This window comes from Clytia hemisphaerica, unplaced genomic scaffold (genome assembly GCF_902728285.1).
Source record: "Clytia hemisphaerica strain Z4C2 unplaced genomic scaffold, Clytia hemisphaerica genome assembly, whole genome shotgun sequence".
Lineage (NCBI taxonomy): Eukaryota > Metazoa > Cnidaria > Hydrozoa > Leptothecata > Clytiidae > Clytia > Clytia hemisphaerica.
The window spans coordinates 107,791-176,204 of NW_027103283.1; the positions used below are offsets into that span (position 1 = coordinate 107,791).

A 68,414-nucleotide genomic window follows, 5' to 3' on the forward strand; every position below is an offset into this window, starting at 1 on the left:
GCCAATGTCCACCGCACCTCAACGAACCTACGGAGAATCAACTCAAGAATCAATAATCATAGACGACTCCCTAATATTCCTAACAGATCTAACTTCCGACGACGTATTTCAAGTAGGCTGCCGAATACCAATACACGAGGACGATTGAACCATCCAAACTATCGTGACGTTGAAAAGAAACGATCAAATATTTCTGCAGGAGCTATCGCTGGAATCGTGCTAGGATCCTTAGCCGGTGTTCTTCTCATTATTTTAGGAGTTTTTTGCTGCTATCGTAAACGGCTGTTGTGTTTTTCAGCTTAAAATCCCTATTCTAAAAATGTAGACACTTTAACCGTTAAAAAAATTGACTTTTTTTATTTTTTCTAAGACTTTTGAAATGTATCGTGTAATACCTATGTTTGAAAAATAAATCTGTTATTGTTGAATAGATCCCATTGTCCGTTCTTCCGTTCGTTATGAGCTCCCCCGGACAAGAATCAGTTGACCCCACGGACAACCCAAATTATCCCCGGATAGAGCAAATTTACACCCCAGTCATAGCAAATTTTGATGCACCCTCCCAACTCATGTACGAGTGAGCATTTTCTGGAAGAGCCCAATGTGACGGAACCCGATCTTAGAAGGAAAAGATTGGATGGGGGCAAATTCCAGTCAAAAAACAGCCACAAAAAGGGTTTTCTGGATTTTGTTTAAAACTGGATAATTAATTTTTCCTGATTTTTTTTGCATGAAAGTAGGGTACCACCGTCAGTAAAAGATGGTTGAAGCAGATTTTCACGAAAACATTTTCTCGCCTCAATAATTGAATCATAAAATTAATGTAGCAAAGGAAAGGCTACTATTTCGGGGTGTATCGCCAACATGGCTCAATTAGCAGATATTTTCATCCTTAACACAAATTACCGTGTGCTATGAAAGCGAATGCAAACCAAAACCTGTTCAAAGTTCATCAAAAAATAAAACTTTTTTAACGCTGCTCTTGACAACTTTCACACCATTATATTCATTGATGGGCCTTCCAGTCGCTAGGCTTTTTGTTTCTTTGTATTTGTGTGCGAGTTATTTTGTATATTTTCTATGTTTTTTAGTTTGTTTGGACTGCGGGTCGGTTCAGGGTTATGGAATCTGGGGGAGGCTGAGTATTGGACATCCTTAAAACATGTTTAAAGCCGGTTTGATTTTTCTTTCTTTTAAGAATGTTTATATATATTTACCATATTTACAGGGATGTCTAGTTTTTTGGCTGTTTTTGCTTGCTGGTTTTGCCCATTTAATTTCATTTGTTTACCTTCTCTTCCTTTGTCGTTGGTTTTTTCTCTGTACTTTAAAAATTTTTATCATAAAACAAAACACATTACATTAATACTTCTAAAAATATATAAAAATTCCTCGATGGTTTTCCCATACTTTCTAAAATAGTCCAGAAAAAAACACTTGACAACTTGCTTCTTCAAGAAAACATTTAAAGCCCCTTGGTTTCGCATTCGAATGAAAAGTTCATTGATTCTGGGAGTCAGATTTTCAAACAAGAGTGTGCAACGTGCCATCCATGAAATTTAGAAAAACATTTTTTTCTAAAATTCACGAATTCACGCAGGAAAATATTTTTTTTCACGTTCATGCTGGTTTCACTATTCACGTGTCCACGGCAGAAAGAATTGATCAAAATAGAATATAGGGTAAAGTAGTACATCTCAATTATTACCCCCTAAATTGGAGTATACAATATTTAGATTTTAACATTATTCAAAAACATTATAAGCCTGCAATTCTAAATGACAACCAAGAAGAAGTGTAACCAAAGCATTCTTTTTCGTTCTCCGTAAAAGTCATTTTATCACCATTGGCTCCCACAAAGAAATCTTGAAAAGGACGATTCTCAATATCAACATCTGGTGAAGAGTATTTTTCATCCAGCAATGTGAAATCGTAGCCAGGAGTTCCTCCAGAATTTCTATTCATATCTGAAGATTTAGGACGGCTATTAGTATCATTTGTCCAATAATTGACCAATGCAAGGCCTGAATTTCTGGCTAATTTATTAGAAAAATCGAACCAAGCAGAATCATCTCTAGTGCATCCAATGTAGAATTTATCAAAATGCATTAGACTGTTCAACGTTTTGATGAATGACGTGTGGGCTAGGTAGTTCGGTTGACTGATATCAAGCCCATCTTTAAGGTCTTCAGACTTCAGAAAGCGAATGGGGGAGGTACTCCAACTTTTCAGGTCAGAAATCATCATTTCGTCTTCTATAATAAAGATTTGACTACTGATAATTCTCTACAAAAGAAGAATCTTGGGAAGTGGGAGTTTTTTTTTAATAGAATATGTTATGAATTTGAAAAAGGTCCTCCCAGAACAAAACGACCTCAGGATTAAGATATAAAAGTTTTTCAAGTTTATCGATGTTCACAGGGAATTTGCGATGTCAAGGGACGAATTTCAGTGTCCAGGGGCTCGATTTGTTGCTTGTTCTAAAGGTTGATATCGATGATATTGGAACGTCCAGGAGGATCTTTTAAAATAACATATCCTCCACCATTGAAAAACGCCATGCCTCCACCCCATGAAGGATTTTTCTTCTGGAAAAGCGAGACCCAGGGTGAATTAAAAAGCAGAAATCTTTTTAGACGTTGGATTTCTTATCGGAAACACTCAAAAAAGGCCAAAGAAGCTTTCTTTTTTTATGCTTCCTATCAGAAAAACGGCGTAGACTATATATCAAGCATGTCATACTTTTGCACAAAACTTTGATTTTTCTTGCATCTCTCCACGGATGGATGAAATATGGCAGATGCGATGAAGATGGTAAACCAAAGAAATGATCCAGCATTCTACACGAACTGTTTCGCCCATAAATGATATCTAAAATCAAAGGAAAAGGCGACAACTAAAGAAGAGATTATGATTTCAACAAACCCCACTGGATTTCATAGAGCTAAAAGATACCCCATCTATCCCGGTGGAGCTCGAGTTGCGAGAATGAAAAATGTCATCAAAATCCCATAATTTGGTAATGGTGATCAATGAAGGTTATTTTCTAAGTGGTTTTCAGTCGGGGACGATCTTTTTGGCCATTTTTTTTCTTTATTTCAAAACACTTTAAGACCGGATTAACCATTTTCCCAATGTCAAAGCTTGAGAGTTAAGAAAAGTTCGTTTTGTCGGCTGGTTTCCATTCAAGTTCGTTTTGTGGGCTGGTTTCCATTCAAGTTCGTTTTGTGGGCTGGTTTCCATTCTTACCTTCAGTGACAGCTGGTAAGGGAGCACCTATAAAAAAACAAGATTAGCATTATGAAATTTTTCAAGTACAACAAAAAACTATTTATTGGATTAACTCTAGACGAATTAACTTGAAAATGGAACATAACAACAACTTTTATCCTCTAAACCTCTAAGAGTTTCATTAATGAATAACGATGCCTCTAACTCCCTTACATATAGTCAATATCGTTCTCTACACCCCCCCCCCCCTCCAGCGGTTTGCTTGAATGCATGAATGGGCTTTTTTAGTTGCGTGAATGTGTGAAGATTGAAAAAAAATATGCGTGGATGTGTGAATTAAAAAAACTTGCGTGAACGTGAAAATCCACTTTTAGAATTTGATTGCACGAATGCGTGAATCTGCGCAAGTTTTTTGCGTGACTACGTGCAAATTTCCCAATTTTTAAATGGTTTCCTGATTTTTCTCGAAAATTTTTCCAATTTTCTGAAAAATCAGGATTGCGTGAAACTCGTAAAAAATTTGCGTGATTTTGTGAATTGAGGGTCCGCTGGAAGGGAGAGGGGAGGACAAAAATTTCGAATATGACTTAAGCATAAAATGTTTGAAGATGGAATGTTAACAAGAATCAGCTAAATTAAACTCTATAAGTACAGTTTACCATGAACATGAGTTTACGCGCTATCTAATTCGACACTCTACTATTCGATACGACCTTTTGTTCGATGATTTTGAAAGTAACCGTAAACAATAAACCTCATAATCGAAGCTCTTCTATTAGATAAGCTCCCTTATTCGATGAAAATCCAACCCAAGTTGAAAATCGAATTACAGAGTGTTAACTGTATATTAAAGGGGAATTAATATGTGTGATTTTCAATGAAACTTATGATTATATTCTGAAAGAGCTCATTAACACGATTCCAAAAATATATAATTCATAGTTATTTACTTTTTCTATACCGAATAATAGACAATTTAAAATCACCTTATATCACCATGGCAACAAAATTTGTGACGTATAATGCGCATGAGTAGGTTTTTAGATTTTAGTAAAAAGAGAGAGAAATGAAAGAGAGCAAAGAGAGAGTATTTTTAGTTTTTGATGTGAAAAGAGTTTTCTGAGATTGTGAAAAGTACGAAAAAAAAACATGTCTAGATCCAGTGATTCTTCGTCTACAAACAGTAGCTCTGACGAGTATTCTAATAATATAACATTCATGTAAAACTCCTTTCAAGCTTCTTCCCTTTTTTACTACTGCAGACTTTTAAAACATTATGGTTATTCATCCGCGCAACCTACGTCACAAAATAGAGGGAGGGTGTAATTTTCTCCTTCTTAGAACCGAAAAAGAGCAATCTTTAAAGCTAAATAATTAAGTAAATAAACAAGATTTTTAAATAGTTCTTTTTTTATTAAACTCCATTTTTAATCTTCTTCCTGTCCAGGCAAAAAAATGGAATGCCAAATCTCAAATATTAATTCTCCTTTAAGAACCCCTAAAATGTTGAAAGATATTAGAAAAGACTGGCTATAAGATCTCATTCTTTCATATACCGAAAGTGTGCACTTACCAAGTGTTTCATTACAATGTTTTCCAAAGTAGGGTGGAAGACAATTGACACATTCATATGACTTTGTAGGACGGATCGGTGAGCAAAAACTACCATGTTCACATAAGTTTGGATTTCCTGTACAAGGATTCTAAACACGAAAAAAAGTTCATAAAGGAATGGAATGGTAAAAAGCACAACATATTGCCTGACAGTATTTTGAGAATATTTTACTGACTGTCTACAAAAGAAAAAACAAAAGTTTTTGATATTTTTTAAAATGTTTATACAATTGTCAAAGTCAATTCGAACGAGTCAATCGGGCTATGCGTGAATTTCTCAAATTTATATTCTGGTCTGTAAAATACCAACCAGACGGGTGGACTAATAAATCTCCAATTACCCATATCTACCACTGGACAAGGTTTAAAGGCACTTGAAAATCTTTAGATCTAAAGGAGCCCCTTAAAAAGGTAGGCCCCCTACCAAGATGCTTCCCCCTGGAAAAAAATAGGAAGATTCGAAGATGTTCGAAGGTTTAATGGGCGTAGTATTAGTGTTGTGCAAAATAAATCTTAGTAGAGAAAAGTGTAACACACGATCAACTGACCTTCATTTCATAAGCTACATATTCCACATTTATTCTGGAGGTTTTTGGTGAAGCTCGGAATACTGTCGCGTGAATTTTGCATCTGTTTTTCACCACAGAATAGCTTATTGCAACACACTCGGCAAGGTCCATACATCTCAAAAAACATTGCATTTTTGTCTTCCCATCGTTGAAGCTGATATACATACTTGAAGTGTAAGCAAACTTCAACTTGATAAATCGCACGGTTTCAATTGCGACATTTGGTGATGCTATATTATGCTGAATGATTTTTGTTTTAGGGCCCCATAATTCTTGTTGAGTGGACAAAGTAACCGCCAAATACAGTAAAGTTAATATTTTCAAAGTCATCTTCGGTATATGAAAATATGATATTTGTCTTATCTTTTCAGTTCGGTCAACTTATAAAATAGTTGCATGGTTATGAATTTTTTTAGACGATTTATTTCACTTCAGATTTTCAATGTTGGAAATTACAAATAAATCATAAATCAACTATTGAATTTTCTCAGTACTTGACCGAAAATGTTTTTTGGTAACCAAGAAACCTAAACAATGACATCAATGAATTTTAAAAATTTAAAATCAACCTGCACTATTGGTTATTTTTCTTTTTCTCAATTCGGTGGATTCTCAATTTTTAAATATTTCATCAAGGATACTTATTCATAGAGATTATTTATAGCAATGTTTCGCATTGGGGGGGGGGATTCTAGAGGGATTTCTCTCAAAAAGGATAACTTGTAACTTGTCAGAAAATTACTCTTTATACTTTGGACTTTAAAAACCAAATCTCATTCATCTAGTTTAGGCCACTCGTCTCAGATATAAACAAAAGCCAGTGCCGTAGCCAAAAAAAATCTCGATTTTTCTGAATTTGCATTAAAAATATATATTTCATGAATAACCAAACTGAATTACAAGATCATAATTTGGAAGTATAACTTTAAAATTAATTCAATCAATTTGGCTTCATCCTTTCCTCAGACATAAGTGTATATTTAAAAATTAAGAATATAAAGTTCATCATTTGGCAGTAGCCACGCATCGTGTCTCCTTGCAGTATGCTTTTCCTTGGTGCTAAGAATCAAAACATAAAAAATATAAGTATTGACAAAAATGAAACATCTACACATGAACTACATAATCCGTTAAAAAAAGAACGCTACAGTTCCAACTTGTCCTGAGGCCGCTCACCTTATTGGTGATTGAAGAGTTTGCACTGTTTAAGTGTACTAGGTTTGATTGGTAAAAGGTTTTATAGAAAAAGTTGCAAATTGATGCTCTCCATTGATGACCTCCATTGATGCCCTCCATAACAGCCCCCCCCCCAGTCGGTACTAAAATCTCAGGCAGAAGGGTTTTCAAGAATTTTCTGCATACCACCACCCCATTTTAGAGAAGCGGTATTTTAGTACCCATCTACTATAAATTTGAGGGATATTTTGATACAGAGGCCACCCCTTTTTGGTCTTCGGAGGACAAATGTTTTCTTCTCGGGAGCAATTTTCGCAAAAATGGTGATTTTTGCAACATAATAAATTCTTTATAAGAACTCTTTATAAGCACTATTCCCGCGTTCTTGTTTTCAAGAAAAGAAAGACCCATATGCTAGTCCACCCTGGTTAAAAAAAACACTTGTTACAACTTACCATTGAATGGGATCCTATCTCGAGTGGTTTTGAACAATTTTCACATTTGAAGCATGTCTTGTGGAAATCTTTTCCCATTGAAAATACCCGTTGTGCTGATGATGAAAGAAGAAATCCTATTGCTTTGAAAGTAACTTCTCATAAAATTTGTTTTTTCCATAGAACAATTAAAAAATTGAATCTTTCACAAAAACTTTTTAAGGACAAAGTTCTTATCCCAATGACTGACGAGATAGGCGGGCAAATAAACAGTTGGAATTGAGGGTTGTAATGTTTCCGAATCCTGATAAATATATAGAATAAGTAATTGTTTGGATAAAAATTCGTAAGATCATAAGTTTTGTCTAAAATTTAAGTAAATAAATGAATATTCTAGAATTTGGTCCAAATCTCAGCTGTACGGACTCAAACTTTGTTTAAACATGGTTTAAAAGCTTATTTAAAAAGTTGAGTACTTACCAAAATATACCGGTTTTTTGCAGGTTGGACAGGATGCAGGCATTCTTTTCTTATTTTTTGATTATATCAATATTATTATACAATCTGTGCGATAAAAGATTTCTTAACTTAATAAAATGGTTAAGGGTTAAGTTAACTGCTTGTCCCACAAGTTCTTTTAATATTATCATTCTCAAATTTTAGTTTAAAAAGAAAATATATTATGTCAGGAGAACTGTTAATTATGTTGTTGTGACCTTTCAAGTTACACAAACTCAATATTTGACCTCGGAAATTTATACGGTTTTTAAAACTCATTTTTTGTTTCTTTATTTTATCTTTAGATAGTCTAGCTTGGTTTAACTTACAGCTCATGAGAAAGCATGATTTGAAAGTTTCATTTTTCCATAAGTGTTCCCGTTTCATATCAGACACATGTCTCGTATCAGGACGGTGTCTCCCTATTGTTATATTTTCCTGAATAAACCACATCCGTACAAACTCAAGCTTTTAAATCAAAATTGATGAGCAAGCAAACGATATCACTCTTCTTTGAAAAAAAGGCTGCGTTTAGACCAACTGGCATTTGTAATTTGGCATTTGCTCACGAGGGATTCGATTTTAATAGTTTTTCCATTGTATTTTCTGTCATGGCATTTAAGGAATCGTCTTTTTAGAGTCATTACTGAAAAGGTGATTCCCTCAAGTTCAACTTTGACAGATCAAACAATGAAAAGCATGGAATTTCTCAAAAACTGCAGTCATTCAAACTGAAACATTTTGCCGTAGGGCTAGCCTATGGCAAATCTTGCAAATTTTACAATCTATAGAAAGAACTGAATAAAAAACGTGGAAATACTTTAAAAAATCAAAAATGTCATTTTTTCTCTTTGTTTTGGTTCCTTTGTTTGATTTGAAATGCCAGAAAAGGGGATTCCTTTGCTCAAAATTGCATTTCAAATGCCAACGAAATGCCAACACGTTGGCATCATTAGGCATTTGACAAACCAAACAATTGCGCGGAACAATAGAATTCAAAAGAATACTACAAGTAATTACAAATGCCAGGCTGGTCTAAACGCAGCCAAAACCTTTAATCAATATAAACTTATACCCAAACGAGACACCGTCATAATTAAGTATTGTTTTGCATAATTTGAGGTACACCACGTACAATTAAAAATGATATTCTTACAATGAAATAAATTGTATCTTAATTACGTTTTTCTTCTTATCCAAAACACCCAATAAACCAATGTTAGCAGCAAAACAGGGGAACCCTTTTGGCTTTTTTGGTTTTCCCGATGAAAAAAAACACACAAAAAAACACAACCTTGACTTTTTACGAATAACTTTAATCTTCTTCTCATTTTCTACTTAGCATATTCTCAAAACTCCGGCTCCTACGCTTGTGATGCCAATAAGTTGTTGAAGGTTAAACCAACATTGTGTGCCAGGTACGTAAAATAAATTGAGAAAGAGCTGAGCTTGCGAATAGAAAAAGTCGCCTACACCCTTCGAGGAACCACCTCTTTAGCTCCAAAGTGAACTACCATCATAAAAAGTCTTATGATAATTTTGACAGGTCAATAAGATTATCAAAAGTTCAACAAAAAAAATGTTTATTCTAAATTTGTCAATTTCTCCTAAGGAAGTAAACACGACCGTTTTCGGTTTCATGGTTATAAGAAGGATATTTCTAATTAGCTAGACTAACCAAACATGCTAATTGGGTCGAAAAAGACAAGTTTGACCGATTAAATAGATGACATATAAATGTTTAAAAGTTTTCGATCAATGGAGAAAACACGACGTGTTAAAAATTTGAACTTAGAAATGGCGATTGACAATATCATCATCAATCTTAGATTAGCCCTTCAACCCTATTATTATCAAGCTTTTTGGGGGTTCCTATAACACCCTTTTTTATGAGAACAAACTATATAAGAACATAATGCTTCGATGGCCAGAATGTTAAGAACAAGTTAAGAACATTTTTAAACTTTGGAGCCTCTAAAACATCCGAGGGGGTATCTAGAGATGGAATGGAGTTGAAACTTGGCAGAAATGTTCTCTAGCATGAAAGGAATTTAAAAAAGAAAAAGATTTGGGTTGTTGGTGTCATCATAAAGACAGTAAGCTTCACATTTACCGCTGACCAGTAGAAAAAGACCTTCTACTATAATTGCAGTAAAGGTTACCTAACAAGACGACTTGAAGTCAAAAATTTCGCCTAAAGTTTAAACTGCATGGGAAAAACAAGAAGTATAGAGATGGGAGCTAATCTGAAATCTACTTTACATCGAGCCTTGATGAAACAATTTTATATGAACAATCAGGCTCAAAATCGCTTAAAAGATAAGACCAATTTAAGAACAATGGTTGTTTAATTCTTAAGAACTAATAACCAAAGGGTATATCACCGTCTATCAAGAGTTGTTAATTTGATTCTTATAAAGTACATGCTTATAAGAAAAATAAATATGCTCATATTACGCGCCATTCCTTATTTACTTTGTAAGAATTAATTCCCGAAGGGCATATCGCCGTCTATCAAGAGTTATTGATTTGATTCTTATAAAGTATATGCTTATAAGAATAAAAGAACAAATCCAAACTGTGAAGCTAAAAACACAGGATATATGACGTAGTCCAAAGAAAACCTGCGAAAATCGTCCGTGGTTATACGAGCGTGTAATTTGTAAATTAAATTTAGTGGGTCCGTCCACCGTATCGAGTACTTTCGTTTTCTAATTTTTTTTCCGACCCGCCGCCGCGACCCACCGCGAAAGCTGATCGTAATACTTTCGCTAGGCGAAATTGATAAAAAATTTTCAACTCAGTTTTAATTTTCTGAAAGATATTTGCCGGTTTTTACCATAGCGCCTTTAAAATAAATGCTGAAGATTAGTAATGTTTTTTCAAAAATTAATGACGTCGATTTTTATGACATCATCATTTTTATAAAATTTCTTTAGAATTTTCTGAAAGATCTTATTGATACCTAAAACTTATCAAAATTTGAAGTTTATTGGATAACCAAATCAAAAGTTTTGCTAATTTTAAGATTTCGAGATTTTACAGGCTTTTAGCTGGATTTTATGACATACCATCATAAAAAAACCCTGATCTAATGAGCGAATGATGGTAAAATTTTGTATACATGTTGCTCATAAGATTATACTAGAAGTTTCAGAGCGTTGAAAAAACTTTTTAGTGAGTTATTAGCAAAAAAGCGCCAGGGTGTTTTAAAAATAGGGTTAAATAAAAAACAAACTTTCTTAGCCCTATTCGGCCAAGGGGGGCTGTTTCTGTTCGGAGGGCAAATTATTGGTAATAGCTCCTGAAATAAGAGACTTTTACCATGAGATTTCTGTAAATGCCTAACTTTTATTCAGCTTCAAAATAAAAAAAATTTGACACTTAAAAATTTTCACACCTTGAGCATGATGACATTTCTGACAGTAAGGTGTCCCAAAAATTGACACTTTTCCAATACGAATTTATTTTTTATGTCAAATATATCGTTTAAACCGTAATTTAATGAATATTTAGGATAAAATAAGTATTTCAAACTCAGGCAACTTTTTTATAAAGCCTTTGTTAGAATACAATAGCTATTTATGAGAACAAAGGAAATTTTCGGCTTTTGCTCATTATGGGCATGATGAGTGACGTCACCAAAAAAAAATTTGTTAAAAGTTACCTTATGTGACAAGGATCTTGTGTGCCAAATTTCATCCAAAAAGACCCACTAGATCAAAAGTTAAGGGGTGGTACAGGATCAGCCCCCCCCCCCCTAGTTCTGAACTGCCCCTAAAAGCCTAGGTTAGAATAGAATAGGGTTAGAGTCTAGCCAATTGCTAAATTTTCTTCTACAATCTGCAGCCCTTTTCTAGCAACAATTTAAACACAATTCTAATTATAACTGGGTGAAACAGTATTTAGTATTCGTCTCTTGAATTTACCGATTTGTTTCTTAAGGCTCTTGTTCATTGTGACATATAAAATAGGATCAATGATCCCATTCAAAAACGCGACAACCAAAGTTGTTCTCGCCAATATACTATCACTGTAGACGATACTGGGCGCTGCGTTTGTGATTTTCAATAGATCATGCAAGGCATGTGGTGTCCAACAACAAGCAAATGTTATGACGATCACCGAACACATTTTAGCAGAACGTATACAACGAGCGTCAAGATATTGACGAGTTTTCTTTTTACTCAATACAGGACGTGAAGAAATATTTTGAGGTCTTGCTTCACATACACTTGATGAATGAGCTTTTTGAATGATCAATTCATTTGGGCGCGTTGTGAATAACTGCTGATTTCGAAGTTCTAGAGCGTTATCTTGATGTTTTGTTGCACTATTACTGGTTTTTGTTGTTAGAGCTTGAATGATGAGTTTCTCAGAAGGCTCTGTGGAGACATCTGAGGGTTTTAGCTTACTGTTACAGTTTTCATTTTGTTTTTTAGTTATCTTGTTATCCGAATATTCGCAGATAGGCGTTATTGTTGCAAGAACTGGTACTGTAAGCTCGTTCGGAGATTCCAGAGCAAGTTTTGAAAATGTGTTTTGACTTGACTGAGCTGTATCATTTGCGGTATTGCTAACAGATAAGAGCTGGTCAACTGTAGATTTCGGATCATGTATAAATTTCCTTTTCGGGGATATAGTTTTGTTACCAGATGTAGATTCCAAAGTCAACTCACCATGTGGAATGTTAAGCCCTTTGTTATCCTTACTCCCAACACCATCTTCAATACAATTCCTCTTTAGATTTTCTGTATGTCTTTTAACTTCACCATAAATTTTCACATTCGTAGTAATAGTTAATAAGTACATAAAAACGGTGAAGCAAACGGTTATAGCATCTCCGATACGGGAACTCAATCCAGTGGTTAAAGCTACGGCACCGAAACAAATTGTGACGCACCATATTGTGAGGTTGATGATGGCAACTTTTTTGAAATTTATTGCTTGATATCGGAAAGGGTACTTGATGGCTATGAACCTAGAATCCAAATAAAGGAAGTAAAAAAAAATACTTAAAATCTAGATGCTACAATGCAAAATCGATTCAAATATGGCGCTATGCCTTTTTTTGATATGCTATGTTTGTTGTTGATATTAAAGGGATGGTTCCTCGAAATAACTCGTGCTCCAGGAATGTGAAGCAGGGATGCAAAAGTCTTTGCTAAAAATTGCCTAAAAAGAAGAGGAAAAAAAGAGCTTCTCAATTTCAAATACTTTTTCGAATGACATGACATACATAACTTACCTATCAAGAGTCACAGGGATATAGGTTAAATACGAAAATATGACGGCTGTTGTGAACAAATTCACTGATAGATTGACTTTCTCTGCATCTTTCTTCTTAGGTGAATATAGGAAGGATGATCTGGCAACTCCAACTAATCCTTCAAGGGTGTGAGCAAAGAAGAGGTTGACCAGGAAAAGACTACAGATTTGACATCTCAATTGACGCTTAAGGAGGATGAAGACGATTAGGATGATGTTCAAGAATATGACCAAACTACATTCGATCAAAAGAACCATTAAATGCCATTGGGATAAATCCATTAAGTGATATTTTATTGAAACTATTGATCTGCTCAGAGCTGATCTAAGAAATAAACATATGTATTTTAGCAAATGGATACTAATAACCTGTTCATTGAAATTCTTGAGAGTTCAGAGTTTAAAACTTTCCTGTGGTCTTAATACTGCCTAAACTTGATCACCGAGGCAGAGATGAGTTATATTCTACTTTTTAGTATCTTGTACGGCAATATGGGGCAATTTTACATTAACGAGTACCTGCCTCGTCTTAGAATTTCGCTTCGATTAACCATGTGATTTTTTTCGTGATTTTTAACTGAAGAAACAAGAAAGTTCGCTCCCGGCTAAATATTTTTACGAATCCCGAAATCGCTGGTCGGATGTAGTAAACAACCACCCATTGATCGAGAAAATCAATGATGGACCCAACCTCGGCCCCAAGCCTCTTATTTTTTATATATTTCAGATCACTCATCAAGTAACAACCAAATAAGAACGTCGGGATCTTTTTTTCTGATTCTACCTTTTTCGTATGGCTTTTCATATATTTAATATTCATTACGCCTCATTTTAACCAACTTGCCTTGCCTTGATTCACCCGTGAGGTGAAACATTAAGAAAGTCTTTTTTCTACTTTTTGCGATCTTTTTATGTCTGTCAACAAAACTTGTTGGCACTAATGATATGCCAACACTTCTTAAAACATCCCAAAATCATTACGGGTGTTCGTTTTCAAATAGAATAACTACTTGAAACGACATTCTCACATTTGTAATGTGTTCCGAAAAGACTACTATCACACGCCCTCCTCACAGACCCACTGGAAAAATTTATCATCCCCATTGGAAGATTCTCTGTCCCCACTGAAAATAATTAGATCTTGTGGAATCTTTTCCACCCTCACCTGAAGCTTTTAGCTCGAAAAGAATTGAATTCAAATAAATCCCAAGTCATAAAAAACATGGGAATATCAATCCCCATCGAGTTTTGGTCCGTCATTTCTACCCCCAGTGTCTGAAAAAATCCTACCTGGTCTATGAGAAGGGGGTGTATTATCAGTTTTGGTGCAAATGCGCAGGTGCTAACAAAATAACAACGTCTTAAAATATTACTTTGTGAAGCACACTTTGTATCTAAGGCTGAACATAATTTGATAAATTTTGAGAAGAATGTTGGTCATGTGAAGATAAAAAGAGAAAATGATCTTGCAAATAATAAATAGAAGAATACAACTCATAGTATGAAAAGTAAAATTTTCGAAAAGATAATGGCTTTTTGAAAATCTTTATCAAGAAGAAAAGCGAAGATTATATGTACTTCTTTCATCAAGGGAAACGGAAAGTTCTCTTCGTGACATTGTTCTCAAAATTGAAATAGAAATTATTTGCTACTTATCGAAAAAAGGAACATGGAACAAAGCAACTTACACTCATTATCTCACCCACATAAATAAAACATTCCTAATGGATTGATAAGAAAAGTATTAGAGACACTCGTCTTTAACAAAAGTCATGAAGTTTATTCTCCTCCTATTGAAGGAACTGGCCAAAATATCGTCCCAAGTGGAAAATTTTACCGAAATTTGATTCCACATTTAAAATAATCAAAGAAACAAATCCTTGTCTAAAATTATTGTGCTACTTCTCTATTTTCACTGTACGTTCTGACTTGAAAGCAAAGGAATTCAAATCCTCAGCCATTATTTTTATCCCCACCGGCTGAAAAAATCCTCCCGAGTCTGTGAACTTTGTTGGAATTTTCAGCATTTAACGACTTGAAAATGACCTATCGCTTACTGCACCTCTTGTAGGTTACCTCAGTATGGTGGAATGCCACTGAAAAACCCAACCCCCGGCACTGACCTTGATGGCCGACGGGGACATGCCGCTGGAGTTTGAAAAGTGGGCCCTGTCAGAGATATGAAAGTTGGGTAAATTTGGGACCCTGTCGGAAGGAAAACCGAAAAAAAATTCAAATTTTCAACCTGAAAAGTGGCAAAAAATGACGAAATGTAGACAAAATATTGAACAAATTTCGAATTTCCACCCTGAAAATTGTCCAAAATAACCAAAAGACGACCATGTCAGGTACAAATGTTGAACATTTGGGATTTGTCAGGTATCTTCAGGTGAGATTCAACCCAAAAACCTGATAGTCTTTTCAAAAAGCCTACTATACTAAAGAATAAAGAACATCTTCTCAGTATGTCAAATTTTACGGCAATCGAAAAAAATCGTACCGAAAAGTAAAAAATTTGCAAGGGTGGTACATGTGGAAAAAGTTGAAATGAGATAGGGTCGAGGTTGCAAATCATAAATAGGAATTAATTCCAAAAACCTTTTCTGATGCAGAAAAATATTTCACCCAAATAAACTCCAACCCAAGCTCCATCTTTGGTTCAAAGGTAATTTTCAAACTGGCATACAGCATGAAGATAGATTCATTCTATAACTTATGAACATTTCCAAACAGAAAGGACCCTCCATTTATTAGAATTTATAGAATTATTTTAATCTCCACTTAAATGCCGTTAATTCCAATCGACCCATTTATGAAGCACCTGCGTGTAATTAGCGAGTTTATGTATTTGCACTTTTGAGGACGGTAGAGTGACTGTAGCCATTTAGAATAACCCGCACTTCTGACCCGAAAAATTGAGGACGGTAAAAGTGTTGACATACCGACGTCCTCAACTGGTCAAGATCTAGTCAAATTAGAACCTTAGCGTTTCCGTCGCAGAAAAAAAGTTTCTGCCAGGTAAAAAATTAAACCTGAAAATCGCGAAAGTTTTCTTTCACGAAAAATAAACTTTCCTACTCAGTTTTGCACTGTTTGCTAAATTTTTACGTGTTTTATGAGTGTTTTTGTTACCAAAAAGGTAAATTTTATATGTATTCGTGAAAGTTTTATCTGGGAAATTTCGGCTAAAATCATAATTCGCGAAACTTTTTGCCCTAAAAATAAGAGCAGTTCAAATATCCGGAAGTCGAAATTTCTCAGATCTACAGATGATCATTTAAAAAATTTGATAAGTGTTTTCCATTCATTTCTTCTCGATATCAAAATCTTTTTAACAGTTTCCATTAAATACAAATTCACCGAATTTTTGCACCTCAGTCCAAGCAAGAACTTTTAATTCTAATTTTTTTTTTAACAAATATAAGGTGCAAAAAGGAAAAAAAAAGATCTTTGCGTCTATTTTTGAAAAACTGGCTTCTTTTATCCAATTTTCCAATCTGGAGCTAGAGCTAAATAATTACATAAAAGCTATAAAGATATATATTTTCCCAAATCACTACATGGGCCCATTGATTTCATTATAAAAGACAAAGGGCTCAGATTTATTTAAAAACGTGTAAAAACCCTGATTTTTTGTATCTGATTCTAGAAAAAGGGAGGGGGTAGAAAAGTTTACATGGACACTTCAATTTTTTACCAATTTCTCCGAACCCATTGAATTGAAAAAAAATTATAAAATGGAAAATGAAAGGAAAATAATGGAAATGAAAAAGTGAAGAATTTTTCTACACTGGTTCAAAAATGATGATACTTTTTAGAAGAATATTTTATCTTAGATTTTCTTTGAACCACGTTGATTGAAAAAAGGTAAAAAAACTTCACTTGGCTGGGTGAATCATATCATCATCGTATTAAGTTTTCTGCATATAAAATCTTTCTTACAAGAAATAAAAATAAATGAAGAACAAAAATATTGACCCTAGAATTGCTGAATTTGAAACAGTTTAAGGGCCATTGAGCCTCAACAACCTCACTGATTCTTATTGAAAAGGGTGTTTATCATCCTAAAGTTATGTGTACCTATGCATGCAATAACATGTTTCGGTGGTGGTGAATCACCCTGGAAAACGTTTAAAAGTAAAAATCTTTGTAATTGATTGAAATTGAATTGGGAAATTATATTTAAATAATTAAAACTTTAGTTTATTCAAAACTTCGAATCTTAGTTTTTTTTTAATTGAAGTCAATCCTAAGGCATAGTAACCAGATTCTTAATAAATGGTGAATAAGTAAAAATCACTTTTCACAAAAACACGAAAATCGGGAAACTCAAAACAATTGACGAGAGGTCAGAAGAAGCAATCAAGTTTAGAAGAAGAAAAGTTTGAAGAGAGACAATTGTCAACGAAAGTGTTTTACAAAAAATGAAAACGATGAAATCATTAAGTTTTATGCATTACTTTATTTTATTTGGTGCGTTAATTGATAATGTAATATTTTGTCGGAAAGAATTCTCGCCAAATGTTCAGTACAATTCGCCACACCCGAACGCCTCCTTCAATTACAGTTACATCAATCTCAAGCATTTGAAAGGGTATAAATTGGACGTCGCACCTCTGGCTACGTATAGTGTCAGCAGTAGATCACTTTGTGTGAAAGAATGTGTCAAAACAAAAGGAGATTGTAAGAGCATCAATACTCGACAAGTGGCCAATAAGTTAGAATGTGAAATTCTGGGAACTGACATTTACAAATCTAGAAATAATATTGTACCTGCAAATGATTCAATTCACTCTTTGATTTCTGTAAGTTCCATTTTTAGTTCCATTTTTAGTTGCATTTTTAGTTGAATTTGAGTTGCTTTGAAACAGGACTATTATAACAACATTTAGCTCCAAAAAGTTTTATTTTTACACAAGTGTTCCCGTTTCATACCAGACACATGTTTTATGTCAGGAAAGTCTGTTATAATGTGTTATATTGTGCTGATATAAGCAACAAAATATTTTTCTTTTCCTCTTTCTGACCAATCTTGCTCCACATCCACCGTGTCAATGCAATGTAAAAGAGCCCCCCCAAAAGATTTTCCAAGTCATGTTTAACTAGTTAAATTTCCTTTCTATCACAATCACATTGATCCCGTCGGTTCCTCCGATCACGCAATCACGCTCTTTAAAATCTTAAGGGCTATGACCATAGTCAGAAAATTGATTTTAGTATTTGAACATAAAAGTTATAAGGGCAATTCTTTGTTAAAAGTGTTAAAGAACCGGCTAAAACATAGATGTCTTCTTAATCAAATCCCTTAAGAGTAATTAAGAATTTAATTGCAAAAATGACGTTATGAACTTTAAAAAGACCTTCTTTTATAAAAAATGCCAAGTTTTAATGGGTTTTAATTAACCTTTTTGTTTCGAAGTTTTTTTAAACTGTCCGCAAAGAATTGAACTGTTTTAGGTTTTCGGAAAATTTTTCTATATTAAGGCATCAAAAGCTATTGCTGTTTTTCTATGAAAGAATTGGATGGAAAATTGGTCAGAAAGCTCTATAAATAAACTTTTAGAAAAATTTCCAGTTTGGTAAAAGATACACCATCTACCGCAAAAAAAAAATTCAAAATTTTTTTTCTTCGTCGAAAATAAGCTCTTCAAAGTTGAAATACTCTTCTTCGCAAAAGTCTTCATTTTCTTCTTCATTAAATTTTTTCATTGTGATTCTTAAATTTTCAGAATCAAGGATAATTGGCCTAACAGAATATGTATAACATGCCACAGTTTTGTGGGCTACCTCAACTAGAAATTTATATTTTGTACGTGGCAAATAATAAAAATTCACGAAATCACAAACTTGAAAATCACGCCATCGTGAAAACCACTTGGGGCCTCATAAAAAAGCTTGTAAATTAAAATTGTCGAGTAAGCAAACGATATCACTCTTACTTAAATATTTAGCTTTTGGAAGTTGAAGTAGGTTAAAGAACATCCTAGAGCTTTTGAACGATTTAAACAATAGGACCTTTAGTTAGTCGTTTTGGTAGTCTGAAAAATTGCTTACTGTATATACAACATCATCTTTCAATTATCATTTTGTAAATGTTTCGTTGTTTTATAGAATGGATGTTTGAAAAACCCTTGCAAGAAATCAGAAGTATGCTTCCCTAATTACGCAGATAACACATATCAATGTCTTTTTTCTACATTTGCATTTGAAAGCGGAGGTTGGTCAAAAGTTTATTTCAAATTCATCAATATTCAAATTTTTTAATGGTTTTTAAAAATACATTCTTAGAAGCATCCATGAAACTGTAAGTCTCAAAGTACCTTTGTCTTGCTAGATATTGCTCTTATTTTGTTAGTCGAGCCTTTTCAAATGAGATGTTTTCTGTGTTGTGCTACATGACTGGCGATCTCAAGTCAATAAAATACACCTCCATTCTTTTTAGACGTATATTTAACAACGCCAGAAGAAGATTACTGTTTGGAACCTGAGACAAAGAGTTGTGATTTTGTGGACAATACTACCCTTGTCTATAGAACAACCAGTAAACATTGCAATCAAAAATATGCAGTCTTCAATTACGACCTCCTATCAAGAAAGCTTATTCATAAATGTAGCAAGAAAGAAGTATGCGGTCAATCTCTTCTAGGTAATGGTGCTCCCTTGGTTTTGAATTCGTCATGCACAGATCAGCAGAAGGATGGAAGATTTTTGAGAACTCTTTGTAAGTTTTTTTCTTATACCATTCTGTCATCACCAGATTTCTTCTTGGCTCAAGGTTTTGTGACTGCTTCTTCAAAGCTAATTCCCTCTAAAACTCTATTCCACGCGAGATACATTTCCCCGATAGTCTACATTGCGTTTTAAATAAAGATGAGATATGTTTTTTATAATTTAAGTTGTGAATTTTAAGTTGGATTATATTCGAGATTGCTGTTTGAAAGATTCGTAGTTTTAACTTGAACTCGCAAATTGTATCCACTTTCAGATAATTCCATCCAATTCCATGCCTTTTGCTTGAGTCCTACTTCTAGCATTCCTCTGAATGATGGCCCGAAAGTTATGGCGCTCCGATCAAATACAGGGGGCTGTGCCATTCAAGAGAGCAAACTATTGATGCATCCGAGTCCAGGTAAGATGAATGAATTCTCGTGAAGAATCAATGGAAATTAGATTCCGTATAAGGTTAGGGTCTCCATTCTCCCGCCAACAGATTGCCTCGAATTCATTCTTCTGTTCTTAACTCTTTTTCTGCATTGGATAAAAATAGTATTTCATTGCATAGAATCTGAGGACGACGGTTACACAATACTTACCATCCTCGATATGCTCCAAATCATTTCAGTCACTGCCAGGTTTTAAAAGATTAGGTACAAACTTATTAATCAGAGCATGCACAAAATCACCATCTAATTTGAATCTTTATGGCCTCTATCAAATAATTACAGCCTTTCTTGTATTCCTTGCAGAGTATGATGTGAAGTTTAATAGCTGATTGTTTGCCGCGATCAAAAGATATCTTTTGAATAATAATATTTTTATTTTCTGTACCAGCCCAAAAAAAGGTCAAAATTTCAATGTTTTATTACTACGCTACATCAATCGCAAGAGCAAATGCCTACCCTAATTATCCACAATCACCAGATTACATCGGATATGCAGATCATTTTGATATGGGTAGAAACTTCAGAGATGGTTATTTCGCGCGTCTTCAAGCATATTTCATTGCTCCACAATCCGGTTTATACAGATTTGTAATAGCCTGTGACGATGCAGGGGATTTGTATATTTCAAACAACAAGACGGACGAGGTCAATAAACAAAAGATTGCTTATCAGACAAATTATGTCGATTACAACGCTTGGGATTGGTAAGTAACTTCAACCAACTAAAACACATTATTTCTGTTTCAAAGCTCACATGACAAAACACCCCTTTCTCAAAAACCTCTTTCCACTGGAAGTACGAGCCCGGCGGAAGCGGGGAGGCTTTTGAGCAAATGAGATATTTTTTCGAATTCCACGCAAATTTAATCTCATTTTGAGCCCTCAGCCTCCCCACTTTTATGGTGGTTCCGCCGGGGCCTGAAGCATCTTCCCCAGTGGTAAATTATACTCCGATTTTTGTCTTCGCTGAAAATGATCAAATAAACAAATCCTCACTGCAAATATTCGGCTATTTTTTTTTTCTATCTCCACTGAATATTTTGACTTCGAAACAATGGAACTCAAATTCCTAGCCATAAACATGGGAATATCAATCCCCCGAGTTTCAGTCCGTTGTTCTTTACTGAAAAAACCCTACCGGGTCTGCGAGAAGGGGATATCATTGGCATTCTGGATGGTGTACTGACATCATTTTGTCGCTTTAAACCAGTTGGGTAACAGGTGGATGTCTTAATCGAGCTTACAAGTGCAAGTCTATAGATTTGTTCCTGGAAAATTTAACTAATGTTTTTCGTGTCCTCTTTCTGAACAATCTTTCTCCGCATCCGTGTCAATTCAATGTGAGAAAGCTTGTGAATTAAAATTGATGAGTAAGTAAACGATGTCAACTTATTTAAAACAACACAATCTTTAAAACTAGACGGTGAAATAGTTTACAGATTGGATAATCAAGGTTGCGGCAAAACTGTTAAGATAAACGGTTAAGTCAAACTGTTCATGTAAGATGCTTTGGAAGTATTCCACCATAACTAAGTCATAAACCGTTTGGTATTACTGACAGCCAGCGCAAGAAACGCATTTCTTTTACGATCACAGTTTGCATTTCAAAGGAAGTCTAAGCTTTAGAACTTACGGTACTGAATCTTTAAGCAGATGAGAGAAAGAAATTAAGACAAAAAAATACGGAGGTCTGCTTTAGAGTAGAGTCGTAAAGATCATTTATATTTTTTACTTTTACAGGCGAATAGGACAAGAATCTGATCCGATTGCTTTGGAATCTGGAGAAGTCTATTATTTGGAAGGTTTATTGTTGGAGTTTGGTGGAGGTGAGCACTTTCAAGTTGGAGTACATTTACCAGACGGAACTTCGCTACTTCCAATCACAAATGAATACCTCCAACGATTTGTCTAAAATCAATTCGCAAGTGTTCGTCTTTTTTATACCCTGTGGAAAGATTGTAGTCATAATCACAGTTGTATCCACGAGAGTGGTTTCCACTGGAAAAAAGTGCACTAATACGAGGGTCTCCAACAAGAAATACCAAAGCAGTAATTACCCGTAAAATGTTACTTAGTCACCACGTGGCGTTTTAAAATTGAAGGCACTGATTTCTTCAAACAGCAAAACACTGACACATTAAGGCATATGGATATTCTTATAACTTTTGAGAAAGAGATTCAGAACAAGATCTATACGCTGCTGAAAGTTTATCGTCAAATGCGTGTCAGTTGTCTTCCCTGTCGTGAAATAAGGGTCTTCTTATTCTCACTCTCAACTGCAAGAATAAATAAATATATTTTTTCAAGGTTGGATATTTTTTATTTTTTCAACAATTTTCTATCGTGTATTTTTTAGGGAAAAGTTGTAATGTTTTAAAAGGTTTTTGTCAATTTTTTTTTTAATTCTTAATTCATTTGTGTAAAACTCAAATTTCGAGTTGAGGGGTGTGCTCTCAAATTGTGTTTACTTTTTGGCGATTTCGAACTTTATTGAAGTTCTCTTGTACAAAGAAAATATTTATGACATAATTCATCGCATTTAGAAACACAGAACCGGATTATCCTCTCTCAACAACTGCGAGCATCACAGTTTATCTTTTTTCAGAAATCGACCCGTGAGGACGGAAATATAAAAATGAAAATTGGCACACAAATGTGTAAATTTTTGTGACACCTTACTGTTAGAAATGTCATCTTGCTCAAGGTGTGAAAATTTTTAGATGTCAAATCTTTTTTATTTTGAAGCTGAATAAAAGTTAAGAATTTTGAGAAAATTTCATGTTAAAAGCTCTTTTATTTCAGGAGCTATTAACATTAGTTTCATCTGGAACAGAAACAGCCCCCCCCCCCTAGTACGAATAGGGTTAATCGATTCCTAGAAAAAATTTTTATTGAACCGTGCCACAAAATTGCGCTGATATTTATCATGATAGTTAACAGGGTAAAAAAAATCAAATTTTATCAAATTTTTTTTGAAAAAAGCAAGATAAAAATAATAACCTTGTTAGAAGTCGTGTTATGATGTATAAATTTTCTTGTTGCACTTAAAAAATGATACGGTAGAATAAAAATATTGACATTTTAGAAAATCACCCAATTAAGCTTGAGCATTTCGGGCAAATAACCTGACATCTTGGACAAAATCACCCAGTTAGGCTTGAGCGTTTCGGGCAAATAACTTGACATTTAGGACAGAAAATGTGTCATCGTGAATGTCACGATAATTGCCAGTTATCATAATAAATAGACTGGAGTCGTTTATAATGCGTGTACAGTAATACTAATAATACCAATACGGGATTTAGTTTGTATAAACGACTGGAAGAATCCGGTGTTCCAGCCTTATAGATACAGGGGCTAGCTACGCAGAAACTTGCGTAGGGAGAAACAATTTATCAAGCAACAACAAACTCTCAAAACGAAGTCAACTCAAATGAAAAACTTTCAATACACAAATCCACACACATTTTTTTTTCTCAAGAATTTTTTTGAGCAGGAAAAAATTATAATTGCAATATTGACACTTTTCTTTTGTTTGGAGTTAGTGCACAAAGGTTTCTAGACGACTAAAATTGTTCCATTCATTACTTTTTGCTTTATTTCTACTATGTATAAATTAGTCGTCTAGCTTGCTAGACTACATAATAAACTAATTTGACCAGATAAAAATACGGACATGTTATCAAGTTAACATGTCCGACATGTAGCTCTGTTAACAAAAGAATTTTGTAGTCTACTTATTTGCATGCATTTGCAAGGCTAACTACAACGAGATTAAAGGCAGAAACCGTAACATTGAATCTTTTAGACTCTCTTTTTATAAGAAGCAGCAAATTTTGTTGAAGCTCGCCTGTTCTTTTTTTTTGACAGTTTTCCCCCCAAATTTGGGTTATTTCTGCTTCGATACCTTTCTTTGACTGTTCTTTTGACCCTTGATTTGCTCAGCCATTCAAAGCTGAGAGTTGTTCTCAAATTGTTCTTATTTTTTGGCATTTTTTAACCTTATTGTCCTCATAAGATTGTTCTAATTTAAATAAATGAGTGTATTGATTGAACGGCCTTCACCAAAAATCCTGGGTAATTGTCATTGAAATCACCGAAACATCACTTGCGTCCGTCGTCACAGTATGATGTCCATACATTGTGATACCAACAGTATCTATCTTACTGGAACCAGCAAAGTCAGCCGAAAAATTATCCTTATTAAGAAGATATCCCAAAATCTCATTCCATTTTCTAACTACACTCAGCTTTTATCCCCTGACATTCAAAAGTAGCTTTTATAATTCCCACTAGATTTTAAAGCCTTGCACAAAAGTTTAGCATTGCTGTTTAGATATAGGCATTAACTTTTGTTTTAGAAGGAAAAATCGTTTATAAAACAAAAAAGGAATTAAAACGAAAAAAGAAACATTTTGTGCTCAAAATGAGGTGATAAACACTGTTCTCAAGATGCAATTAGCCGCAGTTGTGCTCTTTTTGGGCATGTTAAATCAATTAATTCTAATATACTCGTTTTTGAATATTTTCGAGGAAAAGTTAATTTTTAGAAGAATATTCAATAATTGAAATATTTGAAAAATAATTAGGTTTATTATTGGAACACGTGTTGAGTCTATTATTGAGTTTTCGTCTCGTATGTTATTATAGGGATATTATTAAAAAGGTCATATAAAAACAATGAAAATTTTTACAATCTTTTTGATTGTAACATTAAATCTAACGACGTTGTTTGCTTTGCAAGATGAAGATGGTGACAATTCTATGATTGCAAAACGGGATTTTGTACCCGAAGATGACCCACATATTTCCCCGATATCTGAGAATGACGAATCCGAATTAACAATGGAAAATGATGAAAATGGAGCAGTGAAATCTGATTTCGAATCCGAAGTTTTAGATTTCAACGGTAATAACATCCGAGAATCAGGATCAGGATCAGGGACAGAATCGGATGATTCTGATTTGAAACGGGAAATTATAATCCCAATTGATGACGACCAAGCACCAATGGTGGAATCAGAGTCAGGATCGGACGAATCAGGAAGTGGAATAGCTGAAGAACAAGAAGCTGCACCCAAAGAAGTAGAAAGTGGATCGGGATCGGGGGCGACCACTGCTGAGAAAGAATCAGAAAATTTGCAACCATCTACCAAATACGATAGCACAGTATACAAAAGAAATAAAATTCCGGAACCACCATCTTCCGCCTCTAGCAGTAAACACGACAAACGTCAATATATTTCCCGCCCTAAATTCGTTATTCGTGATGGCTATGTGTATATGAAGGCACCACCAATGACTCAAAAAACTATCGTAACGACTCATATACCACGCCCGCCCATGGTGATGCCATACAACGCCTTCATGCACAGATATCGAAATGGACTTCCTATAGGTAACAACAAAATTCATTATATAGAAAGCCTTGAAAGAGGTTAGAGACGCTCTATAATACTGCTATTGGTTTAACTGGTTGTTGAATGAAGGTCGCTTTAGTTTATCGCGCCTCAACTTCTACATAGTCATAAAGTAGATCCCGATCCAATGTCTTAACTAAGATAGCATAGACTTTCCAAGATCTTTTCGCTTTTTTTGGGGGAAATCTGGCTGAAATAGAAGAAAGTTGTTTCATTAGCTACAGAAAATTGCTTATTATGGCTAACATTTTGAAAGTGTTTTATCAACTAGCTTTGAGTCCTGGTCTTTTTCTCCTGGAATATATTAGTATTCTTGGAGGTAAAGAATCCCTCTCTCTAGAACGGTATAAAGTCACAATAAATCCCGTCTAATCAGGTATGGCAGGATATGGTCGTCGACACCGTGGACCAATGGGAGGACGTTTTGGTATGTATGCAGGATCACATTCCATGATGGCGGCACAAGATGAAGATGGTAGCTTTGCTACGGAAGAACGCAATGAAGAATGTATGTTAATAAGTGTACCACAGATTTCATTGTTCTTTAAATTTCTGCCCATCTTTTCGTTTTGTTACCAATCGATATGAATTAGCGGTAATCAATAATTGGGTTGTAAAATTTATACCAAATTTTAAGTTTGCATACTCTTCTTTTTCACAGTGACAGATAAATTTCGTAAAATTTACTATCAGTTGTTATTATCCGGTATTTCTTTGTGTGTTTATGTAAAAAAACAGTTTACACATCCCTAAATCAGTGACCCATCAGATCGAACCCGGTGGACATCCTGGTGAAAAGTTGCTCGTCCTTCTAAGGGTCCTATCTTCCGCGACTTCATGGTGTCCTAATGTCAGATAAGTGGAGAGAAACAGAAAATAATTTTATGTTTTTTTATATTTTAATATATTCTTTGTCCCCTAAAAATATTTGGCTGTATAAAATAAAAAAATTAAAAAACTTTGCATGGTGGAGAATGCAATGACTAAGAACTTTCGTTTATTTACAGCACATTGCGAGGGTGATCCTTGCATGAATGGTGCCACGTGCAATGAAGTTCGTGATGGATATGAATGCGTTTGTCCGAATGGTTTCAAGGGAACAGATTGTGAAGGTACAGAGTTATTGGCTTTACAGAACTCCCTTTTGCGGAGGTCTTACCAATTCTTCTGACAATCCAAATGCAAGAACCATCCAAGAACCCCCCTTTCAAAAATTACCCTTAACATAAAGGGCACAAATTCTTTAGAGGGAAATCAACGCATGGCATGTTTGACACCGAAATACCGTCACTTTTTTCTTCAAACACCGAAACACCGATAGAAAAAAGGGTTAATACCGTCACACCGTCAAACCCGTACGCCCCCCCCCCCCCCATGTACAGTCGACCATTTCTATGTCCGATTGAATAAGATACCTCCCTTAACTTGAACAGTGTTACCAAAGAATTTACATCTTTTTTTATATTTCTCATCCTCAAAAGATCGGAATAAAGAATGGATCAGCTGTAAATTTTTTTTCGTTATTTCTTTCAGAGGAGGATAAATGCCACCCTAATCCTTGTCATAATAATGGGGTATGTACTGAAACTAACGGACAATACGTTTGTACATGCGCAGAAGGATTCAAAGGGATTAATTGTCAAGGTAAGGTCGTCACGTTACATTGTAGCACTTTCTCGTTTATTTTAGATGCATTTCACTGCATATCTTAATCACATTGAGAATTGCACACAAATTTCTTTTATAGATATGAACAGATGTCAGCCAAACCCTTGCCACAATATGGGAACTTGTAATGAAATCAACGGTGATTTCGAATGTGTTTGTTCACCAGAATATATGGGTAGAGATTGCCAAGGTAATACGAAGTTTATTGCAATAGTTCAATCATCCAATGATTAATTTTTCGTTGAAGTGAAATTTCTTTCCAATCAGTTTGAAAAAGTTATTCTTAAAAATAAGCTTTTGTGTGAATTTGCTTAAAGAAACAGGTTCTTTGTCCACGATTTAAATAATGAATTGAATTACCGAGGAACACCAGAAATTCTTTTGTGAAGTACTAGAAATGCTGACCGATGATAGTAGATATACCATCAGTCCATATGCAATGTCGAGTGCAATGTCACTTGAAAGACTCCTCCATCTCAGATACATCAAGTTCTAAACATTGAATCATTTTACTTTTTAAGAAATCAACCATTGCCACTTGACACCATGTTTGAATGGAGGATCATGTGAATCGTCTGTCGGTATCAGTATGTCTGGCCTCGTCTCTTGTAATTGTTTGCCAGGATTCAATGGACAACGGTGTGAAGGTTGGTTTCAAATTGATTCCTTTGAATACTACTAACGTTCTTCCAATTAGCTGACAAAGAACGATTCAATTTTATTGTCAAGCTGATATTTATTTCTTGTTGATTGTTGCTTGGGATTGAAAACATTTCTCTTCAAGCAACCAAGACATGGATATTTTACTCCATTTTGTTCGGTATCCTTGATTTGTGAATACTGTTGTCTTGTAAATCGGTTTATTCACTAGCGATAATCATGGAGGTAATAAAGATATAGATGGAGAGAAAACGTCTCGGTAATGATCTAAATAGTCGTTGAAATCTTTTATAAATCTATTCAAAGCGGCTTTTCTCTGATGTACCATCATTGGAAGCAAAAAACATCAATTTATAACTTTATAAGAACAGAAAGAGACTGTTTGGTTGATTTTGAAAAACTTAATTTTGCCGAAAATCCTTGCTAAAATACGATTCGAAATAGTTTTAACTGATGTAAGACTAAGACAGTATATTAATTTCACAAGGGCACATTTTTGAGCTGGCATTTTGTTAACATTGAGAGTTGCATCACATTATCATTGAAAGTTTCTTATCTTAAAAATCTTCACGTCTAAGTGGGCAGCGGTTTTCATACTCTGACAAAAGGATCGATACAAGGTTCCTAATCGTAACACGTAATTCTTTTTTTAATCTATCGATGACTTTATGGGCAGCTTCCCCTAGAAGTTTGGAGTATTGTGCTTATTATGTGAAGTTTTTCTCAATTTTTCATGACAAGGCTATTATATTTCAATATACTTGTTAAAAATGTAATGTCTTTTCATTCATCTTAAATATTCCCACGAGTATACCCAAAATTAATCATCTTATTCCCAAAGCAACCAAACAGCTGTTTGCTTCCGATGATAAATCAGAATAGAACAAAAGGCATTGGTCGTGTTCACACTGCAGACCTTCCTTAATTAAAATGTAGTTAGGAGAATCCTTTGTTGACTACAATACAGAACGTGCATTTAACAAAGAGTCGAACACGTAGTATTGTAATTTTTAATCGATCTTCCTTAATTAAAAGTCGTAAGCTCTATTGTCTTAAAGGTAGGGTAGAGGCTTCCCTTAAAACAAAAGATTTTATTAAGGAAGATACATTAACATGAACAAAAGGAGCGTTTCGTGCAATAAAGTATATTTCAGCAAAACAGAAAAGATAAAAAAAAGAGAGAAAAAATGTAAAAATAGACCTTTTCATAAATTACGTCACGAACATCACTTGCCTCGTTTTGAAATTATTGCCATGGTGGTTAACTCCCAGCGGATTTTATTGCAACTACTTTCTATTCGTAAAAAAATCATCTAATGTCTCAAGGGATATAATCACCATGGCAATTGTTTGAATACGAGGCAAGTGATGTTCGTGACGTAATTTATGAAAAGGTCTATTGAATCATATCAATCAGTGTTGTTGATGCGTGAGGACGATTAATCTCAAAACTTCAATCTACTTATTTGGCTTTAAGGTGGGGGGCGTACGATCTGGCAGTATTCGGGATAAGGCCTAATTTAGGGCCGGGATGCGGTAAAAACGATAAAAAGTGTTCGGGAAACGGTATTTTGCAAGAGCCACGGTGACGGTAAAACACCTGATTTTTCGTCCGGGATGAGGTAATTCTTATAAAAAACAACGGTATTTCGGTAAAAGCCATACGTAGACGGTGTACATAAAACTTTCGGACTATAAAAAAGCTTGTCACAGGAGTCAGCAAAGGTGAAAAAACGCGAAAAACACCAAAAAAATAAGGATCTTACATTTCATAAAAAACCTTATTTGAAACGTTAATGCAGATGTGCACGGGGCTTTATAAAGCCCGGTTCTTATGAAAATGTTTTGTTCGCGGAGAAACTAGGCTACGTCATATCTCCTTTGTTCCACTTGAGCTTCTCTTCGAAGAGAAGAAGTTTTACGTCCGGAGCGCAGGAGATATGACCGTAGCCTAGGATAAACCAGACAAAGATTCGAATTTTTGAATGTTTTTTTTTCGAATTCGATCAACTTGTCCTATCTGTCACCTCGAAACTTTGGGGTAGGCTGGAGTCTACAAAATTGGTCGAATTGTCCGCTGAAATTTTGCACGCTTGTTCTTGTTCCTTGGGTGAATCCCTGGGGTGTTTCTTTTATTCAATGATTTATCATATCATAGCCCAAAGGGCTAGATTTGCAGCTTTAACCTTTATCCAGCAAAAAAATGAAGCATGATTTTGTGACTTGATTGAATTTCGAGGTGATTGATAGGATCTAGCATTTTCATTGTTCTCGGTGTGCGAGAGCAAGAAAAGTAGGCGGCAAACGCTATTTCGCACCTCTCAAACCAGTGAAATTGCATGATTTTAGTCAGGTGACTTTGGTAGGAAATCCCACCAAAGCCCAAACAAGGATGAGACAAACAAGTATGAGCTTCACTTTTTGATCCAGGCCGCAGATCTAGCCCTTCCGGCTTTACAGATATCTGTGTGTTTTTTCATTTTTCAAACTTTTGATTTCTTTAGGCGGTGGTCACAAGTCTTAGCCTCAAAACAAGGCTAAACTTTGGGGCAGACTAGAAACTTCTAAAATTGTCTGATTAGGCTGAAACTTTGCAATCGAACCAAAATACAAAAATAGTGATCGACCTCATACACATTCTAATCCATTTTGCCGAATTTTTGACTTCTAGTCCTTAGAATCTTATGGGAAAAACAGCGGGACCGGTATTTTCGAAAAATTTGGACGGGATAACGGTGATTTTCAAAAAAATGGCCGGGATGGCGGTAATTCAAAACCTCGTACGCCCCCCACTTTAAGCGCGACATCAAACTTTTCGTAGAAAACAGTCTACAAACTTACATGAGATTATCAATTAAAAACGACCAATCAGAAGGCTTAAGCAAAATCAATTATCTGTTACCAAAAGATTTTGTGAAGCTACAAAGAACTGTGATAAACCAGTGTATTCGTTTATCATAAATCTCTTTGTTTGTTGTTAATAGATTTAATTGAGGAAGGTCTACAGTGTGAACACGACCATCTCCATCTTTATTTTTATTAACTCCATAGGATAATAATGCATGATTTACCGAGTCTGTCTTATTAACGACTCGTTGAGAACCTTCAGCTGGTTGGGATAAAATGCAATGAAGAGGCTAAATTCCAATGGAGATTAAAAGTCACGTTCTAAAAATGGCTAGGATTCTGAATTCTATCTTTAACAGCTCAGAAATCTGGTAGAGATACTTAAAAAATCATTTTATGACTATGCATGAGGTTTCAAGACACTTTCTAACAGGGATAAATTTCATGGTATTTTTTGAGACGATCATTTCGCAATTTTTTCTCGGGAGGGGCCAACTGGGTCTCTAATACGGGGACGTATACTAAATATAAAGAATATGATAGTCGAAGTTATCCTTTCTCTTATAGTGAAAGACAAATGTCACTTCAGTCCATGCAAGAACGGAGGACTTTGCCATGATGGAACGTGTACTTGTATTGGAGGATACACCGGTGAAGTTTGTGAAGGTAAACACAATCTGCATAAGCGTACACAAACGGTTGCAACTTTCAATCAAGGCATTGGCCCTTTCTCAAGAAGAATTGAAACATTTTGACATTACAGTTGTTTTTTCGAACCATAAGATAGTAAACTTATATGAGAACCGGCCATTAGATATGTTATTTCACCATACATTATATAAAATTCCGTAGTATGGAATTGTTTTTTTTCTTTCTATCTTCATATACTAAAAGAATTTCATATTTTGAGTCTGGCACGCTAAAATGGTAGACCAGCTGCGATTTCGAATAGTTTGTCAGGAGGTTGATTTGAGTATAAAAGAGGGATTCTGTGCAGTGTTGACATAAGAAAATCTTAGTCTTTCGAAAAAGCAGTTAATGATACGTCGTGGTTTTAATTTTATGTTTACAATGTATCACTTACTTAAAATGTCCACTCTCTCATTCCATTTGAAGAATAAATAGGTATTTTAAGGTTTTAGGTTATTTAAAGAATTCTTTTCGCTTCTCGATGTACTCCCGCCGTCAACAATACCTTCTTTATCATCCTTAGGGCTTTTGATACGCAAGCTAAACCGGCGTCTGCAACGACGACGGGAACCGTCTAGTTGTTTCTAGCTTGAATTCTTGAATTTACGCGTTGACAAATTTGTTTGTTTTACTCATTTTTAGATCAATTGCAAATTTCTCATGCTCTAGCCTTGTCTGCAATAATAGTATTAACGTGTTCACCCTCCAATATGTAGTAAATCATAGAACAATTCTAGCAGTTAGAATATTCTTCTTCTTCTATTCCAGTACCACCGTCACCATGTGCCATCGCACCCTGCATCAACGGGGGAACGTGTATCACGAAAACACTGTCACAATATAAATGTATTTGTAGACACGGCTACCATGGAGATAATTGCGAAGGTGAGAAAAAGCAATTCGAATCTAGTGATGTCCGAGAGCTTACTATTGAATTAAAGCCTAAAGCGTAAAGGGCGAAAGAAGAATCCTCATCCTCTCCCAAGCAAAAAAGTTGAAGCTTTGAAATTTGTACTGTAATCGTGAATCTCTTTAATCATTTCCCATTAAAGAGATTTCACTGTAGCATTCGGGCTTTAAACTCGATGCTTATCAACGATTATGTATATTTGAAATTTTGTGTCTTTCTTTGAAATATCATAATCATTCATCTGAGACAAATAAAATTGGCCGAAGGCTATTTAAAAAAGTATTTTTTGTTTTCAGATGAATCTCGGTGCGAGCCAAACCCTTGTCTCAATGGAGGTGTATGCACCGACAGTGAGGATGGCCTGTTCAAATGCTCATGTGCTCATGGATTCAAGGGACTTCACTGTGGAGGTAGGATGGGTCTTTCGTCAGAATCATCATTATTAATAATTGTGCTTTATTTTCACTATTATTAATCAAGACTTTGCGATTTAGAGCCCCATGCAAATTGAAAGATTGTCTAAAATAACGGCAAAATACAAACACGTTTAAGTGACGTTGAAAAATTACACTACTCTATTCCCTACTTGTGAAATAAGAAATTTGGAGTTGAAATTATAAATTTGAAGTCCCCGCCAATTAAGAAGTAGAATTTTCTATTCCCACCGAGTTATTGAGACAGAGATCTTTGCATTAATTTACATTTATTATCTTTTGGCAGAAGAGGTATCACCATGCGACGTCAATCCCTGTTTGAACGAAGGAGCTTGCATCAATGAGTATAACAAATATAAATGCGTCTGTAAGAATGGATATCAAGGTATCAACTGCGAAGGTATTGTCATTGCTTCATCTTTTGATGTTGAACGTTTTGGTTTCTTAAAGTTTTCCTTTCTCTTTTTAATACATCTAAATGCTTTAATAGCTACAAACCTACACCATTACAAGGATTAAGAGCCGAAGAAAAACTCGACCAGTCGTAAGCTCATTTCGACCCGTTTGCGAATTGTTTTCGGGTTTGATTATTTCTTAGATAATGGTTTGTCTTAGACTGTAGCATAGTCTGGTATGAACAAAACCAACTTCTTTGAACCAACAATTGATTCTCTTGACACCTTTTTAACGTAAATCTTTCTTTTAAATTATTTAGAATGAAATTTTTCCTTGCCTAAAAAAGCCAGAATATTCAAATTCAAACTTTAATGCTTACACTTTATTGCTTACCCGGTGAAAGTTGAATCTTTATAATATAAATATTCCTCTGAAACAGAGTTGGACCGATGCCATAGAAGACCATGTCATAATGGTGGAAGTTGTTTCTCGGAAGGTGATGATATCAAATGTCATTGCATGTCTGGATATCGTGGTTTGTTCTGTGAAGGTGAGCTTTCTTTTCCATCGAACTCTAGATTAAAGGAATGGAATGGATGCATTAATACAGTTGTTTGTGAGACCCATGAATGTCATCACACAAAGCCCAAGGTTGTCGTCGAAGGCCCCCTTTGAATTTAGCTAGCTATCAAGATGTTGTTCTTTTAGAACACTTTGACAGAACTTCTCTATTGCCAACAGTACTTTTTGAAAATTTGGAGATAAGCTAAGAAATTATATTTCAATTTTTTAGAATTGGACCACTGTTTACCAAACCCTTGCATGAACAATGGCGTTTGTTTTGAAAATGCAGACACCTACACATGTCAATGTTCTGGAGGTTTCCATGGTCAAAACTGTGCAGGTAAATGTCATGTCTTCATTTAGGTCAAATTCAATTCTTGCATTTTACTGTGTTTAAGGAAACACATATCCAGGTCAGGTCAACCCAAACCATTTGAGGACAATTAAGTACCATACTCTAAAACAAGAGTGTTGGCTAGTATACCAATGAGGTGGTGTCCTTGCTCACGTGACTAATCACACTATGGTGAGAAATGTGGTCAATACGCTGTGGCGAGCATCTGTTTTGTTGCTAGCTCAACATAAACGTAGGTCTGGCAAGCACGATGATTTCCCCACCCACTATCAAGAGATAGGGCCCACGGCTATACAGTCAAGCAATCTGAAATAAGTTTTTTTTAAAGGGAAAAGAAACTCTGTTAATACATATTTTACAACTTTTTTAGATCGTGACCCATGCCATAACAGCCCGTGTCATCACGAAGGTGTTTGTATAGCGGATGGTAGCGATTATCGTTGTGAGTGTGGTAATGGTTGGACTGGTATTTCTTGTGAAGGTGAATATGAATTGTTTATCATATCTTTCATTTTAAAATCACAGTTTCAAAGTTAAAAGGTCATTTTCATTCAAGAATATTATACGTTAAACTTTTTTGCATTTTATACGAACAATGCTGAACCCAAAATGCACGACAACCTGTGGATGCAAAATTTCCTGAGTTTCAATTCATAGTCTGTTCATAATTTCTCTCTCGCAAACTGTTCAAAATATTATTTTACGCTCTTTTCGATTCTTTATATTGAACGGCAAAAAATAATGCGGCTATTATTTTTACTTAAATTCTTCCGATTTTCAATTCATTAGATATGGACAGATGTCGCCCAAATCCTTGTCGTCATGGAGGTGTCTGTGTTACGCATGCGCTGTCCGCTTACGAATGTCATTGTCCTGCAGGTTTCACAGGAGCTGACTGTGAAGTGGAATCAATGCTAGGTATGTCTTGCAAAAACTTCAAAAGGCGCCTACATTTAAAAAAGAATCCATCCCATTCCTTTTGAGTTCAGCTAGACACACTTTTCAAAGTATCCTTCTAAAATATTATATACGAAAATAATTGTCAAAATTTCTTATTCGATTTTCAAAACCACGGACCCGGTACCAAAATCGTAACCATCAAGAAAAACTGTCAATATATTTTCACTCCATTCCATATACATCATACCATGCATGAAACACATCACTTACTCCATTCCATCCATCGCTTTTATTTTCAGCGCATGAACGTTTAAACGAAGCAAATTATGTAGACCATATTTCTTCGTCAGGTAACTTGCCAATTAAGAGGTTACAGTAGAGACCCCCCCCTAATCAGTGCCGTAGCCACCGGGGGGCCGGGGGCCTGGGCCCCCCCAAAAAAAGATTTTCAGATAATGGTGTTTTTTTGGAAAAGGTGTAAATTTCCTCAACGTTGTCCCTGTATATTTACTTTTTGAAAATGTAATGCACTAACTATTTAAGATGATAGTCTTATGATTTGAAAATATACTAATATGTACGCGATTTCTACTTCCCTTTTGCTAAAAATTGACTTTCGGAGAGGCAGTTTTAGCCAATCTGGAGGATATGAAGTCCAAAAATTGTTTTGTTTCGAACTTAAACGTGTCTTTTGGTAAGAAACACTAAACCAAAGTAATTGTTTCACTTTTTCAATCGGAGGTTATCACCTACAATCGGCGCCGAAACATTTGGCACAAAAGAGTTTTAACACTAGACTTAAAACTTAGGACTTTAGGATCTCAGGATCTAAAAGCTCGAAAATGTTCCAATAAGGCTGAGATCATAGCCTGGAAGCCACTTAACCCCTCCAAAATTGGAAAATCCAATGAAGCAAAGTGGAAGTACTGAATCTGCAATTCTCGCCCGACTTTTAAATTCAGAAAAACGTTAAAATACCCAAAATTGCCGATATATTTCAGCGCTGATTGTAGCCTTACACTCAGTAGGAATATTCACATGGTTTGCGGAAGTTAGTTTATAGCTATTATATGCTATTATTTTCACTTCATTCCATCTCCCTTAATCTTCTTTAGAACGTAACGAGCATCATTTCGCCAGTATTGAAGGTGTACCTTGTCGTAATTCACATTTTGGATGTTGTCCTGATGGTGAGAGTGCTGCAACTGGTCCAAATGGAAGTGGATGCCCAGGTAAGTTTCAAAACTACATTATCCATTCACGTCAAAAAGAAAACATCGGAAAAACTAGTGCAAGATCCGTCAACCTAACATCTCTCCTCGTGTTTTCTATTTTTGTTTTTACGTTTTTGACTCTTTCCCTTGAATCTCAAATAGGGATGAAATCAAAGTCAGTTCCATTTTTGGGACAATTTTTGGCTAAATTTTCCAGTGCGGCGAGATTCTGAGCGGCCGGTGTGCGACACGGGAATGTTTTTAAACTAACCAACATCTTTCATTCACATACATATTTTATCTCTTGTCTTTCAGTCTTTCACTTCAATAAGTAATTCACAACAACATGCACATTGTACATACTAACCCCTGGGTAAGACATTAAAAAGTTAAAAAGTCCTATCAGAGAAGGATTTTAATTTTATTCCACTTTTTCAACCGGTGCTGTACGAGCCAGACTTGCAAACCGACTTGTTCAGGATGAGAATTTAGCGTATCCCTCCAAACCCTAAAGTTCATGGTGCAATCAAATTTCTCGCCTTCAGTTCATTCTTATACAGGGATGTACAAAGAAATTTCCTTTATTAGATTACTTTGATACATGGGTGTATTATCGGGCCTTTTCAAAGCACGCTAAGGTACAGGGCTATGATCATCTGTTTTTTCCATTTTCAGTTCACTTTCACCACGGTTCATTGTATGGTTACAATCGGCGTCGCAAGCGTAAGAGAAGTCACGTGATCAGACACCATCGCAAAATGGTAGCTGCAAAAACATCGAAAGGTGTAACCAAGAGAGGGAAAAGAAACAAAGTCTTGTCTCCCCAGAATAAAAACATCGACATCAAACATCAACAACATTAATCTCAAAAGACATATGATTTTTGGGTTATATTTGAAGTATTTTACCTCAATGTAACATATACTTTAATTTGAAATGATCTTACTAGTATTTAAAATATTCTAAATCTAGATCATTTTGTTCTAACTTAGACTAGTTTATTGTGTTAGGGATATTTAATCTGGCTTCCTTGGATCGAAAAGACTTACCTGAAAGTTTTCGATAGTTTTTTTTAAATTTCAAGAAAATCTTTGAAGTTATAAGACGTTTTTTCAAATCGTCGCAATTCATGTTACCCGAAATTTAAAATCAAGTACCTTATCGGGGAAAACTTCGTCGGGGAAAAGTGACGAAATTTTGGACAAGTGACGAATATTTTTCCCGACGAAAATTTTCCTCGGCCTTAATGCGTTTACCAACTACCAGCAATGAATTTTCACCGACGAAAGTTTTCCCCGGCGAAGTTTTCCCCGATAAGGTAATATCTATCATCTTTTTCTGTAGTTTGAAAACTTCTGTCGTTGTGATTTTCACATAAAATGAAGAAAGGTCTTTTGAGAAATTTTTATATCATGAGTATTATTTTTGATGTACATAGATAATATATTTATTTTAATGAGTCTAAAGGAATATCTGAAATCCTTACTAGGATTTTTATTTTAACTTAAAAAATTCAAAGGTTAATCATTTTGACAAATCTTCGTTTCGATAAAAATTTAATCAGGTTTTGAAAAGTGGGGTTTGAAAATTGCAAAATTTTACAAAAGAAGTTCCCTTGTAAGGTGCAACGAAATGGAAAAGCGGCTTTAGTCATTTTCCTTTCGGAAGAACTAAAGTACTTCTCTTTGAATATTAGAGTCGTGTCAAACCTGCTGCTTCAAAAAACCGAATTCCTGTTTACAGGAAAATGTAAGCATATGGTGACAAAAAACTTTTTTAAAAGAATCGCCATTTTCAAAATATTCATACATTAAGATGATAATAAAAATAAGACCATATTGAATGATTGTATTAGTGAAAATATAATTGGAAGAGTTTTAATTTGAAGTAAAGCAATTCTGAATGACCTACACCATCGGATTTCAGGTCGGATCCTGCACGCGAAAATAGTGATTGAATTTTTTATAGGAAACGAAGTAGCGAGAAATTGCTTGAAAATCAAAAAAGCTTCTAAACCATGCTCTCGTTAAAGTCTAAAGGCTGAAACTTTCGATACAATAACTTTACGTGAAAAATATTTATATTTACATATCTATTTATAAAGTACCCAAAGTAAAGCTGCTAACATCAAAGCACCCCCCCCCCATAAAAGGATAAAAGGTTCATATTTCATCTTCATTTTCGAAAATCTTAGGGCTTTAAATTTTAAACGATATGATATTTGTTAAGATTTGAAGCATTTGTTGAGAATTGGCAAGCAAAATTTATTGTACACTTGAAGGGGATGGCCTACTTTCCACAAGGCTGATTGCAAAAACTCAACCAGCTCGCCCCTTAAATCTCCAAGGTAAATATTATCAGTCATATGAGATATGCGCTAAATAAAAAGCAAGGGAGTGGAAAATGGTTTACATATTTGGATAGCTTTCGCAGCTGGGCATTACATTTACAGTAAAAGTAAATATTCTAAAGTAAAAGTTTGGATTCATTTCGAGTGGGACGGTGATTCAGCATAGCTTGCGAACAGAAAATTATAGTTCTGTGTAGCTCTGCAATACTGTAAACACCACAGTTTAGCTTTCTTTGAAATTTAACCTGAAGACTATAAGAATTTCATTGCGCATATCTCAATCAAATAGTTGCTTTTGTTTTCGCTGAGTGCGCGTTGAATAGGATCGTGATTTGTCGTCACAGTGTAATATTCACACATTGTTGCCAATTATAATGAAATTAGACGTTTCTGGAACTATCTGTGATCAAAAATCATCGTTTTTCTCTAGATAGAGGGAACCTATGCACAACTGGGGGGGTACTAGGTTTGCGAGGTGACGGGTATATATGAGCCAAAATTCAAAAATCAACCCTTAAAGAGAGGAAAAAAGGTGCCCTTCTCCTTTAAAATACCCTTAAAGAGACTTTTCCCAAAATGAGAGAGAAAAAATTAATGTATCTTCTCAAAATTTTGATCGATTTTCACTCAATTTTTGTCCAAATTTTTGAAAATCACGATCCTTTAAGAGAGGAAATTTCGATTTTCGTGAATTTGTAACCCTTTGAGAGACTTTCGAGGGTGTGAAAGAGTTACTCTTATGGCTTGCACGTACCGGCATCCATTTGAATTATGTACCCCCCCCAGAATCGCACATGAAAAATTCACTGTTCTATTTCATTAAAAAATTAAAGCAACAAAAAATGTTGTAAATCTTTATTCATATATTGTTCCTACAAAAAAAACTTCTGCAATCTCGCTGACGTTTAACAAAATTTTATAGAAGGGTCTCCTCCCTATTTTCTTTTTGTCTATTCTAAAACCAGCTTGACCTTTCTTTCACTTTCACGAACCAGATAGATATTCCGTTTGAATTTCCCTTAAAATAACGAAAAAAGGTATAAAAACTCAAAAAACCTAACATCAGCTATCAGATTGAACAGCACCTTCAAACACTTACTGAAAAATCAAACAAGCACGTTTTTTCTGCAAAACATCGAAGCATCAAACTTCTCCTTTCTTCCAAGAAACATTATGAAGACTTTCATCGTATTCGTTGCACTCTGTATTGCTTTATCGACAGCTTGTAAGTATTCGACTTAAAAGTAAACATTTGATAGTTTGGATTGGGATAGTGTTCTGGCCCATAGCTTACTTCTTTCTATCTCAAAGCTCTCGCAAATGTTGAAAATAACAAATATCAAACTCAATTCGTGCATTTGAATATGTAGGTAAAAGAAAGATAAATGAAAAAAGTACACCGATTATTTCTTTCTTTTCCATAGATAGCGTACAAAGAGGAAATAAACCGCCAAAAGGAGATGCATTTAGAAACCGTGTTAGAGGTAAGTTTCTTTTAAACAGTGCTTATTTTCCTATTCATTGCCGAGTGATGAGAGGATCCAGTTTAATAGAACCTCGACTTATCGCAACCCAAACGGGAGCCTTCCCCTACTAGGAAAAATGAGCGTTGAAAATTTCATTCATATGGCAAAAGTTTTTGAAAACTCCCTATCTTTGTGACATTGGAGAACAATTTTATTGCAGCTTTGAGAATCCCTATTCATTTTCACCGGATTGCTTAGGCAGGGGTGTGAGCGTAGGAGGAGCTAGCAAAATTCGCTAAAAACCTTTAACTAAAGAACATTATTCTGACAAACTTTTTCCTTTCCTAGTGGAGATTTTGGATCAACATATCAAATCATATTTTGATTTCCTTTGTAGATTACATTTTGAAGAGAGCACTAAATTCGGTCAAGTTTGACGGCCAATGTTCTAATGAGCTTAGTGAATGGGAATGTGCAATGGAACTCGAACTCGCAGGTGGAGATTGCAACACAACAGAGTTTCCTTTCGAAGCAAAATGTCGAAAATATTGTGAATTTTGTTGATAATATTTTTAGTCAAAGACTTTATAAAATATATTCCCATTGAGTCAAAATATTTTTACTTTGAATCTTCGTGTTATTTTACCTGAATTATCTTGAAAACAACGCAATGACAACTCCAAGTCATCTTTGGATGAAGCAAACTTCTAGTTCAACATTTTTTTTCAATAATTACTTTCGAAGACCATATCACAATGTGAATTCAAAGATACTAAGAATTCAAACAAGAGCCTCAAAGATGCTGATAAAAATTTCCCCTGCATTGCCGAAAAAGTCCAGATAATGGAAAAAACATTGAATGCTAGAAAATACATGAAAGTACGTAATGAAACATTTATAGGCGCGAAAAGTGCCGGCTTTTTGTAATAGGTTCAAAATTGTATTTTTCGAATTGTGTTTTTCTCCATTCAAATCTTAAAGGTTTCCTACGGGAATAAAAGGAGCCTGGATAAGGGCGATACCTTTTCATTATTTCAAGCTCTACCCAGAGTTTTACCAAATAATGTTACAGTAAGCGTGTAAAATTCTACTGTTACTGGCTTTTAAAATAGAAACACAATATCAGTTGATGAAAAAAATGATACCACTATTTTTTTCACTGAAAACAGGGATTTTTTTTGTCATTTGAGCTGTACAGCGCAGCGCACACAGATATCTAGAATATCCCTGTTTTACTTTGTAGGAAGTAATTACCGAAATGTATATGGCTGTCTATCAAAAGTTATTGATCTGATTCTTATAACGTAAATGCTTATAAGAAAAATAAATGTGCCCATATTGTGCAACATCCCTTATTTACTTTGTAAGAATTAATTACGGAAATGTAAAAACCGGGGTCTCACTTAAAGTGAAAATATTTTCGTATCGAAATCGAAAGTGTTTGTTTAGTAAGTGAGACCGCGGTACCAATTATTAAATTCTCCCAACATGAACAGAGTGAATCACTTTCGTATTCTCGCCTACTTTTTTCCCGCGTTTTGTGCAAAAAATTGTGGAACAAGAAGAAAGAAAAGTATGCATCTAAGGAAAAGACGAAAAGCCGTTTGAATAAAATTTCCCTATAAAAAAGAAAAATTTTAAAAAGTGTTTCCACGGTCGACTGCCTACACGACACCCCTTTCTCACATCCTCAATCACGGATGGATTTTTTCAACCAGTGGGGATAAAACTAACGGACTGAGTTTCGATGGGTATTGATATTCACATATTTTCTATGAATGAGGATTTCAATTCTTTTGTTTAAAGTCAAAAAGTTTAGTGGGGATGGGAAAATAGTGAATATTTTGCAGTGAGGATTGCTTTATTTTATTATTTTCAGTGGGGACAAATATTGGAGGATAATTTCCACCGTGGACGATATTTTGGCCAATTTTTCCAGTAGCAAAGGTTCCTGGTAGGTCTGTGAGAAGAGGTGTCAATGGGAACCATTCCCACTGTAAAAATTGGCCAAAATATCGTCCCCCGGTGGAAAACTATCCTCCCATTTTTGTCCTCACTATCAAATAAACCAATACTCACGCCAAAATATTAGGCTAACTTTCCAATCCCCACTTGAAAACAAAAGAATTTAAATCCCCGGCCATGAAAGATATGGGAATATCAACCCCATCGAGTTTCAGTCCGTTACTTTTACCCCCTCACTGGCTGAAAGAATCCTATCGGGTCTGTGAGAAAGGGGTGTTCTTAGCTAAGATCGACCTCTCCCCTCCCCACGTCAGACCCACTCTTTCGCATCAAAAACATCCAATCGCGCAAATTGATTTTTTGAAAGATTCTACCCCGGCATGGGCTAATTTCAAACCCGCTGCTGAATAATTTTAATGAAAATCGAAATTCCTTCTTTTTCCAATTTTTCTGGGAGAGGCTTATCCCCCAAAGACAGGACATTATCTTATTAATTTCGCCTAACGAAAGTATTACGATAGCCTTTCGCGGTGTTGGTGTCATCGGAAAAAAAATTAGAAAACGAAAATACTTGATACGGTGGACGATCTCGCTAAATTTAATTTACAAATTACACGCTCGTATGACCACGGACAATTTTCGCGGGTTTTCTTTGGATTACGTCATATATCTTTGTGTCTTTAGCTTCACAGTTTTGATTTTTTCTTTATTTTCTTATAAGTATATACTTTATAAGATTCAAACCAATAACTCTTGATAGGCAGTGATATACCTATCGGTAATTAGTTCTTCAAAGTAAACAAGAGATGGCGCACATAATGAGCATATTTATTTTTTATAAGCATATACTTTATAAGAGTTCTTAAAAATTAAACAACAATTCTTCTTAAATCGGTCTTAATTTTTTAGCGATTTTAAGCCTCGTTGTTCTTGTAAAATTGTTTCATCAAGGCTCGATGTAAAGTAGATTTCAGATTAGCTTCAATCTCTACTTCTTGTTTTTCCCATGCAGTTCAAATTCTAGGCGAAATTTTCGACTTCAAGTCGTCTTGTTTAAACTTAAAATTAGCCCCCCCCCCCCAAAAAAAAAAAGTATATATTAGCAAAAAGCCCTGAAGAATGAAATGAAATTCAATGATGTCATCTCAAAACATGAAAATATTTCGATTACGATTTAAAATATTTTATTTCTGCCATACACAGATGGTGATAACGTAAATAACATTGACACGTAAATGTTGCCTTATGTTCCAGCTTTTATTTAGAAACATCATAAAAACAATTATTCTATATAAATTGGTGACCCATTGTCAACGAGATCATATCAGCTTTACCTTCCATCAATTCAAGACATTATCTTCTCCAGGCTTATCTCATTATTCAGCAATGAATCCTACTTTGGTATTTTTCACATTGGCCATCGTGTCACTTTCATCTGCATGTAAGTATTTTCAATGCAATCCTAAGACAGGTCTGAGACAGCTTTATTCAATGCAGCCTTGAGTTCGTCATGCCATCTGAGAGTCCTGAGATTTATTTTTAGCTTTGTTTGGTAGAATTTAATTAGCAAGATGAATTCATACAAATTTATCTAAATAAGAAGAGGGTGTTGGAATTTCAAAAGATGGGAACTGGAAATAAAGTGTCCAATTTTACACGAAGATTAACAAGGGCGTTTTAGCCAAAAGTGACTAGTTATTTTCATATGTTAATCGACTTTTTTCAGATACATTGAAGAACCCTGGACACGACAATCCTGGACACGGGCACGATACAATGATGAGTGGAGGAAGAGCAGCAAGAGGTTAGTTGCAAGCAAATATTTTCCAAACTTAAATTTTGTTGTATTGGTTGAAACCCGATGGGTAAACGGTACATGCCTACTGTACGTGCAGTCCTTAAATGTCCCTTTTCCAAGCTTCCCAAAGTGCACTGTAAGGGTCGAAATAAGCAAAGATGAGAAAAAGTGCACCGATTTTTCCGCCCAAAGTTACTCATATTAATTGCTGAATTTTCTCTGCACTGTCAGGGTCCGATTTCAAAGGCCTAGTTTTGGGCTGCACGTGATATTACTTCCAATCTGACATGGCATGGTTTTATTTCCCATCCAAGAGTCTAAACTCTTAAACTGAATGGTATTAATCATTGCTTGTTATCTTGTATTCTTAGATTACGTCATGAGACGTGACAACACATTTTTCCGCCGTGAAGTTTGCATCAACAAAATCCCGAACGAAGATTGTTCAGAAGCTTTCATGTCACATGGATTCACTTGTAACACCTCCGAGTTTCCATTCGAAGAGAAATGCCGCAAATATTGCGAATTCTGTGTATAACTTTTTCACACCTACACCTAGAAGAACAACTTCAAATTTTGTTTGGAAATGTCGATTATATTTAAATCATATATGGAACTGATCTTAGTAATCTTAGTAATCTTATTTATAGTAGTTTGATTATGTCTTATGACCAATATTGTTTTCTTTTGATTCTTTGAAAGAAGATAAATTATAATTAAAAGTCATTCAATTAATTTTTCACTTTGCGTCAAGTTGTAACCCATTCAGAATTCATACATGAAAAATCAAATTTGATGAAAAATTAGTCAGAACGAGCAAAAATACCCAAAAAGATTGGTGTCGGAATTGCAAGTACTTTTTTATAAAATTTCGGAAATTTTGGCAAAATTATTCGGTATTTCGGAAATCACAAACCCCCCTTTCCATGTCGATAACGAAGCCCCTTTAAACCTAAAAAAAATCTTTTATTTGAAGAAGATGAGTTTAAATAACACTTGGAACCCTCTCCTATGAAATTGATGCACCTACCTTTGAGAAGTGTAGTCCTAAAAACTGTGATAAAACAAGAATCCTTTATTAGAGGGGGTTCAGTAATAAAAAACAGCCAAATTTTCCTTGAATTGTGTCAACCGTGAAAGTCAATTGATCACTGCAGTGACGTATGTAGAAAAATATCATGTAAATAAACACAAATCTTATGAAATAGCCCTGATAATGTACAATGAACAAACAGCAAAAAGTGGGTTTTTTCCGACTCCAACGAGCTGCCTTTCTGATACCTCTAATGTAAGAATTAAGTGGAAAAAATAAATCTATAGGAGGCTATAAAGTATCCCTGCACCAAGCGTAGCTTGACGAAAATTTGGATGAAAGCTCGGAAATCAGGTTCAAATGTCGGAAGTTGAAATTATAAATTTACAAGTCAACAACAATGGGAAAGTTCTTAACTACCCAAGTCAATTGAGTGATGACAAAAAAACAATTTTTCAGTATTTATCTTAAACTAGCCATAACTTTCATTAAAGTACCACCGCAGCAAAACGAACACACAGATTTCAATTTGATTTCAAAAGGAATGGTATTAGATTTTTGCTAAGAGTGACTTCTCATCTGAGACAAAATTATCCAGTCTTTAAATGCTAACAAGGGAGTGATTTACAGTCGTAATTCAAAAGTAAAGCCCATTTTGTTTATATCTGTGCCTTGCCTTACAGGCTTTTTTATTGAAATTTGGCCAAAACCTAAGAGCAAATTAAGAACAATCTGAGCCTCGGATTTCAGAAATTACTGAGAAGTACAGATATCTTTTTTAATCAATATGGCAAGAACGTATAAATATGCTAGTAAAAACAAGTGCGACAAGATTAGAAAAAGGTTTTGAAAAAATGAATAAAAAAACTTTCCTCAAACACTCAAAGGAACTTTTACTTATATAGTGAGAGCCACTATGTTCTGAAAACATCCTTCGTGTGCACAGAGTTGTTAAAAGCAAACTAACTTTTTTAAATTTCATATGGATATCATTAATAGTTCACGAGATATTCAAATTTTTAGTTTTATGACGTAATGTTATGTAATATTTATGACGTCATAATAAAGGTTTTTGGGCTATAACCACTGACCTTTATATATCCCTGGACCAAGCAATATCCGCCATCTTTGATAAACGATAGTCAATTATGATTTATTCTTTAATATATATACTGTAGGATATACTGTTAAATTTCACAATGGTTTTGGAAAAATTTTAAAGATATTTGATGAAAACCACCTAACAAAATTCGTTACATCTAATATTCAATAAATTCAAATAGAACATAAATGTTCACAGTCGCTTGAACTTTTGGAGAGTGAAGGAAGGTTATCTTTGCTCCATGGAGTTCGACTGCCCCGGAGGCACAAGAGAACTGAACTCAAAAGAGCAAAGAACACCTTTCTTCTAACCCAAGTTGTTGTGACTGACAAAGGTTCATCTCGTTTTTCGGATAAAAGTTCACTGAGTCTTTTATAGAAGCACTTAGTCTCTCTTCTTTCTCCGCCATCTTTGATTGGAGTTTTTTTGGAATTGGTTCCCGAAAAGAAGCCATTGCAATGTTAAAAATTAACGTCTAACGCTGCTATATCACCAAAAGAATTTGAGAAAAAGTAGACCTAGCGCTCTCGATGCATTTACACCGCTATCGAGTAGTGCCGCCATTAGGGTACCACTTTTCAAAAAACTACGATCAAAGGTACGATATGGTTCAAATGAAAGATATTATCCAAGGATTCCAAAAAATATCACAACAAGGACTGAGCTAAAATTAAGAAATAATTCGGACATTTGAAGGAAAAAAAATAACTCGAAAATTTTTGAGGGAACGTAAAAATAACTCGAGAATCCACAGGAAGGAAAATAAACCGAAAATTTAAAAGAACTTAAAAAAACGAGTTAAAAAACGAGAAATAACTCGAAAATTTTAAGAAAGGAAAATTACTCGAGTTTAAATACCAGAAATAACTTGAAATTTTGAAGTCACGGGAAAAAACCGAGCTATGAAATTGAAAATGACGTCATAAAAGGTACAAAATGACCTCAAAATTTCCAAAAAAAGAGGTCATAACTCGGTTTTTTCGTAACTTGGGTTTTTAACTCGAGAAAAATAACCCGGGATTTCTGAGCCTCGATACACAAAAGTCCGAGAAGTGCGATTTCCACTATAATCATTTGAAGATATATCCGGAAATTCGAATATCTTATAAGATTTCGGACGAAAGTACCGGTATGCAAATTCTTGAGCATGCGCTATAAAAGGGAGTAACGGAGTAGACTTGACATCTCCTTTGCAACGCAAGGTCGTGTACTTAAACTTTATTAATCGATTATATTTCTTTTCATTCCTATGAACATACGGCGATTGCCGACAATATAGGGACCGAATAACCTATCAAGCGATGGAGGAGAACAAAACGGAACAGAAGAAGACAATAACAGATTTATTATTTTATTAACGAACCAATGTTTTTAGTCCTTTCAAAAGATCAGTCAATTGACGAACCAGACTGTAGCCTCGAAGGAGGTAGGTTTTTAGTCCAGGCCCTTGCTCATTAGATTGCGGAGTCGCTTAGGTTAGGAGGAGATATCGAAAAGTTCAAATACAACAAGACTTGGAATTGTTGAACAGATTGAACAATTCATAAACTTAGCGAAAGATTTATCAATCCATTGTAAAACGTACAGAATATCACCGAAGAATCAGTTAAATACAATCATGTTTTTAATTTATCTTTTTAGTATATCTGTCATCATATGATTGTCTAAATTTGTCATGTATAGTTTATATATGATTTATATTTGTCTATGTTTATGAACTATTGTAATTAGGTATTAATGGGATAAACTTTCGCAGGGATTAAATTTCGCGGTTGGGCATATCCTCGAAATTCAAAAATTTTGTGGAGACTTAATTTCGCGGGTGACACTATTGGGTGGCAATATTTTCACGATTTCGTGACTTTTACTGTCAAATAATGCATGTTGGTTGTTGAAATACGCTTTATTTGCGCTTCTTTCATGCAAGTAGCCATTGAAATAGTATTTATTAGACATTTATTTTGAGTTTTGTTTAGAAATATTTCGCGGAGCCCATTCCAAATTTCCATTGGGACTTAATTTCGCGGATTTTCGCGGATGACACCCAAATCCGCGAAATCCGCGAAATTTAATCCCCACGAAAGTTTATCCCATTAAAGTACTCATTCTACAGTACGGACCTCGCGTTACAAAGATAATCCAATTGTCTCCAAGAGAAAGTAGTCATGCTTAATGTTTGGAATTTTGTGTACTGATAAGGAGAAAAAGTTAAGATCTTTAAAAACCTTCATATATGAAACTTTAAAACGGAACTAAGGGGAAATCAAATCATGACTCGATAAGGTACAGGGAAAATAATCGAACTTCTATTCGTATTTGTGTACGAAGTTCTCTTCAGTTGGACGAATAGACTATGTAAAACAATATACCAAAAATGTGACAAAAAATTATGAGTGGTTAATAATCTCGCCAGTTTTTAAATACTTGAAACAAAGAAATATTGTTCGCCATTCTTTCTTTTGTATCATCCATCAGAAGTCACATCCATACAGTGCGTCCGGAAAAAAGCAGAACAGATTTTAGAATAATCAATATAAATAATCAATAATTAATAATGGAATTTTTTGCTTATTCAATGCAATATTCAATTTCCAAGGTAATAAATGAGCTTTGAAAAAAAGATGAGTAATTAGGCCATAGTATGTGGCTATCGGGAGAAGCAGGAGTAAGAGGGTCTATCGCCTTTATTTGCAACCTGGGGGATCGCATGCTTAGGGGGGGGGGGGGGGGGGGGGGGGGGGAGCGAAACACCTATCCAGCTTCCAGTTACGCTACGTCTTAAAAACTTATTTGAGGATTTTAGCTCATTTCATCTACGTGCCTTTTTTCCGGACAAACTTTATGTGTAGCAAACATCGTTATTATATCGTATTATCTCGACGTATTTCAAATGTTTTTTGCTTTCTACATACGATTGCACAAGAGTTTCATTTTACATGGTGGAACATTTTAATGTGAAGAGTTCACTTTGACACGATATCTTCCACGCAATTAGACAAACAAACAAAAACCATCAATAATCTCTGTGTTGCTCTTCCAAAGTTCCGTATTTCCCATGTTCAACTTTTTGTTCGTCAATTTCTTTCAATAAAATTGCAATGTCAGCACCTATTTTGACGCGCCTCATTTGCCGTTTCATCTGACGTTTCGTTAACGTCACTGGCCGCTCGTCAACGTACGTCCAATCAGGGAGGTCGGTCAACGGACCATACGATGTCGCGTCTTCCGCTTGCCCACGTAAAACTCTTGACTTCCCTCCTGCCAGTAGGGCGCTTGAATTAGACAACAATCGACATTGAGATGCAATGAAATTCTGAAGTGCATTCGTTGGCCGGAATAATTTCAATGACATTTTTTTAGTTATTCTGTTTTTGTTTAGTTATTCTAAAAGATAAATAAAAATCAATCAATCAATCAATCAGTCAATCAATCAATCAATCAATCAGTCAATCAGTCAATCAATCAATCAATCAATCAGTCAATCAGTCAATCAATCAATCAATCAATCAATCAATCAATCAATCAATCAATCAATCAATCAATCAATCAATCAATCAATCAATCAATCAATCAATCAATCAATCAATCAATCAATCAATCAATCAATCAATCAATCAATCAATCAATCAATCAATCAATCAATCAATCAATCAATCAAGAAAACAAAGAAGACGTCCTAACCATTTTAAGAGCAGTAGACAATAACAGCACTGAACTTTTGTAGTTCTATACAAAATAATTTTAAATATGATTGAAAAAAAATAAAATTTCCTATATACAAAAATCCATCAGGTTAAAAATAATGCATTACAGACTAAAACTTATTTAACGAAGACAAAAATTTTTTTTCTTTTAATCTAAAATATTATTTGAACTGAACCATCTAATTAGCTTTCCAAGTTCACCATTAAAGTTTTACCATACTGAAGATCAGCTTAATTGCATTCCAGCTCTTCACCAAAGTTAACCAAAATGTTAAAATAATTTTATCTTATGATCAGAGATCAACTAAACGTATTTAATTCGAAAATTACCAAGTTGATCCATAAAATCCTTCTGGTAAGAATTATCAGATATTGACATTGAAGAAAGACACGTTTTCCCGATTCGCCTCTTTGCTGCACCACTATTCAAAACAACTCATCCTTCTTTCCATCACCTATGCACCCTGTAACTCGATTCTGAAGGTGCACGCTTGCTCCCATTTTCTGAACTGTTGAAGTTTGGAGAAGGTGGCATCCACATTTTCTCTTCATCTCTTAATTGGTTGTTGTGGTAAAACGACTTTTCGCCTCCACCAGTAGGATTGTTGTATCTCTGGTAACGATCGCTCTGATTGGATGACTGCTGAAAACGACTGTTTTGATTGGACGAAGTTGAAAAATGATCATTTTGATTAGAGGGGGGAGAAAATTGAGAGTTTTGATTGGCTGATTGAGAGAATGGATTTGTTGAAGAAGGCGAAGAGTGACGATCATTGTGATTGGGTGAAGCATTTGGAAGTTTGGACATCATGGAGTAAGTAGGGGAGGTTTGTAGGCCATTGTTTTGATTGTTGAAGGCGAGAGGAGAGGGTTGAGGTGTTTGGTAGTTGTTGGAAGGTTGCTGTTGATAGTCCAAATATTTCGATTGTTGTGGGTAGTATTGTAAGGAGGATGGCCCAGAATATTGTTGTGTCAGCGGCGCATGAAATTTCTAAAAAAAAGAAAAAAACAAGTGAAAGAACTTAGTAGTTAGGGGGTCTGATCCCCCATCTCCACCTCCCCATCCTTGGCATTGACCTCCAACTTGAAAAACAATGATCCCACAATAAAAGGGAAGAATAACTGAATAAATAGAATTTCTTTGAAAATGCTTTATCGAAAAGAAAAGATTCAGAAAGCCGTCGAATCACGAAACATAAATCTCCTGATCAGGCCTTTCAACCTACATTAGGACGAGATGTGGAGGACACAGAATTGCTCCTTCCCTGAGGTAGCCCTCCTCCGCCATTTCCTCCTTGATGGAACTCCAGATCTTTAATGCGACTGTTGATGCGTTCTTTTTCTTGCATGAGCTGGCAATATTCTTGATATTCTCGCTGCTGGTATTGCATCTGGACATTGAAAGGTGAAGGAGGATGTTAATGAAATAAACTACAGTATTTTTCTTTTTAGAATGAACAACTGGATTAGATTATTTTGGGTATAAAGAAATTTTAACACAAAAAAAAAGATTGGTTTAGCAATAATTGCACATTGAAAAAAATGGTTACGTCATTTTGGCTTTGCATTTGTTGCATTTTCATGAGCTGGATGCGTTTGTTGCGTTCTGTAGCAAAGTCTTCCTCGTACACTTTCAACTAAAAGAAAGATCGGTGAAAACACATGGGTCAAGAAAATAACTTCCGGTGTTCATTGAACCACAAACAAAAACTTGCCAATCATTTTCTCCAAGATATTTGAAGGTCGAATTTTTTAGAATTGATAAAAAGCTGATAATAAATCGATATACTTGATTTTTAAGATGCTCTCTATCTTCGGTAGTTTTGGAGAGTTCTTTCTTCAAGTTGAGATTTTCATTGTGTAGCTTCTTCCGTTCATCAGTCTCCATGCGAAAGTCTTCAACGTACACCTTCAACTGGTGACGAAGTATCTCCAACTCACTTTGATCTGAAAGGAGAAAGCAAACCAAAGAAATGACTTTGTGGTACTCTCTGTTTTTTTTTCTGTTTTTTTTTTTCATGCAATTACCATTAGCTATTATGCATTTCAAACTTAAAGCTCTCACTGAAAAATTTGAGTTCAATAAAAAAGTTAGGAAAATTCTAAAAAAATTAATAATGAGAAAATAAAAAGAAAAATCTTGCTTATTAAAATTACCTCCAAGAGCATCAATGCTCGATGGTGACAAACTTGTGGTTGAAAGATGCTAAAAGATAAAATATTTACTCGTTGAAGTTATAATAGAAATTATGAAGCCTTTTTATTAAAAAGGGAAAAAATGAAATATCGACCACCAATAGATCTTATCGGCGTTTTTGATTTTTCTAAAAAAGTGATGCATTGTAAGATTGTTTCGGAAGTATTACAATATAATTCCCTCGAGGAATTCCTAAGAGATTTCTATTGTAATACTGCCGAAACAATCCCACAATGCATCGCTTTTTTAGAAAAATCAAAAACTCCGATGGTCTATTTTATCCACTTTTATTACCTTGTCACACTTCTGCAAGGAGTTGTTCATTCCAGCAGCCATTCTTTGGATTTCGAAATCTTTCTGCTTCAATTGTTTCTTAGCTTCTTCTTTTAAATCGTAAATGTACTTCTGTAACGTCTACACAAAAAAATAAAAATATTTAAAGAGTTGCAAAGTTATCAAAGTTATGGAACAAATCTGGACACGAGTCAAATCAAGTATTATTTCCCACCTGGTTGTCGTATTCAAGTTTTTTCATTTCTTGAAGTATGTTATTGTTTTGATTAGATTGTTGTTGTTGTTGTTGTTGCTGTTGTTGTTGGAAAGAGTTGTTTGGTGCCATCATTGATCCTGAAGAGGGATTATGTTGCATTTGTTGTTGATTGTATTGAGAAGTTGTGTTGTTGTTGTTGTTGTTGTTGGTTGAACTCTTCACAATCTTGATTTGGTCTGCACATTTCATTCTCACCATTACTACCTCCTTCATCACCAGCAACTTTCTCCCACAAAGGTTGGTTATCTTCATCAGTATTCTTGATAAACATCAACTCCAACTTCTTGACCAATTTCTTGATGTGTTTGTCTTGACTGGCAATCTCTTTGTTTTTATTGTTATTATCTTCTTCCAGTTTGTCAAGTTTCTGCTTGAGGACATGGTAGTCAGTGTCCCATAAGTTGTTCACCTTCAACAGCTGAAATGATAGAAATAAAGAATCAGCAAATCGTCCATTTTCACTCATTTGAGTCAGGCTCTATAAAAAGATAAAAAATTCATTCCATTAGGAATAAGTGAACAAGTCTACGGGGACGAAATCTTCACACTAAGGGGCGCCTGTGCTGAAAAGCCGGGTGGACACTGTAAGAGGAAGAAAGTCTTTCAGAGCTAATGAAACAGAAAAGAAACAACTAGACGGAAAGCTGCAGACATTCCAAGAGGTTACTGTAAACGAAAGTGAAAGAAAGCGCCATATTGGCCGTAATTATTTTATATTTGATTAGCTACCATTTACATTTTCTAGCTAGTTCCAGACCTTTTTTGTAGATACCGTGTGAGCACGTTTTTAGCTCACCCTCTTCTTTCTTGGGCTAGGGACATGTTCAGACGTGTTTAAAACTTATATAAATTCTTGTGTCTCATTTCTTCGTCCTAATTCCATCTATGTCTGAGAACGATTACACTCCCTCGTGGCTCACAACCATGACGGTGAAGAAAAGAAGAACGAACGAAAGACTAACATACATAAAATTAGGAACACTTGTTTTATTTCACAAAACGTACGTGGAATCAAAACGCAATCTCGACTTGAAGAATTGCTATAATGCTGTCGTCACAGCGAGATGTTATGGGTGCAATGGTGCTCGGATCATTGCCATTAGACTTTGTGTCAAAGATAAACACAAACAAGATGTTGGAAAATTCCTTGCTTATGCCCCTATCAGTAACGCATCCGAAAACGTATGGAACGATTACCTTGAAAATTTACAAACTATATAAATAAAAGGTGTAATGATGATATTTTGATAATCGGTTCAGACTGCAATGCAAGTGTCTGCTGTGGAACAGAAAATGACGATGACCCACTTGGAAAGTTTGGTCTTAACCACAGAAGCTCTGCAGGTATACGTTTCCTTACACACCTCGCTATTCATGAACTGAAAGTAAGTACGACATGCTTTACAAAGAAACTCTATGCAACATGGACTCATCAAAGGAGTAGAAACAAACACCAGATAGACCATTTCCTAGTAAATGTTGAAATGTTTCATCGTATCGCAGATGATGGTACAACCGAACAATTGATCGACACCATTGAGACCATGGTGCCATAATAATCAAACTTCAAATTATGAAATGCTTAAAAAAGAAAACCACCCCTCGAAATCGTCTACTCAATCTTGATTATACCTTACTGAACGAAGAAACAATTAAGCCAAATCTTTTGTGATCAAGTTAGGCTCAATACCCCTGAAAATGCTTCCCACGCCGAATTTATCCAATCTGTGACATCAGCCTGATACTCAGTATTACCTCCAAAACCAAAAGCCCAACCAGGTTGGGTTCAAGAAAACAAAGAATCGCTATAACACCATTGATAAACTCTCGAAATGTAGATATGAAAAAAGTGCTCCAAAGGAGAACAAAACAAACCAGCAGAATGTTAATCAATGCGCGTATTTGGGTATATCATCACGACAGATGGTACTGACAACTTGAATGTTGAAATGCGAATTCGGAAATGCTTTTGGTTGTCTCAGAAAATCGAATTTTAGCTCTTGCAATATCGATTACAGCACAAAAAGCAAAGTGTATTGTCATTTATTATACCCATTCTGTTGTATGCTGCAGACTGTGGTTGTGTCTTACGGAAAAGTTGTTGAGATAATGGTCGAATTTCCACAATCAATGTTTGAGAGAGTTATGTGTGACACAAATTGTTTTTTTGTCTGGCAGAATCGATTGTCCATATCGGCTTCGTGTGAAAAACTATCGTTGAAGTCAGTTAATACGTACAGTATATAACGAAAAACAACTGCAATGGATTGGTCATGTAGTACATATGCCTTGGAATAGATTACCAAGAAAAATAATAACTTGTTGGGTCAGATCGAAAAGGCCTAGTGGGTGCTCAAAATTCACGTATGGTAGATCTGTTAGAAAATTTGCTTAAAGAAGTTAGTATTGATAAATTGGATTGGTATGATTAAGCCTCTGATAGTAGGTTGGGATGGGCGTGGAATAATTAAAATTATCCCGCATCAGTAAGATTCTAACGATTTCATTGGTCGAAAGACATCACGTGGAGGTGGGATATATACCGTATCTGTCTCCCTCACGTTCGATTGAGAAAAAAAAGAAGACATTGCATATTGACGAATGTGCTTTCGAATGTTTTGATCAAAATTCGAATGTTTTGTTTTGAAAAGAATTGAAATCGAAATTGAAATGGTCGGAGTTGAGAAAGTCAACAAACAGAAAATCTTCAAAGTTATTTTGATTTTTACTTTTCTTGAGTTTATATGGATACAGCACGAGTTTTAATTGCGATGTTATAAAATGCAACTTTCACGGATCCCACTTTCACTGTTTGATTTACTTTAGTAGCTCTTTGATGTAAGTATCTACTTGATGGATAGTTCTGAAATTTTTTCGTGGTTTTGGAAAAGATGCAAGGGACTTCAACGGGATAAATCCGTTGCACGGTCAAGCCTCGCCACCAATACGGTTTTACTGACCCTGTATATCCCGTATCCCACCTCGAGAAGACCGTGTAACTAATAATATTTGTTTACCTTTTTATTTTTATTTTACTTTTATTTTTTCTAATTGCTATTTACATTTGTGCAGTGATCTCTAGCTTAGGTTAGGGCCTATTCCCACTATGGGAAGGTGTCTGTCTATAAAAAGGAGATGTGATAGAAGTGAAGAACATGAACAGTTAAAATAATGTATTACATTGTCTTTCTCCTCTTCAAGCTTGGCCACCATTTCTTTGAGATTCTGATTTTCTTGCAACAGTTTGGGATGGAGAAGAGTTTCTGGAATGGCGCTGGCCTCTGTTGTCTTCTTGCGTTGGATTTGTGAGCCTGAAAAATAAATGTAAAATTTGCTGCAGTCGGTGTTTTTTTATTTATATATGATTTTTAATTTTTAATTTAGTACTATTAATAAAATGAGTATAAAAACAGTATACATTCAATAGTATAGTTACAATCTCGATCTTTACCTTGTCTAGATAATGAGCTGGTTGTCGAAGCTGCTGCTTGAGTAAGTTGTGGTACCGAGTGAGCTTTTTGTAAGTTTTGTGGATAAGAATTATTCAAGTTGGTTCCAAGGAGACTGTCAGCATCCAAGCTGCAACTCGATGTGAATTTGGGATTCTAACAAAACAATCAAAAGTTGTGTATAAAGTAGAATGTTTAAAGCATAGTTCTGGTTATCAAACTTAAAACAATTGAAAAAGTCATTTACCAGTTTGTCTATTCTCAAACGCATTCTCACTCCTTCCAATGGACCAGACCCCATTACTCGAACTTTTCAAACCACTTTTTTACTAGAACTCTTTCGAACTTACTCGAACAAGTAAAGTTTGAGTAAACAAATTACTCGAACTCCTCACAATTAAAAAAAAACATAAGTTCGAGTAATTAACCGAACTTTGGATTCTAAGTACATGTTAAAAGTTCGAGTAAAGTTCGAATAAGTTTAAAAATCTGCCAATTCTAGTTCAACCATTATAAAGTTCATACCACCTCATAAAATAGGAACATTTAATTGCTTTTTGCTCCTAAAATTAGAAGAAAATTTGATCAAAATCGAACTAATCGAACTTTTCTTCAATCGAACTAATCGAACTAATCGAACTTATCGAACTCAAATTTTTGAAAATTTAAAAAAGTTTGAGTAAAGGAATTACTTGAGTTAAACTTTAATTGTTCGAGTAAGTTCAAGTAATTTCGAGTAGTTCGATTCTCGAACTGTTTGAGTAATGGGGTCTGGAATGGAGAATCTAAAAAAAGTAGCAAATTTGTACAAATCTGTTTTTTGTACGACTTTCGAACCCATGTTCCTTTCTATTGGATGCTCTTACAGGTTGGAATGAGCTGGAGTTTTTACAAGAGACTTCACCAATTGGTTATTTTTTGAAGTAATAGAGATGACGCGTTCTTTAGAAAAAGTAACAAAATTGTTTTATTACAGGTTAACGACCAACCAAATCAAACGAGAGCTTGTAAAAACTTCAGTTTGTCCCTACAGGTTAGCTACTTTCTATATGAAAAGAAATGTAATGAATTTCAATGTCTTCCAATCATTTCAAAATGCTGTGCGATTGAAACTCGTACAAATTCCAGCTGAAATAATCATGATGGTGCAACTCGAATGCTATTTGAGCCTAAATTGCTTCTGCTTATTAGAGAATCTTAAATATTAAAACCCTCAAGAACCTCCTTTGATTCCTCTCTTGAAAACTAAGAACAGAGACAGGTTTGACTGTAATTGTTCAAACATGATGTTGAGACATTAGTGAGCAGTTGAAGATGAGATGACACAGATTTTCAATGAAAATTGCGTATTGTATATATATTACCTGAATTTGCAAGTCATTCATGGAGGCAACAAAATCCTTCTTGAACGGGTTAGGATCTAGTAAACAAAACAAATCATTTTGAAATAAAGCTCCACTAGAACCAAGTAGTAATCATTGTTATTAAAGGAGTTTCTATAAGAAGAAGTGAAACAAAAAAAGTTTTTACTTGTTTCAGTCTCAGCGTCCATCATAGAGAGACGTCTGATTTTTTGATTTTCTATATACTATAAATTAAAAAAAACATGTTAAACTATATATAGAGGGTTATCAAAAGACTTTCCAGGGTTTCCAGGGGGGTTTTCGCTCATAAATCACTTGTTTATAGCAGCGTCCATCATAGCGAGACGTCTGATTTTTTGATTTTCTATATACTATAAATTAAAAAAAACATGTTAAACTATATATAGAGGGTTATCAAAAGACTTTCCAGGGTTTCCAGGGGGGTTTTCGCTCATAAATCACTTGTTTATAGCATTGACATCAAAATCGTTACTGTCAATTGCTCTAACTTGGGACTATCTGACAAAACAAGGGATCAGCTACCATTTCACCAAGCCTCCAAAGTCATTTGATTTGAGTTAATGAATGGCGTATTAAAAAATACATGATTTCCAGCGATTTCTCTTTCGCACCAAGTAGGCTTTTAAATTGAAATATGAAAAAAATTTGTCGTGGAACACACACGAATGTGGAATTACACGCTCGTTATTTGTTAATCCCATTGGGCAATAGGCAGTTAGACGGCAGGCCTTTTCCAGCGATTTCTCTTTCGCACCAAGTAGGCTTTTAAATTGAAATATGAAAAAAATTTGTCGTGGAACACACACGAATGTGGAATTACACGCTCGTTATTTGTTAATCCCATTGGGCAATAGGCAGTTAGACGGCAGGCCTTTTCTAATTCACCAATCGACGTCCGGTCATTTTGAATGAAAGAAGGCTAAAAAGGGCGTGCTATTAGTAAAAGTTATCGTGACATGTTATGACAGAAAGTATGATTGATAAACTTGGTGGATTTATCAAAATAAATTTGTTGTCAAAAAGGTTTAACAGCAAGTGAAAATACAGGGCAGATATCAACAGTCCCATGTTTCAACCAATCGTCCCAAGTTAGAGCAATTGATCGTATTGTTTTAATACATATAAAATCAGTTAAAAGATCTTACTCAACTAAAAGAAATGAAAAGACCAATCTATAAATTGGAATAACAGAATGCTCATTTAGTTATCTGTGACAAAAACTTATATGCGAAGTGCATTTTTATGGATGAGTCATTACATTCAGTTAGTGGAAGTACCTCGATTTTAAGCATGTTCAAAGTTCACAATAACGACTTTCTTTTTATTACAGAAACCAAACGAGTGAGAATAAGTCATAAAACTAAAAGCCAGCGCTCCATGGTTGTGACGTAGTTTACAAAATTGTTAATATAAGATGACATGCTTTTAACAACTTTTTTCTACGTCATCTTTTTTGTGTCTTTAATGGGAGATTAAAAAGACGATCAGAAATTGAAAGTTTCTTCGTTTTTCATTTTCGCATTTATTGGGAAGAATGAAATTTTCAGGAGATGCTTTATTCGATATGAAAATTCCCATTTCTGTAAAATTGCGATTTCCCATGGTTGCAAAATGGTGGCTATGGGCAATTCCTTTGTTCTTTTGCTATTTTCTTTTGTTCTATATGACGTAAAGACGCTTCGCAAATCGAAGTACTTCTACTGAAAATTCCAACCACCAACAAATTACTTTAATCGGATTAATTTTCGCGAGATTAAATTTTGCGATTTCGCGAATTTTTGCCATTTTCGTGAAATTAAAACTCGCGAACACGTGTGAGATTCCTGATTGGCAAAATTAAATCCACCACAAAAGTTTTAAAATTATATTTTTGGCGGAGAAACTCGCGAAATTAAATCCAGAAAATTTCGCGACTTTTTTAGCTCGTGAAATTTAATCTCGCTAAAAAGCTCTCAAAAAATTAAGATTAGAGATATATTGCAAGTATAGGTGATTTCTGTACCTAACTCGAGATATTAACCCTTGAAAACCGTGTTTTTCAGCCAGAAACAGCTATTTTGTCCAGTTTTTGCGCTTTTTGAAGCTCAATATCTCGAGTTAGGTACTGAAATCACCTATACTTGCAATATATCTCTAATCTTAATTTTTTGAGAGCTTTCCAAAAATATACAACAGGTCTCCGTTTACTCGAGCTCAAATTTTCATTAATTTTTAACCCTATGATTTTTGCCTGAGACCGTCATATTTGTCCGAAAATCACACCAAAGTGTCCGAAAAAAAATTGGAAACATAGTAATTTCGATTCCCCTACCCCTTGGCTTTCCAAAAATGTATAACAAGTGCTTCTAACAAAACAGTCATGCGATTTTACAAAATGCCCTCTACTATTACTTTCACAGAAGATGATTTCATCCAACAAATCGACACTACCCCAGTGAACTCATCAGCCGGACCAGATGGCTTGCCATCAAAGTTTTTCCAAATGTGCAAGAAATCACTTTCTAAGCCTGTCTAAGCCACTAAGATGATATGGCAAAACAACTTTGACAAAGGAATCACACCTGAAATTCTCAAAACAAGCCACACCAATCTTCAAGAAAGGAGATCAAGGTTTACCAGAGAATTATCGACCTGTTGCCCTGACATCAATTACTACTAAAATATTTGAGAAAATAGTCAGAGTTTCCATAAACACGCTCCTGTCAGATTAAGCAAAAGTTACAAGCGGAGTTCCACAAGGCTCAGTTCTGGGCCTCCTTTTGTTTCTGGTAATGATTAGTGACATCAATGAAAAGATTAAACATTCCATCCTCTCATCTTTTGCTGACGACACAAGAATTATGAAGGCAATATCTTGCGCTGCAGATGTGAGTCTGCTTCAAGATGATCTAGACAATATGGAGCTCAATGGAAAAAAGTTTGAACACATTGCATACGGAAAAAATGAACAACTGAAAGTACACTCAGTCTACAAATCAGATGTACAATTTGAATTATTGGGAGAAGCTCAAACACCTCAATATATGTACAATCTTGAGAGAAGACGCGAAAGATACCAAATTATATATACATGGTGTATAATCGAACAACTGGTGCCAAATTTTAACTATGGTGAAGGGGAAGGCGGTATTTATTCATATATAAACCAACGCCTGGGAAGAAAATACCACCTCAGACCAGTGAATACATCGAACAAGAACATTTGGAAGAGCTACCTTTCAAACATCAGTCCAAGACTATTCAATGTGTTACCAAGAAAAATACGTGACATGACCAAATGTTCCAAAAATTCCTTCAAAAAACAACTTGATCAATTTCTCCAAGATGTTCCGGACCAGCCACTACTGCTACCATCCTATCTGCCTTACAGGATGGCTGATTCGAATTCAATTGTTGAAATGGTCAAACACCGGAGCCTGCGGGTTGAGTGAGCAGAGAATTTGCTGAAACACATCAAAGGTAATCAAAGGTAGGTAATCACTAACTGACATTGTTTAACTACCTGAGGTCTTAATCTTCTTAGTTCTAGACCAGCTCCTGAGTGGGCAGGACGTACGGGTAGCGCCACCCAGAGGAGTAGTAATCTTCTATATGATTTAGGTGCTTGAAAACATCTCTAGTTTATGAAATGACAAATGGGTAAAGGCCACATTTTTGGTACACCTGTCCCTTCCGTTACGCTTTTGACTTTTACTGCTCATATCTTGATTAACTAGCATTAAACTTGCAAAACTTCCAATTGATTATTGATCTGGGGTAGAAAGTGCCCTTACAATCAGAGTTTGGCCAGCCAATAGGACAGTCTTTCCTCTTACAGACCCTGCAGAAGTCTAAATTTCACATTTTTCTACGAAAAATGCAAAAAAATAAGATTCAAAATTGTTTTTTCTTCAACTGGGATAAAATATTCACTTTCAATTTTTTTTCAGTCCACCTATTATTGATAGGAGCGAGTTTTCACAATATTTTGAGTAAATACTTTTTTCACTGTTGCTCAGGTTTTGCATGTTTTGCGACTCTGATCTTGTCCCTTCCGTTACGCAAATTCATTTTCAAGAAAATCTTTGTCAAATAGCTATAGTTTATGTTATATTCTCACAAGTTACCATTGGGATTACTCCAAATTCAATTTGTAAACCATTATCCTCTATTTTTGACATGTTTTTTCATTGACAGTCCTTCCCATTGGAAATGTGCCTCGGTTTTGTCCCTTCCGTTACGCAAACATTAAATTGAACAGCATCTCAAGTCTTCGACTTAAAAACTTTTCCTTTTGGTTGACTACTACCCTCATTAGACTTCTTACTTGCAGGTACATTTAAACTTTATATTAACAATGTGGTGGGAGTTATCTCCTTGGAAAATTTGATGTCCCTTCCGTTACGCCTGTTTTAAAAGGGAGTGTTACAGGGACTTGGATGTTCATTATAGTGTTTCTTTCTTCAAAGCCAAGATATCTGAAGTTATTGCATTGTTGAAAGACCTATTGTAGACTGTTCTCACATTTGCTACACTACAATGACTTCTTTTTATCTCTTAACCCTTAGGCTCCATAGGACGCGTTTTCGCGTACTGAAACAGCCAAAATACCAAGTCCTAAAGCTGGGGTCCCATCTCCCTAGGACTTTATTTAAAGGGAAAGAAACGAAATGTTTTTGAAAGAGTATAAAATTACCTTTTCAATGGTACCAAAACGAGTGTCTGAATCAAAAGCTACAAGCTTTTACGCCATTTTGAAATTAAAAAAAAAATCATTGAAATTTTTCAAAATTTTCAAAACTACTGCGCTCTCAAAGGGTTAACCAAAAAATCTTTGATTTTTTTTGAAGACTCCAAGCTGCTCAAAATACCTGAAAATGACAATTAGGAGTTACTGTATTCAGAAAATTTGTCCCTTCCGTTACGCTTATTCTATACCTAATATTTACAATTTTTAGGAGTATTTGTAAGTTTATATAGTTAGTTCTGGTTAGTTCTATCATTTTAGGTTAAAAGATCATATTTGACTATTAAAATTCAAACTATCTTTTGAAACATAAGTTTTTTCCTAGTAAAGATGTTAATTAAAAATTTGAAATTTGTCCCTTCCGTTACGCAAATTAGGCTACCCCTCCAACCCGAAAATGTAAATTCATGAAAAACTATTAGGAATTGGTTAAAACACTTTGTAGAAACATTTTAAGAGTAAGTTTAGTCTTATAAGTGTCTCTTTTTTGTAGAAATAACAAGTTTTTAGTTATTGGTTGAAAATGAGAAAAAAATCAACCACAACAACTTGTAGGGTCCTACAGTTCTGCAAAAAGGTAATATAGAGGAGCACATACTTGATTATCATCATAGAGGTATATACACATCCAAATAGATAGGTTTTAAGCAATTTTGAGGATGAAATTTCTTTAGCGTAACGGGAGGGACAGGTGTACCAAAAATGTGGCCTTTACCCAAATAATTAATAGGGTTTTGCGGGGGCCTTTGGGACTCAAGAAACCAGGGGGTCCTAAAAAGCGTGGCTAAGGAATTACTATTGAGAAGCTGTTTTCACGCCAATAACACTGGTCCATATCTTTCGATCTTGCCAAGAAAATGACTTGAAACTTGGCAAGAACTACTGTAGCAGGAAGTAGTACTGTACAGTACAACAGCTTCGGAAAGTAATCTTTCCAAAGTTTTTTATTGGGAGTTAGCCAATTTTGCATAATTTTGGCCTGTTGGCATACCTGGAAATAATTGGAAAACTAGATAAGGATAAAGAAAACGTTGGATAAGAAATGTAATTAAAGGCAATTTCTAGTCTTTCAGGGGGCAAAAAAAAGCTATATTTACCTATTTTTGCCTATTTCGGCTATTCCATTGATGAGCTCAAAAATTTTCAAAACTCTCAAAGAAGTAGTGTGTGGCAAAGATTTAACTTCATCAAATTCATAAAAAATTCACTTTCAAGGGGGGCTAAAAAAGCTCCAAAATGGAGGGTATGTAAAAATTCAATTTTGTTGTTAATTTTGTCAACATGGGACTGTTGATATCTGGCCTGTATTTTCACTTACTGTTAAATCTCTTTGACAAGAAATTTGTTTTGATACCTCCACCAAGTTTATCAATAATACTTTCTGTCATACCTTGAGTGGTCCTAAATCCGACAGCCCTGCCTAATTCCGATCCCCCAAATAATTGTTATGAAAAAAATTCTATGTTTACAAACATTCACTCTCCAAGTTAAACGATAAACTTTTGCAGGAACTCTGGAAAAAAACACATCTAACATGATGGCTATAATGTCAAGAGGTCAATTAATAATGTAATTAAAAAGTATGAGTTGTGCTTTGGAAAGTCAAAACATAATCATTATTTTTTATGATGCTGTTGCTACTGTCATTTATGACGATGTACATATTGCAATAAAAAATATGTTTTGTGTAAGATGCAATTATTGTTATTTGGTTCAAATGATTCAGTGTATCAAGTCTCTCCGTTTAGTTGACACTTTGGTATTTTTGTTGCGCCACAGCAAAAAGTTTGTTTTTATTTTAGTTTGTATCTTTGAAAGGACCCTGCCGACGCACCAAACTGTCCGGTGTATTTGTCCGGTGGCAAAAAGTATCCTTTCGCTACACCGGACGCAATAAGTCCGGTGTCAGTCCGGTGTTGCATATAGGGAATTTTGGACGCCGGACATTTATGAAACAAAAAACTAAGAAACATCGGACTTGTCATGTCCGTTGGAAAAAATATCCTTCTCCGACACCGGACATCCAACTTCCTTTAGTCTGGTGTAGTAGAGATTGTCCGGTGGTAAAAAAAATCCTAATTTTACACCGGACTTTCGTGTGTCCGGTGTTCGTTAAGTCTGGTGCGTCGGCAGGGTCCTTCTTTGAAAGACCCCATCGGATTTAGGCAGGGCTGTCGGATTTAGGACCACTCACGGTAACATGTCATGATAACTTTCACTGATAGCGCCCATCTTAACTTTTTTGTTTTCATTCAAAATGACCGGACGCCGATTGGAAAAGTAGAGAATGCCCGCCACCTAACCGCCTATCGCCCAATGGGTTTAACAAATAAAGAGTGTGTAACTTGCTGCACCAGTGACGTCAAATGCTCCATCGTTCTGCCACTAATTTGGTCTTTTTTGTTCCAGACACTCGCGTGTGTTCCACCAGGGATTTTTTTCATGTTTCGATTTTTTAAAGCCTACTTGGTGCGAAAGAGAAATTGTGTATTTCTTAATACGCTGTTCATTACATTAACTAAAATCAAATGACATTGGAGGTTAGGTGAAATGGTGCCCCAATTGCCGTCCCATATGCTTTGTCAGACAGTCCCAAGCCAAGTAATACCATGAGATTGGTTTTTAAAGAGGACGTCCTGTTGAATAATTATGTAGTCCAGCCATAAAAACAATGATAGAGCCATGCATAATTACTGTATCATTTGAAAAAAGGTCTATTTTGCTACATTGATTAGTCAGTCATTTGATGGCTATGCAAGTTAGCCTCCACTGATGCAACTTACCCGACACAGTAAAGCTTTTCATCCCGGTCGTGGCTTCTTCACAAGGACAAAAGACAGATCTGGACTTATTTCGTACTTTCCAGTCTTTTGTTCGTAGTTTTTCTGACTTTCTGGTTCTTTGTGAGTTATTTTCTATGTTTTCTAACTTACTGAATGAATTACCACAGATCGCCACCGGTGGGATTTGAACCCACTAAATGCAAAGTTCTGATGTTTTTAAACCCCGGGGGGGGTACTTAGGCAAAATGGGTGCCGGGTATGTGCGAGCCATAAGGGTACCTTTTCTCATTCCTCAAAAGTCTCTCAAAGGGGTATATACAAATTCAAAAGTTAGTCTCTGAAAGGGTCCCAAAATCACAAAAATAAAAAATTTCTCTCTCAAAGGGTCATGATTTCCAAGAATTTTGACCAAAATTTGGTGAAAATCAAACCAAAATTTGGAAAAAATGGACCAAAATTTAGGAAAAAGTCTCTCAAAGGGTCCCAAAATCACCAAAATTTTGTCTCTCAAAGGGTCGATTTTCGATTTTCGGCTCGGACATACCCGTCACCTCGCAAGCCTAGTACCCCCCGGGTTTTAAACCCATTGGCATTGCCTTATCCACTGCGCCACGGATTCATGCCAGAATAGCGCTTCTGACAGCTATTTATATTGTACATACAAACTACAGACCAGACTGTATTAAGAGAAAATCACAAAAAAGTGCTTGTTTCGAGCTCCAACCCTAACCCTAACCTTAACTGATAATAACCCAATTCCTAACCAACCTGATACGTAACCACACCCAAACCACACCCATTCCTGACCCTACCAGGTCGCCTGCAGGTCCTGACACTATTTCCGCCGTACCGGATCCGAAAAATAGATACATGTCTTTTGTCTTTATGAAGAAGACTTCACCTTTCATCACGTGACTTTTCTACACCTAGGCTCCATTTTTACTACATTGTAATAAAATGTTAAGCTTTTCAAGACACACTAACATCGCATCATTCTCTTCTTCTTGACAATGTCGTTTTATACAAGAAAAATTACAACCAAATGTAGGACTTTATTATCATAAAATGCTCTGGCGCTCTGGCTACGGCTTTCCCACCCAGGCCTCATAAAAATTTTGATGCCTTTGCCGCAAACATTTCCTCCTTTCCTGACTGGAATTGTGCCTGCTTATAAAAAACTTTTCATTTTTTGGCTTGAAGAAATATCTTTCCAAGACAAAATTTAACGGATAACTAAATTGAACATAAACTTGTTCATAGAAATAGCAATAAACTCAACGTCAAATGGTGAAAGACGACGATGAGATACAGAGATTTTTCCCATCTGAAGCATAAAGGCAAGCGTCAGGTCAGAGAGGAGCACTTTTTCTTTTTCCTTCATTCTAGACTTCGTAGCTAGTATACCATTTTGAATGGAATTCTAGAAATTGTTAAAAATGCCGGTACCGACACTTGTAAACAATGGAAATGGTGAAATTTTTTTTCTGATGGTCGTCAAACAGAACCAAATGCCAAACTCGTGTGCAAAATCCATAAAGATTGCATTATTGATGACTTCATCTTTCTGTTTCTAAAGCAACTATAAGGTGGGTCAGTAAAGTTAGATATTTCCTAATTGTGAAACAGACTGTCAGATTATTGAATAGATCTTTTGCTAGACTCAATCTGTCAATCATCATCATATCATACAGAAAACTCCAGCATAAAAACAATGAATGATGGGAAAAAAGTTTGCACACAATTATAATACATGCTGGTGTTTTTATTTATCCAACAGTCCAACATGACATTACTTCAGAAAAAGGTCTGTATAGATAGTATAGTGTGGTGTGTGTAAAAAGACAGAGACTATTTTGGGTTAAAAATCAGTTGCACATGTCATGGTCCAGTTTGGAAATTGTGTCTTGTGCTCCGGATATCTCCAGCATAGATTTGATTGAGGTCTGAGATCGGGAGGTCGTCAGTAGTCCGACACTTTCTAGTCCGACAGTAAAAATGCCCGACTTTGGATTTGACAAATGTGTCAGTATTCCGACAACAATTTTGTCCGACAACGAAACATATGAAACGCAATATGAATCGCCGAAGAGGAGGCACCCGAGGCACATCTTTTATAAGCAACCACGTGCTTATAAAAATCCAAAGAGGTTGGGCACCTAAACCCGACTTTTCTTAAATTTTTGGAAGTTTATTAGTATTACTATTAGGCTTTCAAGAGTCAAGAAATTGGGAGGCTGGAATTAAAGTTTGCTTGATTTACAACCCTTATATCATAATTCTGAACATGCAAAAAGGGACCCTTAAAGGCGGTGCATTCTTTTTGCTATAATAATAAATTATCTTTACTTTACTTGGCTCTGATTTCATTGAGCACTCTGCAACATCAATCACAAACAATACTATATAAATTATCTTTAGGCAAATTTGATTGGTCCTTTATTTCTAATTATGTCAAAATGCCGCCAAAACGAACTTCTATTAGTATTATCTCAGTGAAAAACCCTTATTCAACATTCGACACTAAAATCTTTCATTTTCGGACAAAAGTCACGTCGGAAAAAAAACTTTTATATTCAGACTATTATATTGGCGGACTAGAAAGTGTCGGACTAGTGACATGCACCCCTGAGATCTGCTGCCCTCAACTTTTCCCAATTAAGTTGGTGCAGCTCCGGTGTAACATTACGTTAAATCAAAACAAAAATGGTAGAGTAGAATTGTTCTACCTTAAAGGAAGAAATTTTGGCGGGAATTTAATTTGGCGGATGGCCAAAAAAGCTTTTTCAGAGGGAATTTAATTTGGCGGATGGACGAAAAAACTAAATTTGGCGGGAATTTAATTTGGCGGTCGCTTAAAAATTTAACCTTAAGATGGCGTCAAAACAGCGAAAAAAATAGCAAAAACACCTTAAAAGAGATCACATTTTCAAAACGTTTAATTTGGTGGAAATTTAATTTGGCGGATGGCGGAAAAAATAAATTTTGGCGGGAACTTAATTTGGCGGTCGCTTAAAAATTTAACCTTAAGATGGCGTCAAAACAGCAAAAAAATAGCAAAAACACCTTTAAAAGAGATCACATTTTCAAAATGTTTAATTTGGTGGAAATTTAATTTGGCGGAAAATTTAAAAAGTTCGAAAATAGTACAGTAATAAAAAGTGTGTTAAAAATAGTACACCAATAGGGGACGCACAATTTGCAGGGTCACATGAGAAAGGTGTTTAAGCTGAAGGAGAGCACATACTAGAATTGAGGTGAACAAGAGTCCAGCCGGTCGCTAGAGGATACTCGGGTGAAACAAGGCATGTCCCAAATATATTTTGCGTGACGCACACCGCTTCCCATTATTCATTAACTTTCATATATAGCTCAAAAGAATCGTATCAACAAGAGGATTTCGAAAAGTGCTGGGTCAAAAATTTACATCAAGCCAATCTCAAGATATCGGCCAAAAACTGATTTTGACGTTATAAAATACATCGAAAAAACACGTCAAAAAGACAATTTAAATGACGTCATTATTGAAAAAAGGCGATAATTCCAATTAGCTTACTACAATCAAAGCAAAATTTTGACTGCAGATGTAAATTAATGATTCCAAAATAATCATGAAAAAAAAATTGAAAATTCATGATGACGTCAGCATTTCTTGACGTATTTTAATTTTTCCCGACAACAAATGACGTCATTCAAATTTTCTGAAAATTTTTGAACAAATATTTCAGAATCATTATTTTACAGCTCCAGTCAAAATTTGGTGTTGATTGCATTTTAAATAAAATTGAAGTTATCGCTGTTTTTCAATAATGACGTCACCGATATCTTGAGATTGGCATAATGCAAATTTTTGACCCAGCACTTTTCGAAATTCGCTGATATGATTCTTTTGAGAATA

At 35.2% G+C, this 68,414-nt stretch overlaps 5 protein-coding genes and 1 long non-coding RNA gene across 8 annotated transcripts; 2 read left to right on the forward strand and 4 right to left on the reverse strand.

The window, feature by feature from the left end:
• Nucleotides 1-1,758: 1,758 nt before the first annotated feature.
• LOC136805018 (uncharacterized) lies at nt 1,759-5,719 on the reverse strand. The gene is made up of 5 exons (XM_067061551.1): nt 5,394-5,719; nt 4,805-4,934; nt 3,250-3,276; nt 2,743-2,871; nt 1,759-2,255 (listed from the first exon to the last, which is right to left on the reverse strand). The coding sequence occupies exons 1-5, from the start codon at nt 5,577-5,579 to the stop codon at nt 1,759-1,761; spliced, it is 969 nt and encodes a 322-aa protein (XP_066917652.1). The 5' UTR covers nt 5,580-5,719.
• Nucleotides 5,720-6,412: 693 nt separating this feature from the next.
• On the reverse strand, nt 6,413-7,579 carry LOC136805098 (uncharacterized). The gene is made up of 3 exons (XR_010846336.1): nt 7,505-7,579; nt 7,046-7,140; nt 6,413-6,473 (listed from the first exon to the last, which is right to left on the reverse strand). It is a non-coding gene; the product is annotated as an uncharacterized lncRNA (long non-coding RNA).
• A 3,822-nt stretch (nt 7,580-11,401) lies between these two features.
• LOC136805027 (uncharacterized) lies at nt 11,402-13,134 on the reverse strand. The gene is made up of 2 exons (XM_067061562.1): nt 12,771-13,134; nt 11,402-12,503 (listed from the first exon to the last, which is right to left on the reverse strand). Exons 1-2 carry the CDS (start codon nt 13,070-13,072, stop codon nt 11,402-11,404), a joined length of 1,404 nt encoding a protein of 467 aa, XP_066917663.1. The 5' UTR covers nt 13,073-13,134.
• Nucleotides 13,135-17,157: 4,023 nt separating this feature from the next.
• LOC136805158 (uncharacterized) lies at nt 17,158-22,381 on the forward strand. The gene is made up of 6 exons (XM_067061722.1): nt 17,158-17,595; nt 18,902-19,007; nt 19,233-19,511; nt 19,776-19,919; nt 20,342-20,657; nt 21,694-22,381. The coding sequence occupies exons 1-6, from the start codon at nt 17,215-17,217 to the stop codon at nt 21,863-21,865; spliced, it is 1,398 nt and encodes a 465-aa protein (XP_066917823.1). The 5' UTR covers nt 17,158-17,214; the 3' UTR covers nt 21,866-22,381.
• Nucleotides 22,382-24,438: 2,057 nt separating this feature from the next.
• On the forward strand, nt 24,439-37,164 carry LOC136805191 (adhesive plaque matrix protein 2-like). Of its 3 annotated transcripts, XM_067061768.1 has the most exons (18): nt 24,439-25,351; nt 25,750-25,881; nt 26,381-26,485; nt 26,907-27,017; nt 27,121-27,231; nt 27,563-27,688; nt 31,116-31,214; nt 32,007-32,123; nt 32,445-32,558; nt 32,869-32,982; nt 33,418-33,528; nt 33,772-33,882; nt 34,268-34,378; nt 34,687-34,815; nt 35,097-35,147; nt 35,913-36,029; nt 36,327-36,384; nt 36,687-37,164. In XM_067061768.1, the coding sequence occupies exons 1-17, from the start codon at nt 24,634-24,636 to the stop codon at nt 36,344-36,346; spliced, it is 2,397 nt and encodes a 798-aa protein (XP_066917869.1). In that variant the 5' UTR covers nt 24,439-24,633; the 3' UTR covers nt 36,347-36,384; nt 36,687-37,164. The 3 variants fall into 3 exon arrangements, with proteins under 3 accessions (XP_066917869.1, XP_066917859.1, XP_066917866.1); XM_067061758.1 differs by lacking the exon at nt 36,327-36,384 and having other exon boundaries at nt 24,550-25,351; nt 36,687-36,886; XM_067061765.1 differs by lacking the exons at nt 35,097-35,147; nt 36,327-36,384 and having other exon boundaries at nt 24,550-25,351; nt 36,687-36,886.
• Nucleotides 37,165-49,441: 12,277 nt separating this feature from the next.
• On the reverse strand, nt 49,442-57,215 carry LOC136805220 (myb-like protein Z). The gene is made up of 11 exons (XM_067061798.1): nt 57,156-57,215; nt 56,990-57,045; nt 55,628-55,781; nt 55,357-55,487; nt 52,135-52,594; nt 51,921-52,040; nt 51,587-51,635; nt 51,219-51,376; nt 50,980-51,066; nt 50,656-50,820; nt 49,442-50,420 (listed from the first exon to the last, which is right to left on the reverse strand). Exons 5-11 carry the CDS (start codon nt 52,426-52,428, stop codon nt 49,881-49,883), a joined length of 1,413 nt encoding a protein of 470 aa, XP_066917899.1. The 5' UTR covers nt 52,429-52,594; nt 55,357-55,487; nt 55,628-55,781; nt 56,990-57,045; nt 57,156-57,215; the 3' UTR covers nt 49,442-49,880.
• Nucleotides 57,216-68,414: the final 11,199 nt, after the last annotated feature.

Bases quoted from the DNA above. Each gene is read 5' to 3' on its own strand.
- LOC136805191 (XM_067061758.1), top strand. From the start codon at position 24,634: ATGAAAATTTTTACAATCTTTTTGATTGTAACATTAAATCTAACGACG. The intron at 25,352-25,749 runs GTAACAACAAAA...CCGTCTAATCAG, and splicing joins TCGAAATGGACTTCCTATAG to GTATGGCAGGATATGGTCGT. The intron at 33,529-33,771 runs GTGAGCTTTCTT...TCAATTTTTTAG, and splicing joins TCGTGGTTTGTTCTGTGAAG to AATTGGACCACTGTTTACCA.
- LOC136805220 (XM_067061798.1), bottom strand. From the start codon at position 52,428: ATGAAGATAACCAACCTTTGTGGGAGAAAGTTGCTGGTGATGAAGGAG. The intron at 51,377-51,586 runs GTAATTTTAATA...TTCTCCTTTCAG, and splicing joins GAGCATTGATGCTCTTGGAG to ATCAAAGTGAGTTGGAGATA. The intron at 50,421-50,655 runs GTAGGTTGAAAG...TCTTTTTTTTAG, and splicing joins CCTCCACATCTCGTCCTAAT to AAATTTCATGCGCCGCTGAC.
- LOC136805158 (XM_067061722.1), top strand. From the start codon at position 17,215: ATGAAAACGATGAAATCATTAAGTTTTATGCATTACTTTATTTTATTT. The intron at 17,596-18,901 runs GTAAGTTCCATT...GTTGTTTTATAG, and splicing joins CAATTCACTCTTTGATTTCT to AATGGATGTTTGAAAAACCC. The intron at 19,512-19,775 runs GTAAGTTTTTTT...ATCCACTTTCAG, and splicing joins AAGATTTTTGAGAACTCTTT to ATAATTCCATCCAATTCCAT.
- LOC136805018 (XM_067061551.1), bottom strand. From the start codon at position 5,579: ATGTATATCAGCTTCAACGATGGGAAGACAAAAATGCAATGTTTTTTG. The intron at 4,935-5,393 runs GTCAGTTGATCG...TTTCGTGTTTAG, and splicing joins ATGTAGCTTATGAAATGAAG to AATCCTTGTACAGGAAATCC. The intron at 2,872-3,249 runs GTAAGAATGGAA...CTTTGATTTTAG, and splicing joins CTTACCAGCTGTCACTGAAG to ATATCATTTATGGGCGAAAC.
- LOC136805027 (XM_067061562.1), bottom strand. From the start codon at position 13,072: ATGGATTTATCCCAATGGCATTTAATGGTTCTTTTGATCGAATGTAGT. The intron at 12,504-12,770 runs GTAAGTTATGTA...TTTGGATTCTAG, and splicing joins ATCCCTGTGACTCTTGATAG to GTTCATAGCCATCAAGTACC.